This window comes from Zea mays, chromosome 6, assembly GCF_902167145.1.
Source record: "Zea mays cultivar B73 chromosome 6, Zm-B73-REFERENCE-NAM-5.0, whole genome shotgun sequence".
NCBI classification, from domain to species: Eukaryota; Viridiplantae; Streptophyta; class Magnoliopsida; order Poales; family Poaceae; genus Zea; species Zea mays.
In genome coordinates, this window is record NC_050101.1 from 148,900,737 (window position 1) to 148,972,825 (window position 72,089).

General features: G+C 51.2%; 1 protein-coding gene and 1 long non-coding RNA gene across 2 annotated transcripts; one reads left to right on the forward strand and one right to left on the reverse strand.

Annotated features, from left to right (window-relative positions):
• Positions 1–25,666: 25,666 nt before the first annotated feature.
• Positions 25,667–30,441, reverse strand: LOC109940216 (uncharacterized). The gene is made up of 3 exons (XR_002262874.2): positions 28,801–30,441; positions 27,276–27,386; positions 25,667–26,053 (listed from the first exon to the last, which is right to left on the reverse strand). It is a non-coding gene; the product is annotated as an uncharacterized lncRNA (long non-coding RNA).
• A 9,790-nt stretch (positions 30,442–40,231) lies between these two features.
• On the forward strand, positions 40,232–47,134 carry LOC100277428 (uncharacterized). The gene is given in 2 exon segments (NM_001150990.1): positions 40,232–40,885; positions 46,826–47,134. Coding segments are annotated over 2 exon segments (720 nt in total). The 5' UTR covers positions 40,232–40,275; the 3' UTR covers positions 46,936–47,134.
• Positions 47,135–72,089: the final 24,955 nt, after the last annotated feature.

A 72,089-nucleotide genomic window follows, 5' to 3' on the forward strand; every position in this document is an offset into this window, starting at 1 on the left:
AATCATCGGGTTTGGTTGAAGTCTCTAGCGACGTTGTATTTGATGAGACTAATGGCTCTCCAAGCGAGCAAGTTGTTGATCTTGATGATGTAGATGAAGAAGACGTTCCAACGGTCGCAATACACACCATGGCGATTGGAGATGTGCGGCCACAAGAACAACATGAGCAAGATCAACCTTCCTCCTCAACTATGGTGCATCCCCCAACTCAAGATGATGAACAGGTTCATCAAAAGGAGGCGTGTGATCAAGGGGGAGCACAAGATGATCATGTGATGGAGGAAGAAGCACAACCGTCACCTCCAACCCAAGTTCGAGCGATGATTCAAAGGGATCATTCCGTCGACCAAATTCTGGGTGATATTAGCAAGGGAGTAACTACTCGATCTCGATTGGTTAATTTTTGTGAGCATTACTCTTTTGTCTCTTCTATTGAGCCTTTCAGGGTAGAAGAGGCCTTGCTAGATTCGTACTGGGTGTTGGCCATGCAAGAGGAGCTCAACAACTTCAAGCGCAATGAAGTTTGGACACTGGTGCCTCGTCCCAAGCAAAACGTTGTGGGAACCAAGTGGGTGTTCCGCAACAAACAGGACGAGCACGGGGTGGTGACGAGGAACAAGGCTCGACTTGTGGCAAAAGGTTATGCCTAAGTCGCAGGTTTGGACTTTGAGGAGACTTTTGCTCCTGTGGCTAGGCTAGAGTCCATTCGTATCTTGCTAGCATATGCCGCTCACCATTCTTTCAGGTTGTTCCAAATGGATGTGAAGAGCGCTTTCCTCAACGGGCCAATCAAGGAGGAGGTGTACGTGGAGCAACCCCCTGGCTTCGAGGATGAACGGTACCCCGACCACGTGTGTAAGCTCTCTAAGGCGCTCTATGGACTTAAGCAAGTTCCAAGAGCGTGGTATGAATGCCTTAGAGACTTTTTAATTGCTAATGCTTTCAAGGTTGGGAAAGCCGATCCAACTCTTTTTACCAAGACATGTGATGGTGATTTGTTTGTGTGCCAAATTTATGTCGATGACATAATATTTGGTTCTACTAACCAAAAGTCTTGTGAAGAGTTTAGCAGGGTGATGACGCAGAAATTCGAGATGTCGATGATGGGCGAGTTGAAATACTTCCTTGGGTTCCAAGTGAAGCAACTCAAGGACGACACCTTCATCTCCCGAACGAAGTACACGCAAGACTTGCTAAAGCGGTTTGGGATGAAGGACGCCAAGCCCGCAAAGACTCCAATGGGAACCGACGGACACATCGACCTCAACAAAGGAGGTAAGTCCGTTGATCAAAAAGCATACCGGTCAATTATAGGGTCTTTACTTTATTTATGTGCTAGTAGACCGGATATTATGCTTAGCGTATGCATGTGTGCTAGATTTCAATCCGATCCTAAGGAGTGTCACTTAGTGGCAGTGAAGCGAATACTTAGATATTTAGTCGCTACGCCTTGCTTCGGGATCTGGTATCCTAAGGGGTCTAACTTTGACTTAATTGGATACTCAGATTCCGACTATGCTGGATGTAAGGTCGATAGGAAGAGTACATCAGGGACGTGCCAATTCTTAGGAAGGTCCCTAGTGTCGTGGAATTCTAAGAAACAAACCTCCGTTGCCCTATCCACCGCTGAGGCCGAGTACGTTGCCGCAGGACAGTGTTGTGCGCAACTACTTTGGATGAGGCAAACCCTCAGGGACTTTGGCTACAATCTGAGCAAAGTCCCACTCCTATGTGATAATGAGAGTGCTATCCGCATGGCGGAAAATCCTGTTGAGCACAGCCGCACAAAGCACATAGACATCCGGCATCACTTTTTGAGAGACCACCAGCAAAAGGGAGATATCGAAGTGTTTCATGTTAGCACCGAGAACCAGCTAGTCGATATCTTTACCAAGCCTTTAGATGAGCAGACCTTTTTGCAGGTTGCGTAGTGAGCTAAATGTCTTAGATTCGCGGAACCTGGATTGATTTATAGCATACATGTGTTTATGCCCTTGATCATGTTCCTTATGCATTTCGTTGCTTACTTATGGTGCTCAAGTTGTACAAACACTCCCCGGACCTCACAAGTCCTTTTTGCAAGTGATGCACATATTTAGGGGGAGTTGTGCTACAACTTGACCCTTTGAGACTAACCATGTGCTTGAGTTTGCTTGTTTTAGTCTCAAAGGAGGTTTGAAAGGGAAAAGGTGGACTTGGACCATGAAAGACTTCCACTGCACTCCGATGAGAGGGTAACTTATTCCAAGTTCATCTCATGTACTCTTATTGCCTTTGTATTCTTATTGAAGATTTTGGTGAGGCAATGGGGTTCTGGGGCCAAGATTAATCCCGTTTTGGTGCTTGATGCCAAAGGGGGAGAAAATAAAGGCCAAAGCGATAAATGGATCAGCTACCACGTGAGAGATTTTGAAAATAGTAGAATAGAGCTTTTGGTTTGTCAAAACTCTTTTATTGTCTCTCTTGTCAAAAGTTGGCTTCTTGTGGGGAGAAATGTTGATTATGGGAAAAAGGGGAGTTTTTGAAATCTTGAATCAATTTCTCTTGGAATGACTCTCTTTATGTCTTAACATGTGTGTTTGACTTAGAGATGGAAATTTGAGTTTGATATGCAAAAACAAACCAAGTGGTGGCAAAGAGTGATCCATATATGTCAAATTTGAATCAAAACAATTTGAGTTCTTATTTGAATTGATTTTGTATTTGTTCTACTTGCTTTATATTGTGTTGGCATAAATCACCAAAAAGGGGGAGATTGAAAGGGAAATGTGCCCTTGGGCCATTTCTAAGTATTTTGGTGATTTAGTGTCCAACACAAATGCCTAAGTGTAAAATGGTGGACAAAGTACAAATCAAGGATAAAGGTATGTTTCTCAGACTTAGTACATTGTTTTAGAGACTAATGTCTTGTGTCTAAGTGCTGGAAACTTGAAAAATCGAATTGGAAATGAGATGGCTTTGTTCAGCCAAAGTCTGCTCAGTCTGGGAGCACCGGACTGTCCGGTGGTGCACCGGACAGTGTCCGGTGCGCCAGGCTGGCTCGAGCGAACTGGCCGCTCTCGGGAATTCACCGGCGACGTACGGCTATAATTCACCGGACTGTCCAGTGTGCACCGGACTGTCCGGTGAGCCAACGGTCGGCCGGGCCAATGGTCGGTCGTGCGATCTGCGCGGGACACGTGGCTGAGCCAACAACTAGAAGGGGGCACCGGACTGTCCGGTGTGCACCGGACAGGTCCGGTGCGCCAACGGCTCTCTGGCTGCCAACGGTCGGCTTCGCCGTAGAAGGAAAGAAATCGGGCACCGGACACTGTCCGGTGCACCAGACGACAGAAGGCAAGAATTGCCTTCCCAGATTGCTCTCAACGGCTCCTAGCTGCCTTGGGGCTATAAAAGGGACCCCTAGGCGCATGGAGGAGTACACCAAGCATTCCTAGAGCACTCTTGATCACTCACACTCCATTCCTGCGTACTTGTTCGACATTCTAGTGATTTGAGCTCCGTTCTAGTGTGCTAGTCTCTTGAGCTCAAGTCTGGGTCTTGTGTGTGCGTATTTGCTGTGATCTTTGTGTATTGTGTGAGTTGCTAATCCCTCCCTTACTCCGTGCTTCTTTGTGAACATCTTTGTAAGGGCGAGACACTCCAAGTTGTGGAGATTCCTCGCGAACGGGATTAAGAAAAGCAAAGCAAAACACCGTGGTATTCAAGTGGGTCTTTGGACCGCTTGAGAGGGATTGATTGCAACCCTCGTCCGTTGGGACGCCACAACGTGGAGTAGGCAAGCGTTGGTCTTGGCCGAACCACGGGATAAACCATTGTGCCATCTTTGTGATTGATCTCTTGTGGTTATTGTGTTTTGTTGAGACTCCTCTCTAGCCACTTGGCTATTATTGTGCTAACGCCTAACAAAGTTTTTGTGGCTTAAGTTTAAACTTTTATAGGATCACCTATTCACCCCCCTCTAGGTGCTCTCAATTACCCTACCCCAAGCTGACTTAGGTTACGGGAAACAAGACCGGCGTCCCATCTGGCTCGCTCCGCCAGATGAGTAATGATGGCGCCCCGCACGCTCCCTGACGACGGCGGCTCTCAGCCCCCTTACGGAAGCAAGAGGACGTCAGCAAGGACTCGACAGCCCCGACAGCTGTCCTTCCGCCAGGCTCCAGCGCTCCTCCGACGGCCACGACACCACACGAATCGGGTGCCAAGACCTCTCCGGCCGCCATGATGGCGTGTACTTAGGGCGCTAGCTCTCCTCCGCTAGACACGTAGCACTCTGCTACACCCCCCACTGTACACCTGGATCCTCTCCTTACGCCTATAAAAGGAAGGACCAGGGCCCTCTTACAGAGGGTTGGCCGCGCGGGGACGAGGACGAGACAGGCGCTCGCGTGAGGCCGCTCGCTCCCACTCCCGCGTGGACGCTTGTAACCCCCTACTGCAAGCACACCCGACCTGGGCGCGGGACGAACACGAAGGCCGCAGGATTTCCACCTCTCTCACGCCCGTCTCCGGCCACCTTTCTCCCCCCTTTGCGCTCGGCCTCGCGCCGACCCATCTGGGCTGGGGCACGCGGCGACATTTCACTCGTCAGCCTAGGGACGCCCCGGTCTCGAAACGCCGACAGTTGGCGCGCCAGGTAGGGGCCTGCTGCGTGTTGACGAACAACTTCCCGTCAAGCTCCAGATGGGCAGTCTCCAGCAACCTCTCCAGCCCGGGACGGTGCTCCGTTTCGGGGATCTTGAGTTCATGTCCCTCGACGGCAGCTACGACATGATACTCCTTCCCCCGCCGTGCGACAGCAGCAATGGCGGCCGACAGCCCGCCCGCCGGCGGCGGAATCGACGACGTCTTCCCCGCGTGGTGGAAGAACAACATTCGAGCTCACCCCGTCCTCTCCCACGCTGACGGAGGAGGAGGCAGGGCAACCAAGGCCAAGCAGGAGGCAACGCCTTGTCGGCCGTCGAGCGAGTCGACAGTGCTAGCACCCCAACGGGGGGTGCGCCGGGCATCGACCTCACGTTCGAGACGAAGACGAGCGCCGTCTCCCCGCAACACGCCAATTCCAAGCAAACGGACGACGCCAGCACGCTCGCGAAAGGCTTGCTGGGCGTCACCCTCGTACCAGAGACGACGGTGCAGTCAGTCCCAGACGTGACTTCATCACCGCCCGTCGACCAAGAGGTACCGACCGATTCCCATCTCATGCCCCCCTGGATTCAGCCTCAACCCGCCGAGCGACTTCGCTTTGGCGGGCGCCCTTGTAGAGGCGAGTCCAAACCCTCTGTGGTTTCGTATGCGGTCACCTTGGGACCGGCTGACGGACGTCTCGACCTACGGGCCCTCTGGGTCTGAGGAAGACGACGTGCCCGACTTCTATTGGGATTTCTCCAGACTTGGTAACCCGAGTGCCATGCGGGACTTCATGACCGCATGCGACTACTGCCTTTCCGACTGTTCCGACGGTAGCCGCAGCCTCGGCGACGAGGACTGTGGCCCAAGCCGCGAATGTTTCCACGTCAATCTAGGGGTCCCTCCGAAGGCAACCATCTCGGTATGCCGGAGGACGGTGATCTTCCTAGGCCGGTGCCTCGCATTGACATCCTACGGGAGCTAGCTGTGGTCCCCGTTCAGGCGGGGGGTCATGACCCACAGCTCGAGCAAATCCGTGGGGTGCCGGCCAGGCTTGACGAGGGAGCAGGAGCACTTGAGCCGATCCACCGGGACGTCGAGCAGGAATGGGCGGGCCAACCTCCGGCCGGGGAAATGCGTCATCTACCCCAGGGCTTCCAGCACCGCATCGCCGATGATGCCAGGATGAGGCCGCCTCCCGCTTCTAGTGGGGTCGGCTAGAACCTGGCTGCAGCAGCAATGCTTCTCCGTGCGATGCCAGAGCCATCAACCACCAAGGGGCGGCGAATCCAGGGAGAGCTCAAGAATCTCCTGGAGGGCGCCGCGGTCCGACGGGCCAAGAGCTCCGCCTCCCGGAGGCAGGGGTACCCCTCGGAACATCATGCCGCGACTTCCCGATTCATGCGGGAAGCCTCGGTCCACACTGGGCGCACGCGCAACACAGCGCCTTCGGCCCCGGGTCGCCTCGGCAGCGAGCACCATCACCGCGATCGTCGGGCCCACCTCGACGAGAGGGTGCGCCGAGGCTACCACCCCAGGCATGGGGGGCGCTACGACAGCGGGGAGGATCAGAGTCCCTCGCCCGAACCACCCGGTCCGCAGGCTTTCAGCCGCGCCATACGCCGGGCGCCGTTCCGGACCCGGTTCCGACCCCCGACTACTATCACAAAGTAATCGAGGGAGATGAGACCGGAACTGTGGCTCGCGGACTATCGGCTGGCCTGCCAACTGGGTGGAACGGACGATGACAACCTCATCATCCGCAACCTCCCCCTGTTCCTCTCCGACACCGCTCGCGCCTGGTTGGAGCACCTGCCTCCGGGGCAGATCTCCAACTAGGACGACCTGGTCCAGGCCTTCACCGGCAATTTCCAGGGCACGTACGTGCGCCATGGAAACTCCTGGGACCTCCGAAGCTGCCGGCAGTAGCCGGGAGAGTCTCTCCGGGACTACATCCGGCGATTCTCGAAGCAGCGCACCGAGCTGCCCAACATCACCGATTCGGATGTCATCGGCGCGTTCCTCGCCGGCACCACCTACCGCGACCTGGTGAGCAAGCTGGGTCGCAAGACCCCCACCAGGGCAAGCGAGCTGATGGACATCGCCACCAAGTTCGCCTCTGGCCAGGAGGCGGTTGAGGCTATCTTCCGGAAGGACAAGCAGCCCCAGGGCCGCCCACCGGAAGATGCCCCCGAGGCGTCAACTCAGCGCGGCGCCAAGAAGAAGGGCAAGAAGAAGTCGCAAGCGAAACGCGACGCTACCGACGCGGACCTTGTCGCCGCCGCCGAGTACAAGAACCCTCGGAAACCCCCCGAAGGTGCCAACCTCTTCGACAAGATGCTCAAGGAGCCGTGCCCCTATCACAGGGGCCCGTCAAGCACACCCTTGAGGAGTGCGTCATGCTTCGGTGCCACTTCCACAGGGCCGGGCCACCCGCGGAGGGTGGCAGAGCCCGTGACGACGACAAGAAGGAAGATCACCAGGCAGGAGAGTTCCCCGAGGTCCGCGACTGCTTCATGATCTACGGTGGGCAAGCGGCGAACGCCTCGGCTCGGCACCGCAAGCAAGAGCATCGGGAGGTCTGTTCGGTGAAGGTGGCGGCGCCAGTCTACCTAGACTGGTCCGACAAGCCCATCACCTTCGACCAAGCCGACCACCCCGACCACGTGCCGAGCCCGGGGAAATACCCGCTCGTTGTCGACCCCGTCATCGGCAACGTCAGGCTCACCAAGGTCCTCATGGACGGAGGCAGCAGCCTCAACATCATCTACGCCGAGACCCTCGGGCTCCTGCGTGTCGATCTGTCCTCGGTCCGGGCAGGCGCTGCACCTTTCCACGGGATCATCCCCGGGAAGCGCGTCCAGCCCCTCGAACAACTCGACCTTCCTGTCTGCTTCGGAACGCCCTCCAACTTCCGAAGGGAGACCCTTACGTTCGAGGTGGTCGGGTTCCGAGGAACCTACCACGCGGTACTGGGGAGGCCATGCTACGTGAAGTTCATGGCCGTCCCCAACTACACCTACCTCAAGCTCAAGATGACGGGCCCCAACGAGGTCATCACCGTCGGCCCCACGTACAAACACGCGTTCGAATGCGACGTGGAGTGCGTGGAGTACGCCGAGGCCCTCGCCGAGTCCGAGGCCCTCATCGCCGACCTGGAGAGCCTCTCTAAGGAGGTGCCAGACGTGAAGCGTCACGCCGGCAACTTCGAGCCAGCGGAGACGGTTAAGTCTGTCCCCCTCGACCCCAGCGGCGACGCCTCCAAGCAAGTCCGGATCGGCTCCGAGCTCGATCCCAAATAGGAGGCAGTGCTCGTCGACTTTCTCTGCGCAAACGCCGACGTCTTCGCGTGGAGTCCCTCGGACATGCCCGACATACCGAGGGATGTCGCCGAGCACTCGCTGGATATCCAAGCCGGAGCCCGACCCGTCAAGCAGCCTCTGCGCCGATTCGACGAAGGAAAGCGCAGAGCCATAGGCGAGGAGATCCACAAGCTAATGGCGGCAGGGTTCATCAAAGAGGTATTCCATCCCGAATGGCTTGCCAACCCTGTGCTTGTGAGAAAGAAAGGAGGGAAATGGCGGATGTGTGTAGACTACACTGGTCTAAACAAAGCATGTCCGAAGGTTCCCTACCCTCTGCCTCGCATCGATCAAATCGTGGATTCCACTGCTGGGTGCGAAACCCTGTCTTTCCTTGATGCCTACTCAGGGTATCACCAAATCAGGATGAAGGAGTCCGACTAGCTCGTGACTTCTTTCATCACGCCCTTCGGCATGTACTGCTATGTCACCATGTCGTTCGGCTTGAGGAATGCGGGTGCGACGTACCAACGGTGCATGAACCATGTGTTCGGCGAACACATTGGCCGGACGGTTGAGGCCTACGTCGATGACATCGTAGTCAAGACGAGGAAAGCCTCAGACCTCCTTTCCGACCTTGAAGTGACATTCCGATGTCTCAAGGCGAAAGGCATGAAGCTCAATCCCGAAAAGTGTGTCTTCGGGGTACCCCGAGGCATGCTCTTGGGGTTCATCGTATCCGAGCGGGGCATCGAAGCCAACCCGGAGAAGATCGCAGCCATCACCAGCATGGGGCCCATCAAGGACTTGAAGGGCGTACAGAGGGTCATGGGATGCCTTGCGGCCCTGAGCCGCTTCATCTCACGCCTCGGCGAAAGAGGCCTGCCTCTGTACCGCCTCTTAAGGAAGGTCGAGTGCTTCACTTGGACCCCTGAGGCCGAGGAAGCCCTCGGGAACCTGAAGGCGCTCCTCACGAATGCGCCTATCTTGGTGCCACCAGCTGCCGGAGAAGCCCTCTTGATCTACGTCGCCGCAACCACTCAGGTGGTTAGCGCCGCGATTGTGGTTGAGAGACGAGAAGAGGGGCATACATTGCCCGTCCAGAGGCCAGTCTACTTCATCAGCGAGGTATTGTCCGAGACCAAAACCCACTACCCACAAGTTCAGAAGCTGCTGTACACGGTGATCCTGACGCGACGGAAGTTGCGACACTACTTCGAGTCTCATCCGGTAACTGTGGTGTCATCCTTCCCCCTGGGGGAGATCATCCAGTGCCGAGAGGCCTTAGGTAGAATCGCAAAGTGGGCGGTGGAAATCATGGGCGAAACAATCTCGTTCGCCCCTCGGAAGGCCATCAAGTCCCAGGTCTTGGCGGACTTCGTGGCTGAATGGGTCGACACCCAGCTCCCGACAGCTCCGATCCAGCCGGAACTCTGGGCCATGTTCTTCGACGGGTCGCTGATGAAGACAGGAGCCGGCGCAGGCCTACTCTTCATCTTGCCCCTCGGGAAGCACCTACGCTACGTGCTACGCCTCCATTTTCCGGCGTCCAACAATGTGGCTGAGTACGAGGCTCTGGTCAACGGGTTGCGGATCGCCATCGAGCTAGGGGTCCGACGCCTCGACGCTCGCGGGGACTCACAGCTCATCATCGACCAAGTCATGAAGAACTCCCACTGTCGTGACCCGAAGATGGAGGCCTACTGCGATGACGTTCGGCGCCTGGAAGATAAGTTCTACGGGCTCGAGCTCAACCACATCGCCCGGCGCTACAATGAGACTGCGGACGAGCTGGCTAAAATAGCCTCGGGGCGAACAACAGTTCCCCCGGACGTCTTCTCCCGAGACCTGCATCAACCCTCCGTCAAGATCGACGACACGCCCGAGCCTGAGGCACCCTCGGCCCAGCCCGAGGCACCCTCGGCTCAGTCCGAGGCACCCTCGGCTCGGCCCGAGGCACCCTCGGTTCCGCCCGAGGTACCCTCGGCCCCCGAGGGTGAGGCACTGCGCGTCGAGGAAGAGCGAAGCGGGGCCACGCCTAATCGAAACTGGCAGACCCCGTACCTGCAATATCTCCACCGAGGAGAGCTACCCCTTGATCGAGCCGAAGCTCGGCGGTTGGCGCGGCGCGCCAAGTCGTTCGTCTTGCTGGGAGATGGGAAGGAGCTCTACCACCGCAGCCCCTCAGGCATCCTCCAGCGATGCATCTCCATCGCCGCAGGAACTCCTACGAGAGATACACTCGGGGGCTTGCGGCCATCACGCCGCGCCTCGAGCCCTTGTCGGAAACGCTTTCCGGCAAGGTTTCTACTGGACGACGGTGGTGGCCGACGCCATTAGAATTGTCCGCACCTGCGAAGGGTGTCAGTTCTACGCAAGGCAGACCCACCTGCCTGCTCAGGCTCTGCAGACCATACCCATCACCTGGCCTTTTGCTGTGTGGGGTCTGGCCCTCGTCGGCCCCTTGTAGAAGGCACCCGGGGGCTACACGCACCTGTTGGTCGCCATCGACAAATTCTCCAAGTGGATCGAGGTCCGACCCCTAAACAGCATCAGGTCCGAGCAGGCGGTGGCGTTCTTCACCAACATCATCCATCGTTTCGGGGTCCTGAACTCCATCATCACCGACAACGGCACCCAGTTCACCGGCAGAAAGTTCCTGGACTTCTGCGAGGATCACCACATTCGGGTGGACTGGGCCGCCGTGGCTCACCCCATGACGAATGGGCAAGTAGAGCGTGCCAACGACATGATTCTACAAGGACTCAAGCCTCGGATCTACAACAACCTCAACAAGTTCGGCAAGCGATGGATGAAGGAACTCCCCTCGGTGGTCTGGAGCCTGAGGACAACGCCGAGCCGAGCCACGGGCTTCACACCGTTCTTTCTAGTCTATGGGGCGAGGCCATCTTGCCCACAGACTTGGAATACGGTTCCCCGAGGACGAGGGCCTATGCTGACCAAAGCAACCAAGCTAATCGAGAAGACTCGCTGGACTAGCTGGAAGAGGCTCGGGACAAGACCTTACTACACTCGGCGCGGTACCAGCAGTCCATGCGATGCTACCACGCCCGAGGGATCCGGTCCCGAGACCTCCAGGTGGGCGACCTGGTGCTTCGGCTACGATAAGACGCCCGAGGGTGACACAAGCTCACGCCTCCCTGGGAAGGGCCGTTCGTCATCGCCAAAGTTCTGAAGCCCGGAACATACAAGCTGGCCAACAGCCAAGGCGAGGTCTACAGCAACACTTGGAACATCCAACAGCTACATCGCTTCTACCCTTAAGATGTTTTCAAGTTGTTCATATACCTCGCTCCCATGCAAAGTTTAGTCATCAAGGAAGGGTCAGCCTTGCCTCGGCAAAGCCCGACCCTCCCTCGGGGGCTAAAAGGGGGGAACCCCCTCTGCGTTGAATTTTTTCCTCGAAAAAAAAATCCTTTCTGCTAGAATGTCTTTCGTGCTTTTCGACCACTTCGGAAGTGGATCCTGAAAACGACGGAGTACACATAAGCAGCCAAGGCTGACCGAGCCGAGGGACTCCTACGCCTCCGGGATACGGATACCTCACTCATCACCTTCTGCGATAAGTAACTCACGTTCGGATAAGTGATTCCGCGGACCGAACAAGTCTTCACGCTCGGAAGCTCCTCTGCCGAAGCGGTTCTTCGGGCCTTCTCGACTGCGTCGGTGACAGAACCCCGTGGACGGGCAAGAGCGCGCGTAAGCGGCAAGGCCGACCGAGCCGAGGGATTCCTACGCCTCCGGGATACGGATACCTCACTCATCACCTTCCGTGAAAAGCAACTCTCGCTCACACTGACAATTCTGTTACCGACGAGAAAGTCCAGATACTCGAAACAAGAGGAAAAGAAGCGCAGCTTTACAACACGGCGAGGGTGTGTTTGGGCCTCGGCGGCCGCAGAAAACACACGCTGCAAGACAATCCGATCCTGCAGGCTCGGATCTTGACGGCTGAAGGGAGCAGCAGCACCCTCGGCGTCGACTGCACCTTCGGCGAGGTCCGACCTAGCCTCGGACGGTGACCCGGTCCGAGGATCTCCACTCTGAAGGACGACGTCATCACCACGCCCGGGCCATCGCCGCCAGGGTCTTCTCCGAGAATCCAGCCCGAGCAGGCGGCTCGGCTGGTCACCCCGAGGCCTCGGACAGCTATCCTCCGAGGACATCAGCCCGGCCCGAGGCCTCGGCAGATCAACTCCGGCGTCGGTCCCGCTAACGGATGACCCGGCCAGGCTCCGGCCGACCAAGTCTTCTTTTTCGAGCCAACTCTGCCTCTGTCCATGCTGACACCGCTACCCCTGGCCTCGGCTCATCGAAGAGCGGCCAAGGGGTTCCTTTAACTAAGCAAGAGAAGCCTCGGACAGCAAGGCCGACCGAGCCGAGGGACTCCTACGCCTCCGGGATACGGATACCTCAATCGTCACCTTTGCACGGGGCAACTCACGCTTGGTGAAGCGGTTCGGACAACCAACAGGCGAGTCTTAGTGCTCGAAAATGAGGAAAAAATACATACATGTTCAGGCCTCGACAACCACAATGAACAAAAGACCGACATTCAAAGTGCCATTACAAACGGAACTCCGGTTCCACCTCCGCAGGTACGAACAACCCCACTTGATCGGGGGGCCTGCGGAGCAACCGAAAACCGACGGGCGGCTCGTCGTCGCCCGCTCCAGCAGCGGCGACGACGACTTCTGCTCCGGGGGGGGGGGGCGAATAGCAGCAGCGATGACCTCAGAGCGGATGCTGCTGCCAGGAGGCCCCCGCCCGTGCCCAAACTCGTGAGGCAAGGACGGGCAGAAGGCAGTAGAGCTGGAGGTCGGTCCATGGGCGGCCCCGGCCATCTTGTCGGCGGAAGAACCTCTTCCAGCTGCCGTGGCGGAAGGCGGCGCCGAGAGCGGCTCCGAAGCCACTCGGGTCTGAGAGCCAGGCACGCGGCAGCTGCCAGCACCACGGACAGCGAGCGCCCTTCCCCCCGATCACTGAGGGAAGGAGCGGGCCACCGCCCACGCAGAGGCCGACCCCAACTCGGCACACTCCCCTCCCTAGCACTGGTGATGAAAATCCTTGAGGCTGAGGGAGGGGCAGAGGCCGCAGCCCGGCTTGCTTTCCCCCGCCATCGAACTGGAGGTCACCGTCTTGGGTGGCCGCCGACGGAGGGGTGCAACCAGGCTGCATGATGAAAATCCTTGAAGCCGAACGATGGCTGAGAGGTACCAACTCCCACGGAGTTGCGTTCCCCCAACGACAAGGCGGAAGAGCTGCGGGCATCCCCCACCCGGGGGCTCGGAAGGTGGAAAGACACGATGCATAAGGGAGCGCGAAGACATGGTCGCCTTTCAAGGGGGTCACCCTCCTTTTAAAGGCGACTCTCCCTACTTGCGTCCCCAGCCGTCACGGGCTGAGTCTTCTCCAGCACGCTCCAAGGTCCTCCCCCTACGGCGCGGGGGCTGGGGCCCACACGTCATGCAAGCCAGCCCAGGGCGGAAGAAGCCAAACCGCCGCGCGCGGTGCATGCAACCGTCCAGCGGTTACAAGCGTCCCTCCACTTTCGCCCAGACCAGCGGGTGAAAGGGCGGGCAGCCATGCAGGCGGCATGCAACCGCGCCAAGTGGGCGCACCTCTCCGACTTCCAGCGCGCCCAGCATGGAGGCCCGGGCCCACGCGTCATGCAACCGGCGCGCCAGATGCTACGTGCGAGCAACTGCACCGCCACTCGCGCCACTGCCACGCCTCCTCGACTGCAGAACCAGTACCGCGACTCGAGGCAACCCTACGCACGACCCAGCAATGCCAGCCTGGCGCGACGGTCAATGCGGCCAAAAATGGGCCGGCAGTAATAGCGGTGGCAGGCGGGCAAGAGCAGCGGTCACGTCGTCAGCCAGGCTTACGTCCCATCCGGGGGCAGCGAGAGAACCCTCTCTCACGGCGTGAAGACGACGCGCCCGTGTCCCGTTCCTCGAACGGCTCGCGCACGCGCAACGGCTGCCCCGCGAACCACTCGCCCCGTCGCATTAACTCTGCGGCGGGACAGGCGGCGCCTCTGGCAGGAGAAGCGAGCGACGCTTCGCCTTCACCATAATGACCGCATCAAAAAAGGTACGCCACGTCATTCGATTTTGTATCATTTTCCTTTTTCCTCTTTCTCTCTCTTACAACAGGGACCGGGAAAGGGGGACACCCCAAAAAGGATCCTTCTCTGTGAAGGAACCAGGCTCCGAGCCTCCCTACTGATCAGAGGTTCGAAGGCTGGCCCCTCGGAAGGGTTCAACAGCCGCCTCAGAGCGCGTGGGCTCCACACCCACTACTGGTCAGAGGTTCGAAGGCCGGCCCCTCGAAAGGGTTCAACGACCGCCTCAGGCTACTCGGGCCCCGCGCCCACTACTGATCAGGGGTTCGAAGGCTGGCCCTCGAAAGGTTCACAACCGCCTCAGACACAGAGCGAGGGATGACCATGGGTACGTTCGATACATAACCAAGGCTCGGGCTGCGCTCCCGAGGTACCCTAGGACATTTCCGAGACCAGCGGGAACGATCTTGTAACGGAATCCCATCAGAGGGAGGCACCGAGCCCTCGGACCCCGTCGACAGGGGACCGGGTCCGGCAGATCACCCGCAGGTACTTTCGGGCGTGCCTCTGGGCCTCTAGCCGACCCCTAGCGAATGGGGCACGGACGTCCGCTCGGATTACCCGCCAGCAGCTCACCGGAGACACCATGTTCGGCGCCCACCGAGGGCAACATGGCGCTTTCCCCCCTCCTCCTTGCGGAAAGGCGACGCAGGGGCGTATGTAAAAAAGTCGAGTCTGTCCCTGATCGTCCTCTCGCCCTATGCAGAGGCTCGGGGGCTGCTCTCGCAAACCCGGCTCCGGCCAAACCATTGACAACGTCAACATACCAACCCGAGAACTTGGAACCCGACCGTGCACCCGGGCTACGGCCAGCTCGCATGAGGGAACGACCAGACCAGCCGAAGCATTACGTGAGGCATTAAGACCTCGGAGGAGTCAAACCACTCCTCCGAGGCCTCGGGGGCTACACCCGGCGGGTGCGCTCGCGCGCACCCACCGGAACAAAACGCAACCGAGAAAGGCTGGTCCCCTTGCAAAAAAGTGCGACGAAAGCCTCCAAGCGAGTGCTAACACTCCCTTTGAGGCTCGGGGGCTACTATCGGGGACCATAATTAGGGGTACCCTCAAGTCTCCTAATTCTCAGCTGGTAACCCCCATCAGTGTAAAGATGCAAAGGCCTGATGGGTGCGATTAAGTTAGGGATCGGTCCATTCAAGGGACTCGATCGCGCCTCGCTCGAGCCTAGCCTCGGACAAGGGCAGCCGACCCCGGAGGATCTCCGTCTCGCCCGAGGCCCCCCTCCAGCGACGAACATATTTCCGGCTCGCCCGAGGCCCTGTCTTCGCCAAGAAGCAACCCTGACCAAATCGCCGCGCCGACCGACCAAATCGCAGGAGCATTTAATGCAAAGGTGGCCTGACACCTTTATCCTGACGCGCGCCCTTCAGTCGACAGAGCCGAAGTGACTGCCGTCACTTCGCCGCTCCACTGACCAGCCTAACAGAAAGACAGCGCCGCCTGCGCCGCTCCGACTGCTGCGCTGCTCGACAGAGTGAGGCTGACAGGCAGTCAGGCCCGACCTTAAGCACCATAGGAAGCTCCGCTCCGCCCGACCCAGGGCTCGGACTCGGGCTAAGCCCCGGAAGACGGCGAACTCCGCTCCGCCCGACCCAGGGCTCGGACTCGGGCTAAGCCCCGGAAGACGGCGAACTCCGCTCCGCCCGACCCAAGGCTCGGACTTGGGCTAAGCCCCGGAAGACGGCGAACTCCGCTCCGCCCGACCCAGGGCTCGGACTCGGGCCAAGCCCCGGAAGACGGCGAACTCCGCTCCGCCCAACCCAGGGCTCAGACTCGGGCTAAGCCCCGAAAGACGGCGAACTCCGCTCCGCCCGACCCAGGGCTCGGACTCGGGCTAAGCCCCGGAAGACGACGAACTCCGCTTCGCCCGACCCCAGGGCTCGGACTTAGCCCTGGCCTCAGCCGACGGTCTCCGCCTCGCCTGACCCAGGGGCTCGGACTCGATCTCGGCCACGGAAGACAGACTCGACCACGACCTCAGAGGAGCCTCCACATCGCCCAACCTAGGGCACGGACCGGCCACCTCGAAGGGAGGCGCCATCATTACCCTACCCCAAGCTGACTCAGGCTACGGGAAACAAGACCGGTGTCCCATCTGGCTCGCTCCGCCAGATGAGTAATGATGGCGCCCCGCACGCTCCCTGACGACGGCGGCTCTCAGCCCCCTTACGGAAGCAGGAGGACGTCAGCAAGGACTCGACAGCCCTGACAGCTGTCCTTCCGCTAGGCTCCAGCGCTCCTCCGACGGCCACGACACCACACGAATCGGGTGCGAAGACCTCTCCGGCCGCCACGATGGCGTGTACTTAGGGCGCTAGCTCTCCTCCGCTAGACACGTAGCACTCTGCTACACCCCCACTGTACACCTGGATCCTCTCCTTACGCCTATAAAAGGAAGGACCAGGGCCCTCTTACAGAGGGTTGGCCGCGCGGGGACGAGGACGAGACAGGCGCTCGCGTGAGGCCGCTCGCTCCCACTCCCGCGTGGACGCTTGTAACCCCCTACTGCAAGCGCACCCGACCTGGGCGCGGGACGAACACGAAGACCGCGGGATTTCCACCTCTCTCACGCCCGTCTCCGGCCACCTTTCTCCCCCCTTCGCGCTCGGCCTCGCGCCGACCCATCTGGGCTGGGGCACGCGGCGACATTTCACTCGTCGGCCTAGGGACCCCCCGGTCTCGAAACGCCGACAGGCACATTTCCCTTTCAATCTCCCCCTTTTTGGTGATTTATGCCAACACATCCAAAAGCAATGCAAAACATGCAACATTGATTGAAATTGAAGACCAAATTGTTTTTAACTCTAATTTGGCATATTTGGATCATTCTTTGCCACCACTTGGTTTGTTTTTGCAAATGAAAATCGTTTTCTATCTCTAAGTCAAACACACATGTTTAGGCACAAAGAGAGATTTTCCAATTGAAAATTTGATCGAGTGCCAAAAACTCCCCCTTTTTCTCATAATCATAAATTCTCCCCACAAGAGACCAAATTTTGACAATAAGAGTATTTTGACAAATCAAAAGTTCTAACTCTACTATTTTCAAAATCCTCAAGTGGTAGCTGATTCATTTGTTTTGGCCTTAATTTCTCCCCCTTTTGCATTAAGCACCAAAACGGGATCATGATTGGCCCTTTAACCCCATTGCCTCACCAAAAATGTCAATTAAGAGCAAAAAGGTAATAGGAGCTTAAGAATGAACTTGGAGGTTAGTACACTAATACCGGAGTGCAGTGGAAGTTTTTGCATGGTCCAAGTTCACCTTTCCCTTTCAATTCACCTTTGAGATTACATCATGTAAATTCAAGCACAAATGTTAGTCTCAAAGGGTCAAGTTGTAGCACTTCTCCCCTAAATATGTGCATCATTCACACATGGACTTGTGAGGTCCGGGGATCCCTTGCATAACTTGAGCACCATAAATAAACAATAAATCTCATAAATGAATAAAATAACTTGATCAAGGGCATGAAACACATGTATGCTATAAATCAATCCAAGTTACGCGAATCTAAGACATTTAGCTCACTACGCAGCCTGCAAAAGGTTTTCTCATCTAAAGGCTTGGTAAAGATATCGGCTAGCTGGTTCTCGGTGCTGATATAGAACACTTCGATATCTCCCTTTTGCTGGTGGTCTCTCAAAAAGTGATGCCGAATGTCTATGTGCTTAGTGCAGTTGTGTTCAACAGGATTATCCGCCATGCAGATTGCACTCTCATTGTCACATATGAGTGGGACTTTGCTCAGATTGTAGCCAAAGTCCTGGAGGGTTTGCCTCATCCAAAGTAGTTGCGCGCAACACTGTCCTGCGGCAACGTACTCTTCCTCAGCGGTGGATAGGGCAACAGAGGTTTGTTTCTTAGAACTCCAAGACACCAGGGACCTTCCTAGGAATTGGCACGTCCATGATGTACTCTTCCTATCAACCTTGCATCTAGCATAATCGGAGTCTGAGTATCCAATCAAGTCAAAGGTAGACCCCTTTGGATACCAGATCCTGAAGCAAGGCGTAGCAACTAAATATCTAAGAATTCGCTTAACGGCCACAAGCTGACACTCCCTTGGATCGGATTGAAATCTAGCACACATGCATACGCTAAGCATAATATCCGGTCTACTAGCACATAAATATAGCAAGGATCCTATCATAGACCGGTATGCCTTTTGATCAATGGACTTACCTCCTTTGTTGAGGTCGACATGTCCGTCGGTTCCCATCGGTGACTTTGCGGGCTTGGCGTCCTTCATCCCAAACCACTTGAGAAGATCTTGAGTGTACTTCATTTGGGAGATGAAGGTGCCGTCTTTGAGTTGCTTCACTTGGAACCCAAGGAAGTAGTTCAACTCGCCCATCATCGACATCTCAAATTTATGTGTCATCACCCTGCTAAACTCCTCACAAGACTTTTGATTAGTAGAACCAAATATTATGTCATCGACATAAATTTGGCACACAAAGAGGTCACCGTCACAAGTCTTAGTGAAAAGAATGGGATCGGCTTTCCCAACCTTGAAAGCATTAGCAATTAAGAAATCTCTAAGGCATTTATACCATGCTCTTGGGGCTTTCTTAAGTCCATAGAGCGCCTTAGAGAGCTTAAAAACGTGGTTAGGATACCTGTCATCCTCAAAACCAGGGGGTTGTTCCACGTACACCTCCTCCTTGATCGGCCCGTTCAGGAAAGCGCTCTTCACATCCATTTGAAACAACCTGAAGGAATGGTGAGTGGCATAGGCTAACAAAATGTGAATAGACTCTAGCCTAGCCACAGGAGCAAAAGTATCCTCAAAATCCAAACTTGCGACTTGGGCATAACCTTTTGCCACAAGTCGAGCCTTGTTTCTTGTCACCACCCCGTGCTCGTCTTGCTTGTTGCGGAACACCCACTTGGTTCCCACAACATTTTGCTTTGGGCGTGGCACCAGGGGTCCAAACTTCGTTTCGCTTGAAATTGTTGAGCTCTTCCTGCATGGCCAACACCCAATCCGGATCCTGCAATGCCTCTTCTACCCTGAAAGGCTCAATAGAAGAGACAAACTAGTAATGCTCACAAAAGTTAGCTAATCTTGAGCGAGTAGTTACTCCCTTGCTTATGTCACCCAGTATCTGATCAACGGGGTGATTTCTTTGGATTGTCACCCGGACTTGAGTTGGAGGGGCCAGTGGTGTTTCTTCCTCCATAACTTGTTCTTCTTGTGCTCCCCCTTGATCACACGCCTCTTCTTGAGGAACCTGTTCATCATCTTGAGTTGGGGGATGCACCCTCGTTGAGAAGGAATGTTGATCTTGTTCTTGTTGTTCCTGTGGTCGCACATCTCCAACCGCCAAGGTGCATATTGCGACCGTTGGAACATCATCTTCATCTACATCATCAAGATCAACTTGCTCTCTTGGAGAGCCATTAGTCTCATCAAATACAACATCGCTAGAGACTTCAACCAAACCCGATGATTTGTTGAAGACTCTATATGCCTTTGTATTTGAGTCATAACCTAGTAAAAACCCTTCTACAGCTTTGGGAGCAAATTTAGAATTTCTACCTTTCTTCACTAGAATGTAACATTTACTCCCAAATACACGAAAGTAAGAGACGTTGGGTTTGTTACCGGTAAGAAGTTCATATGAGGTCTTCTTGAGGAGACGATGGAGATAGAGCCGATTTATGGCGTGGCAAGCTGTGTTCACAGCTTCCGACCAAAACCGCTCAGGCGTCTTGAATTCTCCAAGCATCGTCCTCGCCATATCAATAAGCGTCATGTTCTTCCTCTCTACCACACCGTTTTGCTGTGGTGTGTAGGGAGCGGAGAACTCGTGCTTGATCCCTTCCTCCTCAAGGTACTCCTCCACTTGTAAGTTCTTGAACTCGGATCCGTTGTCGCTTCTTATCTTTTTCACCTTGAGCTCAAATTCATTTTGAGCTCGTCTTAGAAAGCGCTTGAGGGTCCCTTGGGTTTCTGATTTATCCTGCAAAAAAAACACCCAAGTGAAGCGGGAAAAATCATCAACAATAACAAGACCATACTTACTTCCCCCGATGCTAAGGTAGGCGACGGGTCCGAAGAGGTCCATATGTAGTAGCTCTAGTGGTCTTGATGTTGTCATCACATTTTTGTTGTGATGAGTGCTCCCCACTTGTTTTCCTGCCTGACACGCTGCACAAGGTCTATCTTTTTCGAAAGACACATTTGTCAGTCCTAACACATGTTCTCCCTTTAGAAGTTTATGGAGGTTCTTCATCCCAACATGTGCTAGACGGCGATGCCACAGCCAGCCCATGCTAGTCTTAGCTATTAAGCATGCATCTAGATCGTCTCCTCTTTCGAAAAATCAACTAAGTAGAGTTTGTCGTCTAATACACCCTTAAATGCTAATGAACCATCACTCCTTCTAAAGACAAAAACATCAACATTTGTAAATAAACAATTGTAGCCCATGTGGCACAATTGACTTACAGACAGAAGATTATAACCTAGCGATTCTACTAAAAATACATTGGAGATAGAGTGCTCGCTTGTGATGGCTATTTTCCCCAAACCTTTGACCTTGCCTTGATTCTCATCTCCAAATATGATTGTATTTTGGGAATCCTTGTTCTTGACGTAGGGGGTAAACATCTTCTTCTCCCCCGTCATGTGGTTTGTGCATCCGCTGTTGATAATCCAGCTTGAGCCCCCGGATGCATAAACCTGCAAGGCAAATTAGGCTTGGGTTTTAGGTACCCAACTCTTGTTGGGTCCTGCAAGGTTAGTCAAAATAGCTTTTGGGACCCAAATGCAAGTATTGTCCCCCTTGCATTTGGCCCCCAACTTCCGAGCAACCACCTTTTTATTTTTACAAGTAAATACAAAAGATGTGTTGCAAGCATGGAAAACAGTAGCAGATTCATTATGCATTTTCCTAGGTACATGATGCAAAACATGATTTTTCCTAGGTATATTTCTACCATGCACAAGAGTAGAACTTGAAGCAATCATAGCATGTGAATCATAAGCATCATAACTCATATGAGCATTCCTAAAGAATTTCTTATCATAAATGAACGCATGATTTCTTTGAATGTTACTAGCCATAGGGCCTTTCCTTTCTCCTTGTTGCGAATGGGAGCTCTTTGGCCTGTTAAGTTCTTAGCTTCCTTGCGAAAGCCAAGTCCATCCTTAATTGAGGGGTGTCTACCAATCGTGTAGGCGTCCCTAGCAAATTTTAACTTATCAAAGTCACCTTTGCAAGTCTTAAGTTGAGCATTAGACTTGCCACTTCATCATTCAATTTTGTAATAGCGATAAGACGTTCATTACAAGCATTAACATCAAAGTCCTCACATCCGAGGAACCGCCGCTAACGCTAAAACATAACCTCTGGCGGTCTGGGGGTGTTTTTATAGCCGCCCGAACCTGGTGCGGCTGAATCGGCTGGCACCGGTGAACCTAAGCATTCTCTAGTTATTAGAAGACCAGAGCTTATAATATATATATAGTTGAATATATATATATATATATATATATATATATATATATATATATATATAATTGAATATGCTCTATAAGTATGTTCTGCCGTTACTCTTATTTAAATGTTCTCCTAAAGGAGTAAGAGTACGAGCCACGTTTTTACAACTCTGGCTATTTACCTAAAAATAGACCGCTTCACACTTAAAAAGGATTTTAAAGTTGTGGAGAATAGATCGTGTATATAATCATACAAAAATATTGTTTTACACTAAAATATAAATTGCATTATTTATATAGTGTAATTTAAAATAAGAGGTAAGATAGATAACACGACTAGAGATACCTGCGCCATCTAGTGTTCATAAGAAACGGTTTCTTCAAAAAAAAACTGTTTAGTATATCTTATCTTTCTATATGTTCGTCAAATTTGTTTTAAAATTATTTAGTACAACTCCAGTGTTCGAAGCTGGGGCCATGAGAGTAGTAAAAGACAAAGTTTCCTATTTAGTCTTTTCTGTTTTTCTTTTTTGCATTTTTCATAGCTTGTATTTCTAGTAGAAAAAAATTCAGACATTGCTTCCCTCCGGACAAAATGAGATCAGCGGCACCACCGTGCCAACTTCCCAGCCCAAACCCCGACGTGTCCCCACCTCCGTCGCCGATGACACCGCGTGCCCCGCAGGTTCGGCATCACCCGCCGCACATCATGTAAATTCAAGCACAAATGTTAGTCTCAAAGGGTCAAGTTGTAGCACTTCTCCCCTAAATATGTGCATCATTCACACATGGACTTGTGAGGTCCGGGGATCCCTTGCATAACTTGAGCACCATAAATAAACAATAAATCTCATAAATGAATAAAATAACTTGATCAAGGGCATGAAACACATGTATGCTATAAATCAATCCAAGTTACGCGAATCTAAGACATTTAGCTCACTACGCAGCCTGCAAAAGCTTTTCTCATCTAAAGGCTTGGTAAAGATATCGACTAGCTGGTTCTCGGTGCTGATATAGAACACTTCGATATCTCCCTTTTGCTGGTGGTCTCTCAAAAAGTGATGCCGAATGTCTATGTGCTTAGTGCAGTTGTGTTCAACAGGATTATCCGCCATGCAGATTGCACTCTCATTGTCACATATGAGTGGGACTTTGCTCAGATTGTAGCCAAAGTCCTGGAGGGTTTGCCTCATCCAAAGTAGTTGCGCAACACTGTCCTGCGGCAACGTACTCTTCCTCAGCGGTGGATAGGGCAACAGAGGTTTGTTTCTTAGAACTCCAAGACACCAGGGACCTTCCTAGGAATTAGCACGTCCATGATGTACTCTTCCTATCAACCTTGCATCTAGCATAATCGGAGTCTGAGTATCCAATCAAGTCAAAGGTAGACCCCTTTGGATACCAGATCCTGAAGCAAGGCGTAGCAACTAAATATCTAAGAATTCGCTTAACGACCACAAGCTGACACTCCCTTGGATCGGATTGAAATCTAGCACACATGCATACGCTAAGCATAATATCCGGTCTACTAGCACATAAATATAGCAAGGATCCTATCATAGACCGGTATGCCTTTTGATCAATGGACTTACCTCCTTTGTCGAGGTCGACATGTCCGTCGGTTCCCATCGGTGACTTTGCGGGCTTGGCGTCCTTCATCCCAAACCACTTGAGAAGATCTTGAGTGTACTTCATTTGGGAGATGAAGGTGCCGTCTTTGAGTTGCTTCACTTGGAACCCAAGGAAGTAGTTCAACTCGCACATCATCGACATCTCAAATTTATGTGTCATCACCCTGCTAAACTCCTCACAAGACTTTTGATTAGTAGAACCAAATATTATGTCATCGACATAAATTTGACACACAAAGAGGTCACCGTCACAAGTCTTAGTGAAAAGAATGGGATCGGCTTTCCCAACCTTGAAAGCATTAGCAATTAAGAAATCTCTAAGGCATTTATACCATGCTCTTGGGGCTTTCTTAAGTCCATAGAGCGCCTTAGAGAGCTTAAAAACGTGGTTAGGATACCTGTCATCCTCAAAACCAGGGGGTTGTTCCACGTACACCTCCTCCTTGATCGGCCCGTTCAGGAAAGCGCTCTTCACATCCATTTGAAACAACCTGAAGGAATGGTGAGCGGCATAGGCTAACAAAATGCGAATAGACTCTAGCCTAGCCACAGGAGCAAAAGTATCCTCAAAATCCAAACTTGCGACTTGGGCATAACCTTTTGCCACAAGTCGAGCCTTGTTTCTTGTCACCACCCCGTGCTCGTCTTGCTTGTTGCGGAACACCCACTTGGTTCCCACAACATTTTGCTTTGGACGTGGCACCAGGGGTCCAAACTTCGTTTCGCTTGAAATTGTTGAGCTCTTCCTGCATGGCCAACACCCAATCCGGATCCTGCAATGCCTCTTCTACCATGAAAGGCTCAATAGAAGAGACAAATGAGTAATGCTCACAAAAGTTAGCTAATCTTGAGCGAGTAGTTACTCCCTTGCTTATGTCACCCAATATCTGATCAACGGGGTGATTTCTTTGGATTGTCACCCGGACTTGGGTTGGAGGGGCCAGTGGTGTTTCTTCCTCCATAACTTGTTCTTCTTGTGCTCCCCCTTGATCACACGCCTCTTCTTGAGGAACCTGTCCATCATCTTGAGTTGGGGGATGCACCCTCGTTGAGAAGGAATGTTGATCTTGTTCTTGTTGTTCCTGTGGTCGCACATCTCCAACCGCCATGGTGCATATTGCGACCGTTGGAACATCATCTTCATCTACATCATCAAGATCAACTTGCTCTCTTAGAGAACCATTAGTCTCATCAAATACAACATCGCTAGAGACTTCAACCAAACCCGATGATTTGTTGAAGACTCTATATGCCTTTGTATTTGAGTCATAACCTAGTAAAAACCCTTCTACAGCTTTGGGAGCAAATTTAGAATTTCTACCTTTCTTCACTAGAATGTAACATTTACTCCCAAATACACGAAAGTAAGAGAAGTTGGGTTTGTTACCGGTAAGAAGTTCATATGAGGTCTTCTTGAGGAGACGATGGAGATAGAGCCGATTTATGGCGTGGCAAGCTGTGTTCACAGCTTCCGACCAAAACCGCTCAGGCGTCTTGAATTCTCCAAGCATCGTCCTCGCCATATCAATAAGCGTCATGTTCTTCCTCTCTACCACACCGTTTTGCTGTGGTGTGTAGGGAGCGGAGAACTCGTGCTTGATCCCTTCCTCCTCAAGGTACTCCTCCACTTGTAAGTTCTTGAACTCGGATCCGTTGTCGCTTCTTATCTTTTTCACCTTGAGCTCAAATTCATTTTGAGCTCGTCTTAGAAAGCGCTTGAGGGTCCCTTGGGTTTCTGATTTATCCTGCAAAAAAAACACCCAAGTGAAGCGGGAAAAATCATCAACAATAACAAGACCATACTTACTTCCCCCGATGCTAAGGTAGGCGACGGGTCCGAAGAGGTCCATATGTAGTAGCTCTAGTGGTCTTGATGTTGTCATCACATTTTTGTTGTGATGAGTGCTCCCCACTTGTTTTCCTGCCTGACACGCTGCACAAGGTCTATCTTTTTCGAAATACACATTTGTCAGTCCTAACACATGTTCTCCCTTTAGAAGTTTATGGAGGTTCTTCATCCCAACATGTGCTAGACGGCGATGCCACAGCCAGCCCATGCTAGTCTTAGCTATTAAGCATGCATCTAGATCGTCTCCTCTTTCGAAAAATCAACTAAGTAGAGTTTGTCGTCTAATACACCCTTAAATGCTAACTAGGTCTGTGCCCGTGCGTTGCAACGGGAGTAAAAAATAGAACAGATCAACAAACATCACTATGATATGCAAAATCCGGACAAGTACATAACTTCTGTTCATAGCAAGAGTCGTATAAAGTTGATGAACAAGATTGCCTCAAAGAAATATGATACCAGCAGGAACAAGATTGCTAGGAAACTCGATTACATTTACTTCAACAAAGGTTCCTCAGAATATTCTGTTCTTGCAGTTGGTTCTGTCATAAAGGTCATTTTACATCTTACATGTTTACTATAAATCAATCACTGAAACATGACGCATAAAATGAAATAGCACCAAGATCTACAAAAAAACTTGAGTTATGATCTAAAACTCATACAACGCAATTGGTTTCTCTTGCCGTTGACCTGAACATTCATGAAATAAACATCAAAATGTCCATTCAAGATCGAGACAATTGGTTCGAGCGCAACTGAAACCATGCATACATAAAATTTATAGCTATAGCTAATCGGTGATTAGTCAAGACAACGCAGGAGGTACTCAACTTCGACATCCTTGGTCTGTGGCATCACCCACTGATCATATAGCTTGGAGAGCACTTTAGGATCGACCTTGCACTCACTATCAGTGGCATTCTGCTCGAAGATCCTTGCCTTATTCGCTACCCTCTTCTTGACCTGCTCTTCCACAGCTTTGAATATCAGCATATCCATCAGAGAAAAGGGATCTGCATTGGACGTTTGAAGAATCAAGCATGGAAGCTTCGGCCATAGGCTAAGAACCATGAGAAAGACAAGGTAGAAACACAGTCTTGTTTCAGATACAGAGGGTGACTAAATGTAAACAACTTCTCTTTACTTCTCTGTAAATCTGCCCAAAAGACAGGCCAACAATTTAGCAGGCATATCAATTTTTAGAAAGACACAAACTCTGCAGCCGGACATACACACAAAGAACTAACAACCACAACCCGAAATTAAGGCACACCCAGCTGATCCGAACAGTCAGTGTTCAGAATTCAGAACACTTGACCTTCATAAGTACACTCTGCAACCGGACATAGACTCAATGTTTAGAATTCAGCCAATTACCTGACAGAGTGACATGTAATACAACCTGACTGGGTTTAGCGGCAGTCGCGACATGGCCGGGATTGGAGATCACGGATTTGAGTCAAGGCAGGACATGGCAGGGATTTTGAGTCGAGGCGGGGCATGGCAGGGGTATGCGAGGCGAGGTTTCTGCGGCCGTCGGCCTGTGTTGTGGAGATGTGTGGTGGAGGCGAGACGAGGCAAGAGTGGGGCCGGCGGTGTGCAGGGGTGCGGTGGAGCTGTGCGCGGAGTGCGGTGGAGCTGTGCGCATGGGCTGATGACGCTTCTCTCTGCTCGTAGTGGACCAGCATAGCAGAGAAGGGAGGCGGGGGCATGTATTCTCTATGTTCACAGTGGGCCTGCATGCCAGAGAAAGGGAGGCGGGGCATGCACGCGCCGGCGCCTACAGTCGATGCTTAATTAGTAGTAGGGATGCACAGTTCTCCTGCGCATTCAAGAAAAAAAATCTATAATGCAATAATGCAGTTCTCCTGCATGTTCGAAAAAAGAAAAAGTACATGCAAAAACCTAAGCATCTTTGCAAAAAGTACTCTAAAACATGTATCTGTACATATGGAACAAACCAATTAAGTTAACGAACTGTATAATAACATTTTTTGTAATAAAATAATACTAATAATGCAAAGTAGATGGGTGGGATGTAGAACTTTTACATAACTTTAATCAAGGTATCTTTAAATAAAAAAATATGATATTGCAGCAAAAATACACTAACACGACACAAATTCCTTCCCAACTACGAAATTAGAAACAATTCTTGCTAATGGATATTCAACCAAAATTAATACATATCAAAGAGATGACAACACACCCATATAGATAGCGTAATAGGCACACCTTCAACAACAAGGCGTTTTGTCAAATAAGAGGCTTGAACTGTTGCTTCATGTTTGTCTGAGAAGACATTATTCACATACCACAGCACAAGAGATGTTTTTCCAACTCGTCCTACAACAAGGGGAAAATGGCATAACAAAACGAGTAAAGGGCACATGATTGTTTTGAAAAAAATAGTTAAACATGTTGCACTGTACAAAACACCAAAGTATATAGTTAAGCAAGTGACCTCATGCCATTTGTCCTATATCCTAAGTTTACATTACATTCATCACCAAGAAAACATTAACTAAGGGTCAAATTTTGAACAATCCTACTGGTGGTGTGAACTGAAAACTGGTGGTTCGATGAGCTAGATCACAGTGCAACAGATCAAGTGCCATCGTCGGATTTGAGCCCAAACAAAGCTGGAGGTAGTGAATGACTTAGTGGCAGCATGTTGCCCTGGTTCATGAAGCACCCCCACCCCCTCCGCAGGTCCACAGATGCAACCAAAGTTTTATTTGTTTAAGCAGCCTTGGTTCATACCAAGCTGAAGCGTTGAACCGAAGAATCTTCTCCCCTTGTCGATGCTGATAGTGTGTAAATTGAACTATATGACTGTCACATAGATTTACAACACTGGAGCTACTCGAACAGCTTATAGGGCTAGAAGCTTACAAAATAAGCATTACGATTTAGCACATAGCATATCCAGTTAAGAACATTTCTCCTTTTTAGTATGATCAGTAGTATCTGATTTGTTTCCAAATATTATATACATATATACACACAGCTAGGCCTAAACTACTAACATCTTGCAACCCTGTCTGTTAATGTAATGCCAATGCATCACACAACAGTCACTTCTATTCCCATCATTTATTAACCTCCGTCTTCCATTTTTTCAATCAGAATTCAATGGATATATATAATTTTATGCCTATAAAGATCGTTATTCTTGGATTTCTCCTCCAACAGGATGCAAACTCTGATGAATCCAAACAAAAAAACATTGCATGTAGCTAGTACAATAAGAAACAACACCACTTGTGCTGGTCAGACGCATGGTGCAAAATCATAAAAAATTATTGCAAATAGTTGACTAAAACATCTACAGATGTACTGTTACGACGCAGCTTATGATTTTTATCCAAGCTCGGCTGTCAAGCAGCTACGCTATTGTCCGCTCTCTTAAAACTCTTTTGGGAACACCATTGGTCCTAGAAAATGTAGTGACCGTCATCTAGCAGAGTAGTTGCAGCTAATAAATTCTCTTTTGCTTCAAGTTTTATTTTATCAACCCAAAATAAGTAAATCAAATTTTGTGTTATGAGATCTATCACACATATTATATGTCAGTAATTTTTGAAAGGCTATTCCTTGTTTTATGTGTCAGTTACTAAGTTTATAAACTGTGGCTTTTGCTTGTAGATTGCATGTGAATAATTTTTTAAAGCATGCCATTTGCATGAGAAATCAGAAGTCAAGAAACAAATAACGAAGTAAAATAGTAGTCTGCAACATGAGTGTATTTGAGGTTTACCTTGGGAAAAATGAGCCTGATCCAATTGGCCTTCTATGAGCACTTTTCAAATAACGAGTCAAGAGTCCCGTTTCAGGATCAAACCTGTGGATGGAAGCACATTTTAGAAACTTCATAATGATTGCTTTGCAGCAAAACCAAATGATAAAGATGTTTGTAGTACTAATTTGTTGTTATTTACAAAGTGGCGCAAGGAAGGTTTACAGGCTAAGTAACAACAGATCATTATCATTCTGAACTATTAAAACAAACAAAATTTTGCTAGTCCTATTAGCATTTCTAGCATATTCGTGCAACACCCTTTAGCATCTTCTACTCATCTATCGTTACAGGGTTTCATTTCCTCTAAAGTACATCTTCATCCTCAGCTTTACTTCCAAGTAAAAGCAGCTATCTGTACACAATGATTCTGTTAGGATGTTGACCATGTGTGATTATTCGATTTGAAGGTGTACCAGATCAGGTTTTTCAGATTTTTTTGCCATGCACCATTCCTAATGTTAAAAAAATATGAAGCAAAGAAACTATCCTATCAGAGATCATAGTGATATGAATATAGAAATTATCTGAAAAATTGGACAGACAATTACAGCTTCAAACACTATGTTCCATTGTCCTCTTAGTGGGCCTGCATGTGCCAGATCATTATTACTTGACCCTAATATGTAAAAAAAGATGAACCAAAGAAACTATCCTATCAGAGATCATAGTGATATAAATATAGCAATTATCTGAAAATCTGGACAGACAATTACAGCTTCAAGCACCATGTTCCTTTGTCCTCTTAGTGGGCCTGCATGTGCTAGATCATTATTACTTGACCCTAATATGTTAAAAAAAGATGAACCAAAGAAACTATCCTATCAGAGATCATAGTGATATGAATATAACAATTATCTGAAAAATTGGACAGACAATTATAGCTTCAAGCACCATGTTCCTTTGTCCTCTTAGTGGGCCTGCATGTGCCAGATCATTATTACTTGACCCTAATAGATGCATACCGGACAAACCAAATCCCATGATTCAAGTCCACTTGTCTGGCAATCGCTTGGTGCGCGCAACACTGTGAAGCAAGCCTGGGATGCCGTGAAGATGATGCGTCTGGGTGCCGATCAAGTGAAGGAGGTGAATGCACAGAAGCTTCTCCAAGAATTTGAGAACATAAAGTTCAAGGACGGCGAGTCCGTCGAGGATTTCGGCATGCACATCAGCAACCTTGTCGAAAATCTTCGAGCCCTCAGCGAAGTGGTGGAAGATATTCGCGTCGTCAAGAAATTCTTGCGCGTGGTCCCAACGTGTTTCACTCAGGTAGTGATTACCATTGAAATGTTCTATAATTTGAAGGAACTCACTGTTGATGAGCTGGTGGGACATCTGCGTGCGACGGAGGATCGGATCGACAACAAGGTTGACCAGGTCACTGACAAGACATGCTGACTCCTCGCCGAGGAGGACTGGCTTGAGAAGAACAAGCATCGACTATGCTCCAATCCGAAGGAGAGAGGTGGTGTTTTCACTGGAAGATTCACCAAGAACAAGTTGGCGTCGCGCTCTAAGGGTGGTGCATCAGGTCCGGTCAAGTTGACCTCCGAGGGCACACCACGGCGAAAGAGGCGATGCCGAAAGTGTGGCATCTACGGCCACTGGGCGGTCGACTACAAGCGCTCGAAGAAGGACAAGGAACAACAACGGCCGGAGGCGAACCTGGCTGTTAGCGGTGTTGAACAACACGGCGCACTGATGTTGTCCATGTGCGATGTGGTGCATGATTCAGTCCAGCAGGTTCATCTAACCGAGAAAATTGTGCCAGTGACAGTTCCTAATGATGTTTGGGTACTTGATACAGGTGCCAGCAATCATATGACAGGAACTTGAACAATGCTTACACAACTCAATACAAGAGTTCGAGGAACGGTGAAATTCGGTGATGGATCTCATGTGAGGATTCAAGGTATGGGATCAGTAATTATGCAAGATCGAAATGAAGGTCACAAGGTACTGACAGATGTCTATTACATTCCTGAATTGAAGAGTAATATTGTGAGTTTAGGGCAATTAGAAGAAAAGGGTTTTACATTTAAGGGAGAAAATGGGAAACTATGTGTTTATGATCTGGAACAAAAATTACTGATTGCTGCTCCTAGAACTTCAAATAGACTGTATATTGTAAAGTTTGGTTTATCCACACTGGTATGTTTGTTGGCAAAGTCTGAAGAAAAGGCCTGGCAGTGGCATGCCAGGCTGGGGCATTTGAACTTCAGAGCTTTAAAAAGTCTAGGTGACAAAAACATGGTGGTTGGAATACCAAATGTGAAGCAAGTTGAGCAAGTCTGTGATGGTTGTGTCCTAGGAAAACAACACAGGAAACCATTTCCCAAAGTGTCAGGTTTCAGGGCAGTTAAAAATCTTGAGCTAGTCCATGGAGATCTTTGTGGTCAGATTGCTCCCAAGAGCATAGGGGGTGCATCTTATTTTTTGCTAGTGGTAGATGATCACAGTAGATACATGTGGGTAGAGATGCTAAAATCCAAAGATCAAGCGTTAGAATGTTTCAAGAGAATTAAACAAAGGGCCGAGGTTGAGTCTGGAAATAAACTGAAAGCTTTAAGAACAGATAGGGGTGGTGAGTTTACCTCAAATCTGTTCTCCATTTTCTGAAGTGAAGGTGGAATCAAACACTATACTACAACTCCATATTCCCCACAACAGAATGGAGTAGTAGAGAGAAAAAATCAGACAGTGGTTGAAATGGCTAGATGTTTGCTCAAAACAATGCAAGTCCCATCTGTCTTCTGGGGAGAAGTTGTCAGGACAGCAGTTTATTTACTGAACAGGTCAATCACAAAAGCTCTAATCTCTAAGACTCCTTTCGAAGCCTGGCATGGAAAGAAACCTAGTGTCAGTCATTTTGAGAATTTTTGGTTGTGTTGCCCATGTGAAGTTGGTTGGTCCAGGTTTAAATAAACTGGCTGACAGATCTAGCAAAATGGTTTTCATAGGTTATGAGTCAGGCTCAAAAGGTTACAGACTATTTGATCCTATGACTAACAGGCTAGTTGTTAGCCGAGATGTAATTTTTGAAGAGAGTAAACCATGGGACTGGGAAAATTTCATAGACAACTCAGGCTTTCAGTTGACTGAAACTTTTATAGTTGATCATCAATTGCCTGTTCAAGCTACGACAATAGTAGAAGACAGTGAAGGTTCAGTACCGGTGAATCAAGACTCAGAGGGAGAACTCTCAGCTACGCATAACAGTGAAGCAGGACCCTCTCATGCTCCAAATTCACCTCAAAGTCAGTGGTCAAGTACAGCTACAGGTTGGGTATCTCCTCCTGAGCAGAGTCCTCAGTTTTTAGCAGGGGTACCACAGAGATACAAAACAATTGCAGATTTGTATGACTCAACAAATGAAGTACTTGATTTTGAATATAGTGGGGTGTGCATGTTAGCAGCTGATGAGCCAATGAACATAGAACAAGCTCTAGAAGAGGCATGCTGGAGAAAGGCCATGGAGGAAGAAATGGAGTCCATTCATCAAAATGGAACCTGGGTGGCTGCTGATCTGCCAAAGGGTCAAAAGGCAATAGGACTGAAGTGGGTATTCAAGGTAAAGAAAGATCCATCAGGGAAAATTGTGAAACATAAGGCTAGGCTGGTTGCAAAGGGGTATGCTCAAGTCCAAGGGATAGACTATGATGAAGTTTTTGCTCCTGTGGCAAGGTTGGAGACAGTAAGAATTTTACTGGCTCTAGCTGCACAAAGGGAGTGGGAGGTGCATCACATGGATGTGAAATCTGCATTCTTAAATGGAGAACTTTGTGAAGAAGTCTATGTTAAACAACCACCTAGTTTCACTGATCCAACCTGTGCAGAAAGGGTCTTGAAGCTGAACAAGGCATTATATGGACTCAAACAGGCTCCCAGAGCCTGGAATGCCAGACTTGACAAGGAGCTGGTAAGTTTGGATTTTAAAAGAAGCCCAGAAGAACATGTTATCTATAAAAATGGAAAGAATGTGTCTCTGTTACTCGTAGGTGTATATGTGGACGATCTCATTATTTGTGGGCCAGATAACAGGGAGATAGAGGTGTTCAAACAACAAATGAAAGGAAGGTTCAATATGAGTGACCTTGGACTGCTGAGTTATTACCTTGGTATAGAAGTTACACAAAAGCCTGGTGAAATCACTATCTGTCAAAGCGCCTATGCTGATAAAATCATTGAAGTCTGTGGGATGAAAGGGTGTAATCCAGTTGACATTCCAATGGAGCAACAGTGCAAGTTAATACCTGGAAAACCTGACAAGGTGTTAGCTGCTACCAAGTACAAAAGTATAGTTGGGAGTCTGAGATATCTTGTAAACACCAGACCTAACCTAACATATTATGTGGGAATGGTGAGTTGGTTTATGGAGACACCAAATTCTGAACACTGGACTGCCATTAAAAGAATTGTAAGATATGTGGCTGGTACAACACAATACGGCTGTAGGTATGTAAAAGGGGACAACTCAGAATTGTTGGGATATTCAGACAGCGACCATGCAAGTGATCTTGAAAAAAGGAAAAACACTACTGGTGTCGTGTTTTTTCTTGGAGGAAATATAATCACTTGGGCTTCTCAAAAACAAAAGGAGGTTTCTTTATCCTCATGTGAAGCTGAGTATATTGCTGTTGCTACAGCTGCTTGTCAGGGTGTGTGGTTGAGCAAGCTGCTCAGTGATCTGTTGAATGAGAAGATAAGAAGGTTCAAGCTTCTGATCGACAACAGATCAGCTCAAGAACTCAGTAAAAATCATGTGCATCATAATCGCAGCAAACACATAGATACAAGGTACCATTATATTCGTGAATGTGTCAGCAATGGGGTGGTGGATGTAAACCATGTGAGCACTGATAGATAGATAGTTGATGCTCTGACCAAGCCACTCGGCAGAATGAAGTTCTCAGAACTAAGAAGGCAACTGGGAATTGTCAGAATTCAAGAATGACAAGATTAAGGGGGTGATTTGTTGCATTTTTCACCAGTTTGTAATCCTGTCATAGCTAGGTGCATTAGTTAGTCTGCATATTTCGTTTTCGCGTAGAATCTGGGTGCTCTCTGGAGACTGCCCAGAGCACGCCGTGACCGCGTCTAGGCGTATCTCCCGCCACGACACGCATGCCGTGCATGTCGCACGAGCGCCTGAAAATGGTGGCACATCGTGCAACTGCGAGGCGTGGCGGGGAACTCGGATCGCGCTGTGGAACCTAGTTTATCTATGCATTGTGATGCACTACGCAGGGTGGGCGTGAGCGGAAAATACTCTGTCTTCTGTGTGCAGGAGCGTTCGAGCTCTCTGGTGTTCTTGTTCTCAGTTTTCTTGCAGCCGGTGAACGTCGTCAATTCGCCGGTGGTTCCAACACCAGACAACAACGAATATAGGTCTAAAAGGTTAGCATCTGAGGAAAACGACGCTTTGGAGCGAATGCGTTGGAGAAGGGGAAGGCTATTACCGTTGTACAGGCCAATTCTGGACTCCTCGGTGTTGATGTTGTAGAGGACTCCAGATGTACGACTCCGTGGACCTGGGCGCCCCGCCGCTGTCGCTGGTGCCGGAGGTGGGCGCGGAGCCGAGGAGGAGGGCGCCGATGGTGGCGAAGCCCATGGTGGCCGGCGGTGCTCGCCCATAATTCTGCGACTGGTGCTGCTCGATCGGGGTTCCGGGGGGAGGGTGGGGATGACACGTCAGAGCTTGGGAGAGGCGCAGAGCGGGGTTCGGGGAAAAGGCGGGATGATGCGGCTGATGGGGCGGGGCGGCGGATGGGGAGGCAACTGTCACGGCGGGGGAGGTGGGCGGGGGGCGCGTCCGGGTAGGAGCATGGGTGCACTGTGGACGCCATCGAAGGAGAGCGGGTCGAGCGAGGACCATCAATGCATCCCCGAAATCCATCAACGGATGTAAGGGCGCGGTTAGGGCGACGACCGGGGCATGTGCGGCGGCTGGTCACCATGGTCGTCGATGGAAGGGCGCGATGGGGGAGGATTTCGGGGCGGAGGAGGATTTCGGCGGCTGCAGAACCATGGATGGAAGGACGCGGTTAGGGCGACACAGTCCTCACGGCGGATTCTGCGGAGGCGATGATGGCGGCGACGGAGCGGTGGGATTGAGCCCTAGCGCGAAAGGGGCAGGGACTGCGTGATGCGCGCGGTGTCGGAGCGACGATGGAAGGCGTTGATGGCGAGGATCCTCGGTCCCATGGCAGAACAGTGCACCATCTGGGACCTGTGAACGCCTACATTAGATAATTAATAGTAGTAGAGATGAACCATCACTCCTTCTAAAGACAAAAACATCAACATTTGTAAATAAACAATTGTAGCCCATGTGGCACAATTGACTTACAGACAGAAGATTATAACCTAGCGATTCTACTAAAAATACATTGGAGATAGAGTGCTCGCTTGTGATGGCTATTTTCCCCAAACCTTTGACCTTGCCTTGATTCCCATCTCCAAATATGATTGTATTTTGGGAATCCTTGTTCTTGACGTAGGGGTAAACATCTTCTTCTCCCCCGTCATGTGGTTTGTGCATCCGCTGTTGATAATCCAGCTTGAGCCCCCGGATGCATAAACCTGCAAGGCAAATTAGGCTTGGGTTTTAGGTACCCAACTCTTGTTGGGTCCTGCAAGGTTAGTCAAAATAGCTTTTGGGACCCAAATGCAAGTCTTGTCCCCCTTGCATTTGGCCCCCAACTTCCGAGCAACCACCTTTTTATTTTTACAAGTAAATACAAAAGATGTGTTGCAAGCATGGAAAACAGTAGCAGATTCATTATGCATTTTCCTAGGTACATGATGCAAAACATGATTTTTCCTAGGTATATTTCTACCATGCACAAGAGTAGAACTTGAAGCAATCATAGCATGTGAATCATAAGCATCATAACTCATATGAGCATTCCTAAAGAATTTCTTATCATAAATGAACGCATGATTTCTTTGAATGTTACTAGCCATAGGGCCTTTCCTTTCTCCTTGTTGCGAATGGGAGCTCTTTGGCCTGTTAAGTTCTTAGCTTCCTTGCGAAAGCCAAGTCCATCCTTAATTGAGGGGTGTCTACCAATCGTGTAGGCGTCCCTAGCAAATTTTAACTTATCAAAGTCACCTTTGCAAGTCTTAAGTTGAGCATTAGACTTGCCACTTCATCATTCAATTTTGTAATAGCGATAAGACGTTCATTACAAGCATTAACATCAAAGTCCTCACATCCGAGGAACCGCCGCTGACGCTAAAACATAACCTCTGGCGGTCTGGGGGTGTTTTTATAGCCGCCCGAACCTGGTGCGGCTGAATCGGCTGGCACCGGTGAACCTAAGCATTCTCTAGTTATTAGAAGACCAGAGCTTATAATATATATATAGTTGAATATATATATATATAGATAGTATTTAGAGCCCTGGGCTCTCTCTAACTAATGGAAGCCCCGACCAGGTGCGCTGACCGCACCGTACCGACCAGACGCTGACTGTACCACCTAGTTACGTCAATTATAACTACGCGTTATGCTCAATCCCGTTACGTTTTACACACTTTTGGTGTGCGCATGTTTCGCGGCATCCGGGCCCACGAAAAGATCGTGTCCCCGCAATCTGGGCAGCTTACGTCTATCGGGCCCACGAATCAATGAACCGAGCACTCATTTTTTCAGCTCATCTCTCCCGTAACTCTCGCGGCGGCCGAACCCTAGCGTCTGCGTCCTTGCCCAGCCGCCGGCCACCACCTCCATCCTCGCTCAGATCCGTCCGCGTCCTCGCCCCCTCGGAACTCGCCCAGCCGCCGGGCACCGGTGATGCGTCCGCGTCCTTGCCCCCTCCGGGCTTGCCCAGCCGCCGGGCACCAGCGATCCGTTCGCCCCCTCGCCCCCTCCGGACTCGCCCAGCCGCCGACAACCAGCGATCCATCCACGCCCTCGCCCGCTCCGGACCACGCCCGCGCCGCCTCCGCGCCCTACGAACTTCCCGTCATGGGCCCGTACACCGTTTCTGTCTTCCTCGAGAAGGGCTTCCTCTCCATCCCCGGGTTCATCCTCGCCGGCGACAACCTCATCGCCAAGTGCCCCTCCTGGTTCTGGTGCATTCTTTACTCATCTCGCCCTGCTCTTGTGATTTTTATTCCTAAACACATCTTTTATGCTAATTTGAATGTGTTATTATGCTCAATTACCAGATCTCGTGTACGCTCCGCATTATAAACACGTAGACCACCAGTTCTATACCCGCGCCGCCTCCGCGCCCTACGAACTTCCCGTCATGGGCCCGTACACCGTTTCTGTCTTCCTCGAGAAGGGCTTCCTCTCCATCCCCGGGTTCATCCTCGCCGGCGACAACCTCATCGCCAAGTGCCCCTCCTGGTTCTGGTGCATTCTTTACTCATCTCGCCCTGCTCTTGTGATTTTTATTCCTAAACACATCTTTTATGCTAATTTGAATGTGTTATTATGCTCAATTACCAGATCTCGTGTACGCTCCGCATTATAAACACGTAGACCACCAGTTCTATAACATTTTTATGTTCTTTTGGTAAATACGTAGATCCAAGTTATATTTCCCCTAAATAAACTGGACAAACCTAGGAGCAACTACATGATTTATATAAAAAAGATATAGGCACCCCAATTCTGTATCGGCTATAACTCTGATTTGGGTAGTCTGTGTGTACATCCACACTTTCAATCAGCTCAGTTGTCGCGACCCTCTATCAGTTATGATAATGTGTTTGAAGATGCTTGAATGGTTTCTTGGTTTTCTGGAATCGGAATAATTGTTCAAACTTTTATTAGCATGGTGTAACCTAATTTGATCAATTTTGAGGAATTATTGCCTCTCCTAATAGACTTTTGCATCTTTCATGTATGTGTACAGGTTGAATTATCAATACTATTTTTAGTTGTGATTGTCAATGCCGTATGCTATAGTAGATAGACTTTTACCAATTACTACTATTTATGATCACTGCCCGATTCTAATTTTCTAAACATTTCTTTGCTGGATTTTGAGAGGGCCTTCATTGATTTCTATAATTCAATATTGCATAAAAATGAAACCGTTTTTCAAGTAATTGGATGGAGAGGGGCTTATAGCCATATGCATCTGTTTGTTTGCATAGTCTAAAACTGAAGTGAACTTAGGTAAGCAGGAGATTCAGTGTAGCATGGCTTTAGATTAAGGATTCGGATGAAAAGAGAGCTGAGTTTTAATGTAGCAGGGTGTGTATATTTGCACCTTTTCGTCGTAATCTGATCTTCTAACTCAAGAGATTTTTCTTTTGGTAATCTGATCTTCTAACTCAAGTGTGCATTCAGTTTAGACTGTAGGTTATGTTAGTCATAACAAGCTAGAAAAGTATATCATATTAACAAGGAAAGATCATATTAACAGTTCATGTTACGTTTGCAGATATGGACCTCGATGGTTTTCTCCATATTAGGAAAGCTGGAAGAGCCTTTTGAACTCACTTTTTTTTGCTAACAATGGTGTTACGGTGGAACATAGTTTTGCGTGTATGTACCAACAACTAAAATGTAAACACGACATTATCATAGTTGAGTACAGGAATAATTATCTCTTATATCTTATTGTAAAATCTAAAACAGTTCTCCTGTAGATGGGTAGCTTGCATTTTACGCCACAATTACCTCAGATCACTTCTTGTTGTATTTACTCCAATTTACGATATTTCTTGATGCATTTTATGACAACCTCGTGCGCAGAGAGATATATTCGGTCTACATTCGTTATTATGAAACAGATGAATGATTTACGCTAAAATTCGTACTCATTTACGTTGTTTTGGTTCACGTTTTACGCATAAATCCGTCCGAGCCAAAACCCGCGTATGTCCGGTGACGCGCGATTTTCGCGCCGTAAATTTCGGCTCCATTCGCCATTACGAAACAGATATACGATTTACGCTAACATTCGTACTAATTTACGATGTTTAGGTTCACGTTTACGCTAAAATCCATTCGAGCCAGAACCTGCGCACTCGGCCGCACATAATTTTCACGCCGTAATCTCGGGACCTATTTGTTGTTACGAAACAGATAAATGATTTACGCTAAATTTCGTATTAATTTACGTTGTTTTAGCTCACGTTTTACGCTGGAATCCGCCCGAGCCAGAACCCGTGCACGATCGGCTGCACACAATTTTCACGCCGTAATTTTAGGCTTCATTTGCTGTTACAAAACATATATAAGATTTACGCTAAATTTTTGTACTCATTTACGCTGTTTTAGCTCACAGTTTATGCTGGAATCGGCCCGAGCAAGGACCCGCGCACGATCGGTTGCACGCGATTTTCACGCCGTAATTTTAGGCCTCGTTTGCTGTTACAAAACAGAAATAGGATTTACGCTAAATTTCGAACTCATTTACGCTGTTTTAGCTCACGGTTTAAGCTGGAATCCGCCCGAGCCAGAACCAGAACCACATATTGCATGATTTATGCTGTCAAGTATATGTCATTATGCAGTCGTAAACGCTGTCCACAGTGTCATATTCATTCCACGTGTTTCGGGCGTCAAAAGATTCCTTTATGCATGGTTTACGCATCTTTATCCATATATATATGCATTCGTATATTGCCTTACGCGCTTATCGTCCTGGATTCCTGGCTGTTGACTGCATGGCTGCGCGGGTGCTGGGTTGACCGCGTCCTGACTAGGGCTTCCATTAGTAGGGGAAGCCCAGGGCTTCCATTACCTCTTCCCTATATATATATATATATATATATATATATATATATATATATATATATATATATATATATATATATATATATATATATATATATATATATATATATATATATATATATATATATATATATATATATAAAATTGAATATGCTCTATAAGCATGTTCTGCCGTCACTCTTATTTAAATGTTCTCCTAAAGGAGTAAGAGTACGAGCCACGTTTTTACAACTCTGGCTATTTACCTAAAAATAGACCGCTTCACACTTAAAAAGGATTTTAAAGTTGTGGAGAATAGATCGTGTATATAATCATATAAAAATATTGTTTTACACTAAAATATAAATTGCATTATTTATATAGTGTAATTTAAAATAAGAGGTAAGATAGATAACACGACTAGAGATACCTGCGCCATCTAGTGTTCATAAGAAACGGTTTCTTCAAAAAAAAAACTGTTTAGTATATCTTATCTTTCTATATGTTCGTCAAATTTGTTTTAAAATTATTTAGTACAACTCCAGTGTTCGAAGCTGGGGCCATGAGAGTAGTAAAAGACAAAGTTTCCTATTTAGTCTTTTCTGTTTTTCTTTTTTGCATTTTTCATAGCTTGTATTTCTAGTAGAAAAAAATTCAGACATTGCTTCCCTCCGGACAAAATGAGATCAGCGGCACCACCGTGCCAACTTCCCAGCCCAAACCCCGACGCGTCCCCACCTCCGTCGCCGATGACACCGCGTGCCCCGCAGGTTCGGCATCACCCGCCGCACCTCCTCCTCGCCGAGGCTGTCGCCTCCTGGCACCCTTTCCACAAGAAGCCATGTCTCACGGACCGCTCCACGGCTCCCCCCTCCTCGGCCCGCCTCCCCGATGCGGAGACTCCGACGCCTGCCCCCTCGGGGGGCGGTAGCGGCGGATCCTTCCGGTGGTTCGGGCTCCGCAAGCGGCGCCGCCGCGGTCCGGGCTCGCGGTCCGTGTCCGGCCGCAGCAGCGACCGCCGGAGATCCGGCACGTGCTCCGACTTCCATTTCACGTGCGGCGCCGGTGGTGGTGGCGGCGGCGGTGCCACTGACTCCAGCGGGGAGATGTGGGCGTCGGATGTCGGGGAGGTGCGGATGAGGGACGTGCCGATGGCGACGGAGTTCGGCCCGTCGCCTGTTGGTGGGGTTGGTGTCTGGAGTGGTGGGGTCGGCGCTGCAGCGGAGGCAGCAGTCACCGATTCTGAATATGGGAGCGAACCTGGGTACCGTGGCGACGTGGAGCTGGGATATGGAGATGAAATCGACGAAGAGGAGGAGGATGGGAGGCAGCAGCTGTTCTGGGGCGGGGTGATTGGAGGTGATAAGCGTCCTTGAATTCAATTCTTTGGATAGTCACTGCTTTCAGCTTTTAGTATCCTCGACTCTCCATATATATCTGAGCTATTGACACTGTTCTCACCATTACTGTGTGCACTTTGATTTAGAATATGTTTGTTAGTTTGTTAACTTTGTAGATTGAGATTCTGGTGTCTAGGGATGGCAATGGGGAATTCCCCATTGAGGAATAGCTCCCCGTCCCCGCGACGAAAAAATTTCCCCACGGGGATCCCCACAAATGCTTGCAGGGGATATTTCTTCCCCATCCCCGTTTCACGCGGGGATAAATCCCCGACGGGATCCCGTCCCCGCTTAAATTATAATTAGGACATACGTACTGTGTTACTAATGCAAAACATTGTCACTTATACACATTGTCAGATGTAAGAAATCATTATGTGTATTTCAAAATGAACACATTTATACAATGAGTGATCTTTTAACAAGATAATTATTTATTTTTTATCATTTACTAGTACACGAAAACATCGTCACGTGCAAGTTTAACGGGTCCCCGCGGGGAACGAGAACGGAGAATGCTTTCTTGTCCCCGGTTACCCGCCAGGAGGAGATTTTTCCCCATTTACATCCGAGGAAAGAAACTTTTCCATTCTCATCCCTTAATGGAGGAATTCCCTACAGGGGATCGGGGATCGGGTCCGCATTACCATCTTTACCGGTGTCCATGGATATTTCTTGTTCGGGATCAAATGATATAGAGCGTTCGTTGCTGTTGATGTCTGACCAATAAATATTTGCAGTGGGTTAGTTGAGTTGAAATAGTTTTTAGGGGAAATGCATTTAGTTACCCAATACCCATACAATATGCTTGTAGTGGTATGGCTGACAAAATGACTGCCTGATAAATATTCCTTTATACTTCGAATCACAAATACATATTTTTTAAAAACAAGATCACAAATATTTGTTTTTCATGGCATTGATGTGGCCTACAAGATGGAACTGAGTAAAAAATAACTAAAGAGTTACTCCTTTGCCCTAGAATGAGAAGCGTATTTTGATAAGAGAAAAGTCATACAAAATTGATTTGACCTTTAATTTCTCTTACAATATGTTGTCATTTGCTAAACAATCAATATAATTTTGGAGGCACCTTGAATGCAAATATACTAATGCATGTTTTGTGTCCTAAACTTCTACTCCCTCCGTTCTTAAATATATGACGTCGTTGATTTTTTTTGAAAACTTTGACCACTCGTTTTATTCAAAATATTTATTCGAAAATGTAAAATTTCAAATCATGCTCAAACAACCTTAAGTGATAAAACAAATCATAAGAAAATAAATGACAATTCACTTTTTTCTGAATAAGACGAGGGGTCAAAGCTTCCAAAAAAAGTCATCAGCATCATATATTTAAGAATGGAGGTAGTATATAACTTGACTATTGTTGGTCGAATTTTGTCAAATTTCACTTTCCCTGTACAAAATACACTTATAATTTTGGGATGTAGTGAGTTTATATTATGGGAGTATTTTTTTCATGTAGTAATAGCAATGTTATTTTTTTCCAATCTATATGATTGTGTAGCTACAGATGGTCAAAGCTAAAAACTTTTGACATGCGACAAGCCTAAAATGACTTATATTCACGTTGAAGTATAATGTTACATGAGATAGTTTGGTCTCGTGTGAGGCATGCTTTCTATATGCATATCAGTTCATGTATATTATCTCTAGATTTATTTTTATTGAGACATGTGAGCTTCAGATTAGTCTAATGTAACTAATGCAAACAACACAATAAATTTTGAAACATGATTTCTTGTTTAGGTTGGCGTGTACATGGTATGTTCTTAACAAGCACATTTTGATCCCTTTCCCTCAAAATATCTGAGACTGATCCTGTGGTACTGCAATTTTAATCATGTCAAAGCTGGCCCTGTTTGAAACTGGTAGCAGACACTCCTAATGGGTTTATGCAATCTAACCAAATATTCCTTTGTTGTAATCATGCGATCTGGTTCATTTTGATATGACTTTCTTATGTTCGGTGTCTTTTTTGTTGATACATTTTTTCGATATTTCCATTTGTTTCAAGATTGGCTTTGATATGCATGAAATCTCATTGACATTTTAATTTTGGACATATTTCATTTACTATTTCTTTTGCAAGTAAAATTTAGCAAGCTGGCTTAGGGTAAGTGTTATGGCCTTTCATGGCGAGGGATAAGGATTAGGAAGGAGATTAGATTAGATCATATCTGGTTACTTATTTTTAAAGATTAGCTTCATAAAGGTCAAATCTCCTCTGATGGGATGGTGTCTCCTTTCAATCAGGTAATGAAGAAGAATTAATCCAATTCTCCCAAACCACTGTAGTCTCCCTCCATGCCGATTTGTCTCAACCATCTTCTTGGTAATGGTTATCCCCAAATGATCTAAGGATCATAACATCTGGTATCAGATCGCTTTGATTTCGATTCAATCCCAGGCTTCTAGTACCGATTCTTTCTGCACCCTCGATTAGGGGCTCCTTCACATCTCGGAGAAGTTCCATCGTGTCTCCACATCGCTGGATTGCATGGAGGCACTGGTCCTCTGCCTCCTCGACTGGATCAACGCAAAGGAGCATGAACGCTGGGCAGCAGTGCGCCTATAGGCAGCAGCATGTGGACTCCTGGCATGCCGGCTGGTGCAGTCTCTCTGTGGGGAGCAGCGTCTGGTTGTCAGCCCCAGGGCCCCTCATGCGGCCATCATTGGAGGAGCAGGTAGCAGCAGTCTCTCTGTGGGGAGCAGTGTTTAGCTGTCAGAGCTAGGACCCTCATATGGTCACCATTGGAGGAGCAGATAACCATGTGCCTGCAAGCAGCAGGGCGAGGTTTTCATGTTTGTTGAATGGTGCAGACGATGTGTGTGCCGATCAGCCCAGTGCCGCGGCGAATAGCAGCCTGCACTTGCCGCTCAAACTCACCTATAATTCCTGCGGCTCCAATCGAATTAGAGGTCTGGGTATGGAGCTTCCCTGTGCAGCGATCGACCAGCGCAATACAGTGTCAGCACCGACAGCGGCTCATTCTTTGCCAAAAATTGTGGTGACTGCCGCGTCTGTTCTGGCACCCACCTTGGTTTTGCTGGGCAGGCACGGCATACTAGTGGGCTGCTACATCTTCCACTCTTCAGCCCACATGAAGCCAACTGTCGCGCTATTCCCATGGGATCCAGGGGGAATGCTGTTGTCTCATGAGTCATGAACTCCTGGTGCGGTCTGTAGAGCCGGCCTGCCAGGGACGATTATGTTCCACCTCAACGGAACCAGTAGCACCAGAGGTTGCAACTATGCCACCCAACAGGTGGTGCACCGTCATCATGGAAGTTGTTTTGGTGTGCTATCTCCTTGTGCCTCAGGATTGGGTTCACCATCTGTTGGGGACACGGTAACAATAAAGAGTCCATATTTTTTTTGTGTGTTTTAGTTTTAAATAACAAAGGTAAGTCTAGATGTAAAAAGGCTTAACCATGAGTCTAGTCCTAAGAAAGGTCTGTGGCAGCTAGTGGCTGAGCTGCTCGGAAATGAGGGAGAAGTGTTATGGGTGGCCGGAGGGCCAGCCAACCTGCTTCTCATGGCAAGGGGTAAGGATTGGGGAATAGATTAGATTACATCAGGTTACTTCCTTATTTCTAAAGATTAGTTTCTTAGGAGTCAAGTCTCCTCTCATCTATATAAGGATGGGATGGTGTCTTCTTTCAATCAGGCAATGAAGAAGAATTAATCGAATTCCCCCAAATTACTCCAGTCTATCCTCGCCGACTTTCTCCACCCATTTTTCTGGCAATGGTTATCCCCAAATGACCTAAGGATCATAGCAGTAAGTACTGTTAATGCCAGATTCATCTGAAAGAATAGTGTGCCATAAGTCTGGTTTCAGATTGATTCCACATGAATTCTTTTATTTTATTTGCCCACTTATTTATTTTTGGAAACACAGCCTCTGCTGAGGCTGCTAGACCATGAAAATTCAGAAGAAATGGACCAAGTTATTGCATGCACCAATTATCTGATAAGGTAATTGTGTGAAATTGATCAAGCATATGGCTGAAGAAGGGGCAATGCGTAGAGTGACTCCCAATTTAGGAAAAAACAAGACGTAATGAAAAAGGATCGACACGGAAAGCTCCTATTGAAACAGGATATGAACAAGGAAGAGCACTTGCCATTCGTTGGTTATTAGAAGCATTCCAAAAGCGTCTGGGTCGAAATATGGCTTTCAAATTAAGTCGTGACTTATAAGATGCTGCCAAAGGGAGTGGGGGTGCCATACGCAGAAAGAGACTCATACAATAGTAGAGGCATAGAGCTCTTGCGCAATTCCGTTAATCCATGAACAAAATCTATGTATGTAATTTCAGGGTTGGTTCTAGGGCCTAGTTTTTTTTTGTGTGGTGGGGGGGCCGGGGGGGGGGGGGGGGGGGGAAGCGAAGGTTGCGGCTATAGCCCAAGTCCGGTCCAAGTAGCACTTAATATCAGGCGCTTCTTTTTCATGTTGCAGCCGGCAGTGCCCTTGTTCCCAGACCCCGCTCATGAGATACTGTAAGGTGAGGTGCCATATGTCTGGTGGCCAGTGCTCCAAGTGTTCATACAGGCACCGCTGCAGCATCGAGGCCCCAATCAGGCCACTGGCTTTCACACATTGTCAGGGAGGGGACAATGGCTCATGGTGCCAGTGAATCCTTTTATTATTTGTGGCGAGATTCTGTTCCCTCCCAAATTATTCTGTTTTTCACTGTTCAGCTCTGGAATTTGCTCAGCTTGGGAGCTGCAGCTTCCCTCCCTTGCACGGTGTCAATGAAAATAACACTATAACATAATTGGCTAATCCATCAGTTAGGGGGTTTGGAATGTTCCTCGAGTCTTCAGCTTTCTTGGCAATTTTGTTCGAATGCATTCTGGAATTTTGGCTAAATGCTGGAAGTTGCTGAGAAAGCAATTTCACGCATCGAGCAACTGGGGTTGGATAAAATCTTTTTTTTTTGGTAATTTTCTACCCACAGGTGCTCTAATAAGTGTTGCTTGAGCATTTTAGGTTGGTGTTATTGGTTGTGTTCTTTGTTACATTTATTGTACCATTTAGTTTAATGCTACTAAGATTTTGGTCTTTCATTATTTAGCCCTCCCTTTACTCCATTTCTGATCCGCCGATGTGTATCTTGGCTAGTTCTTGATTGCCTAGTGAAATGATAATGTCACGTCTTGTATAGATGGGAAGCCATGACAATGAAATTTGACCACCCTTTGAGGAAGCATTTAATTTTTCCATGACTCCTAGCTTACTTTGAGGGAACAAGTAAGAAGCAAACAACAAACTCTTCCACACCTGCCCAGAGGCCTGGTCCTCTGATATGCTGTTGTCAGCCCAACACGACAAGTTAGCAAACTAGCAATTATGCATTACCCATGAGTGTACTGGCTCTTGCTATGCTAGGATTGTTGCAACACCTTTTTTTTATCAATGTGAAATACTGTTGGTCCATACATGTCTAATGTTTTATTTCATATACCTTGGTAATTCAATGCACTTGTACACTAGGGTAAGATTTGAAAAAAATCAAAATTGCTACATTAGGTCTTGATTAAGGATTTAAGGGGGGGAAATCTTTTGACCATACTTCCAGAATTGCAAATGTTGTCCTTTTGCAAAGTTTGACTTGCCATACACTTGCACCGTTTTGGATAGATGACTAGTCCTTATGTTTGCTGCATTCAACTGACTTGGTGGTTGTCTGGCGCAATTGTGATCATGCTATCATGAACCCATGGCCCTCGTATAATGATATCGGTTTCTTGCAGCTACAACTACCGGAACGTTATTGGATTTTGTTTTTATGTTGCAATATATGCTCTTTATATGTGTGCTCCTAGAAGCTTTCCTGATCACGGTTCTTTTCTTCTCCATTGCAGATATGAACAAAATGAAAATCGATGGCGACAATAACTTTGGGGAGCAGAAGAGCCATCACCGATGCAGGCGCAAGAAGCATGATGTGAGGATTTTGGATTCCTTGAGTTGAAGAGCTTCATAAGGCTAAAAGTGGTGAAGCGTCCATGTGTTGGTTGTAGTGTTCCTTCACTAGCAGCAGCTATTTATCGATAGCATGTCTTTGTTGCAGCATCCACTGATAGAGCAGACAACTAGTTACTAGTGTTTCGACATTTTGTATGGCACAGATGTTTCATAATAGTTCCCTAGTATCTGGGCGAGAATTTCCATGAGTTTATCTATGACGGCTTCAAAGTGTAGCTTATGTGCTAAGAACATGTGTCTTCTTGGTTGTTTTTGGTACACTTGTTAGCATCGCTGCTGGTCTGACGTTCTACATTTTTATTTGAGTGCGTGATTGATACAGCACATGTCAGCTACTTGGGTGCAGTTGTTAATATTGACATGGGTTACAGCGTAGGCTAATGTTTCATGTTTGTACGAATTATTTGTATTTATCCTGCTTTGAATTGAACATCTGTAGTTCCCCTTTGGAACCGATTTTCAATAGCTGCCGCTAATGTTTAGCGTGTAAGCAAATTTTCGTGCCCTAGATGCCTTGTTTCTTGTGCCTCTCCTCTCGTTAGTCGGTCTTCTTTCTCTTGACCATTCTATTTTTCAAAATTCTGTATTGCTGTGCATAGGGGTGAAAGTAGTCAGGACAAAGCCTGTCTTATGCCCCACCATTTTCTATATATTTTTCTGCTCGAATTCGTAATTTTTTGAAGAAATGTGAATTTTATTTTGCTATAATTCATATTTTTTCGAAGAAATGTGAAAACAACACGAAAAATGGGATGCCAAATACAAAAATGGGACGAAAACGGTTTAGCCTTTATCCTGATCATTTTTTTTTCTTACGGGGCGTTTGGAGCCATTCATTTTGAAGGAATTAGAATTTACTTAATAAAATAACCTATTTAGCTTGTAATTTAATATTCCACTATTTTTCAAAGTTTAAATATAAGTCTATCTCAAATTCATGCAGTGGAGGATGGAAAACGATTTTATGTATCAGTAGAATTTGTTTCTAATCTACAACTTATAGGGACGCTCTTCAGCTCACTCCTCATAAAAATATAGCACATAAAAATCTCGATATCTTGATAATAATAGTATATAAATATATTTTACATAAAACTGAATTAGCTTAAGTTCCCGTTTGTTTCCTTTCATTTTGAGGAATTGGAATCTTATTAATGGAATATGCTATTTTTTTAGAATGTGAAATTCCACCGTTTTCCAAAGTTATCATATAAGCCTATTGTCGGGGACCATAATTAGGGGTACCCTCAAGGCTCCTAATTCTCAGCTGGTAACCCCCATCAGCATAAAGCTGCAAAGGCCTGATGGGTACGATTAAGTCAGGGATCAGTCCATTCGAGGGACTCGATCACGCCTCGCCCGAGCCTAGCCTCGGACAAGGGCAGCCGACCCCGGAGGATCTCCGTCTCGCCCGAGGCCCCCCTCCAGGCTATTGTCGGGGACCATAATTAGGGGTACCCTCAAGGCTCCTAATTCTCAGCTGGTAACCCCCATCAGCATAAAGCTGCAAAGGCCTGATGGGTACGATTAAGTCAGGGATCAGTCCATTCGAGGGACTCGATCACGCCTCGCCCGAGCCTAGCCTCGGACAAGGGCAGCCGACCCCGGAGGATCTCCGTCTCGCCCGAGGCCCCCCTCCAGCGGCGAACATATTTTCGGCTCGCCCGAGGCCCTGTCTTCGTCGAGAAGCAACCCTGACCAAATCGCCGCACCAACCGACCAAGTCGCAGGAGCATTTAATGCAAAGGTGGCCTGACACCTTTATCCTGACGCGCGCCCCCAAGCCGACAGAGCCGAAGTGACCGCCTTCACTTCGCCGCTCCACTGACCGGTCTGACAGAAAGACAGCGCCGCCTGCGCCGCTCCGACTGCGGTGCCACTTGACAGAGTGAGGCTGACAGGCAGTCAGGTCCGGCCGCAGGCACCATAGGAAGCTCCGCTCCGCCCGACCCAGGACTCGGACTCGGGCTAAGCCCCGGAAGACGGCGAACTCCGCTCCACCCGACCCAGGGCTCGGACTCGGGCTAAGCCCCGGAAGACGGCGAACTCCGCTCCGCCCGACCCAGGGCTCGGACTCGGGCTAAGCCCCGGAAGACGTCGAACTCCGCTCCGCCCGACCCAGGGCTCGGACTTGGGCTAAGCCCCGGAAGACGGCGAACTCCGCTCCGCCCGACCCAGGGCTCGGACTTGGGCTCAGCCCCAGAAGACGACGAACTCCGCGCCGCCCGACCCAGGGCTCGGACTTGGGCTCAGCCCCAGAAGACGACGAACTCCGCTCTGCCCGACCCAGGGCTCGGACTCGGGCTCAGCCCCAGAAGACGACGAACTCCGCTTCGCCCGACCCCAGGGCTCGGACTCCGCCCTGGCCTCTGCCGACGGTCTCCGCCTCGCCCGACCTAGGGGCTTGGACTCGACCTCGGCCACGGAAGATAGACTCGACCTCGGCTTCGGAGGAGCTTCCACATCGCCCAACCTAGGGCGTAGACCGGCCACGGCAACAGGAGGCGCCATCATCACCCTACCCCGAGCTGACTCAGGCCACGGGGAACAAGACCGGCGTCCCATCTGGCTCGCTCCACCAGATAGGCAATGATGGCGCCCCGCATACTCTATGACGACGGCGGCTCTCAGCCCCCTTACGGAAGCAAGAGGACGTCAGCAAGGACTCAACAGCTCCGACAGCTGTCCCTCCGCCAGGTTTCAGCGCTCCTCCGACGGCCACGACATCACACCAGCAGGGTGCCAAAATCTCTCCGGCTGCCACAACGGCATGTACTTAGGGCGCTAGCTCTCCCCGCTAGACACGTAGCACTCTGCTACACCCCCATTGTACACCTGGATCCTCTCCTTACGCCTATAAAAGGAAGGACCAGGGCCCTCTTAGAGACGGTTGGTCGCGCGGGGACGAGGACGAGACAGGCGCTCGCGTGAGGCCGCTCGCTCCCTCTCCCGCGTGGACGCTTGTAACCCCCTACTGCAAGCGCACCCGACCTGGGTGCGGGACGAACACGAAGGCCGCGGGATTTCCACCTCTCTCACGCCCATCTCCGGCCACCTCACTTCCCCCCTTCGCGCTCGGCCTTGCGTCGACCCATCTGGGCTGGGGCACGCGGCGACATTCACTCGTCGGCTTAGGGACCCCCCCGGTCTCGGAACGCCGACAGTTGGCGCGCCAGGTAGGGGCCTGCTGCGTGTTGACGAACAGCTTCCCGTCAAGCTCCAGATGGGCAGTCTCCAGCAACCTCTCCAACCCAGGACGGTGCTCCGTTTCGGGAGTCTTGAGTTCATGTCCCTCGACGGCAGCTACGACATGATACTCATTCCACCGCCGGGCGTCAGCGGCAACAGCAGCCGACAGTCCGCCCGCCGGCGGCGGAATCGACGACATCTTCCCCGCGTGGTGGAAGAACAACCTTCGAGCTCGCCCCGCCCTCTTCCCCGCCGACGGAGGGGAAGGCGGGGCAACCAAGGCCAAGCAGGAGGCAGCGCCTCGTCGGCTATCGAGCGAGTCGATAGCGCCAGCACCCCAACGGGGGGCGCACCGGGCATCGACCTCGCGCTTGAGACGAAGACGAGCGCCGTCTCCCCGCAACGCGCCGATTCCGGGCAAACGGACGACGCCAGCGCGCTCGCGAAAGGCTTGCTGGACGTCACCCTCGTACCAGAGACGACGATGCAGTCAGCCCCTGACATGACTTCATCACCGCCCGTCGACCAAGAGGTACCGACCGATTCCCATCCCACGTCATTCGGATTCAGCCTCGACCCGCCTAGCGGCTTCGCTTTAGCGGGCGCTCTCGTAGAGGCGAGCCCAAACCCTCTGGGGTTTCGTATGCGGTCACCTTGGGACCGGCTGACGGACGTCTCGACCTACGGGCCCTCTGGGTCCGAGGAAGACTACGAGCCTAGCTTCTGCTGGGATTTCTCTGGACTTGGCAACCCCAGTGCAATGCGGGACTTCATGACCGCATGCGACTACTGCCTTTCCGACTGTTCCGACGGTAGCCGTAGCCTCGGCGATGAGGACGGCGGCCCAAGCCGCGAATGTTTCCACGTCGATCTAGGGGGTCCCTCCGAAGGCAACCATCTCGGCATGCCGGAGGACGGTGATCTCCCTAGGCCGGTGCCTCGCGTTAATATCCCACGGGAGCTAGCTGTGGTCCCCGTTCAGGCGGGGGGCCATGACCCACAGCTCGAGCAAATCCGCGGGGTGCAGGCCAGGCTCGACGAGGGAGCAGGAGCGCTTGAGCCGATCCGCCGGGACGTCGGGCAGGCATGGGCGGGCCAACCTCCGGCCGGAGAAATACGTCATCTACCCCAGGGCTTCCAGCACCGCATCGCCAACGACGTCAGGGTCAGGCCGCCACCCACATCTAGTGGGGTCGGCCAGAACCTGGCTGCAGCAGCAATGCTCCTCCGCGCGATGCCGGAGCCATCAACCACCAAGGGGCGGCGAATCCAGGGAGAGCTCAAGAATCTCCTGGAAGGCGCCGCGGTCTGACGGGCCGAGAGCTCCGCCTTCCGAAGGCATGGGTACCCCTCGGAACCTCATGCCGCGACTTCCCGATTCATGCGGGAAGCCTCGGTCTACACCGGGCGCACGCGCAACACAGCGCCTGCGGCCCCGGGTCGCCTTGGCAACGAGCACCATCACCGCGACCGTCGGGCCCACCTCGACGAGAGGGTGCGCCGAGGCTACCACCCCAGGCGTGGGGGACGCTACGACAGCGGGGAGGATTGGAGTCCCTCGCCCGAACCACCCAGTCCGCAGGCCTTCAGCCGGGCCATACGACGGGCGCCGTTCCCGACCCGGTTCCGACCCCCGACTACTATCACAAAGTACTCGGGGGAGACGAGACCGGAACTGTGGCTCGTGGACTACCGTCTGGCCTGCCAACTAGGTGGAACGGACGATGACAACCTCATCAACCTCCCCCTGTTCCTCTCCGACACCGCTCACGCCTGGTTAGAGCACCTGCCTCCGGGGCAGATCTCCAACTGGGACGACCTAGTCCAAGCTTTCGCCGGCAATTTCCAGGGCACGTACGTGCGCCCCGGGAATTCCTGGGACCTCCGAAGCTGCCGACAGCAGCCGGGAGAGTCTCTCCGGGACTACATCCGGCGATTCTCGAAGCAGCGCACCGAGCTGCCCAACATCACCGACTCGGATGTCATCGGCGCGTTCCTCGCTGGCACCACCTGCCGCGACCTGGTGAGCAAGCTGGGTCGCAAGACCCCCACCAGGGCAAGCGAGCTGATGGACATCGCCACCAAGTTCGCCTTCGGCCAGGAAGCGGTCGAGGCTATCTTCCGGAAGGACAAGCAGCCCCAGGGCCGCCCATCGGAAGATGCCCCCGAGGCGTCAACTCAGCGCGGCGCCAAGAAGAAGGGCAAGAAGAAGTCGCAAGCGAAACGCGACGCCGCCGACGCGGACCTTGTCGCCGCCGCCGAGTACAAGAACCCTCGGAAACCCCCCGGAGGTGCCAACCTTTTCGACAAGATGCTCAAGGAGCCGTGCCCCTATCACCAGGGGCCCGTCAAGCACACCCTTGAGGAGTGCGTCATGCTTCGGCGCCACTTCCACAGGGCCGGGCCACCCGCGGAGGGTGGCAGGGCCCACGACAACGATAAGAAGGAAGATCACCAAGCAGGAGAGTTCCCCGAGGTCCACGACTGCTTCATGATCTACGGTGGGCAAGCGGCGAACGCCTCGGCTCGGCACCGCAAGCAAGAGCGCCGGGAGGTCTGTTCGGTGAAGGTGGCGGCGCCAGTCTACCTAGAATGGTCCGACAAGCCCATCACCTTCGACCAAGCCGACCACCCCGACCATGTGCCGAGCCCAGGGAAATACCCGCTCATCGTCGACCCCGTCATCGGCGACGTCAGGCTCACCAAGGTCCTCATGGACGGAGGCAGCAGCCTCAACATCATCTACGCCGAGACCCTCGGGCTCCTGCGTGTCGATCTGTCCTCCGTCCGGGCAGGCGCTGCGCCCTTCCATGGGATCATTCCTGGGAAGCGCGTCCAGCCCCTCAGACAACTCGACCTTCCCATCTGCTTCGGAACACCCTCCAACTTCCGAAGGGAGACTCTGACGTTCGAGGTGGTCGGGTTCCGAGGAACCTACCACGCGGTACTGGGAAGACCATGCTACGCGAAGTTCATGGCCGTCCCCAACTACACCTACCTGAAGCTCAAGATGCCGGGCCCCAACGGGGTCATCACCGTCGGCCCCACGTACAAACACGCATTCGAATGCGACGTGGAGTGCGTGGAGTACGCCGAGGCCCTCGCCGAGTCCGAGGCCCTCATCGCCGACCTGGAGAGCCTCTCTAAGGAGGTGCTAGACGTGAAGCGTCATGCCGGCAACTTTGAGCCAGCGGAGACGGTTAAGGTCGTCCCCCTCGACCCCAGCAGCGACGCCTCCAAGCAGATCCGGATCGGCTCCGGGCTCGATCCCAAATAGGAAGCAGTGCTCGTCGACTTTCTCCGCGCGAACGCCGACGTCTTCGCGTGGAGTCCCTCGGACATGCCCGGCATACCGAGGGATGTCACCGAGCACTCGCTGGACATCCGAGCCGGAGCCTGACCCGTCAAGCAGCCTCTGCGCCGATTCGACGAGGAGAAGCGCAGAGCCATAGGCGAGGAGATCCACAAGCTAATGGCGGCAGGGTTCATCAAAGAGGTATTCCATCCCGAATGGCTTGCCAACCCTGTGCTTCTGAGAAAGAAAGGGGGGAAATGGCGGATGTGTGTAGACTACACTGGTCTAAACAAGGCATGTCCGAAGGTTCCCTACCCTCTGCCTCACATCGATCAAATCGTGGATTCCACTGCTGGGTGCGAAACCCTGTCTTTCCTCGATGCCTACTCAGGATATCACCAAATCAGGATGAAAGAGTCCGACCAGCTCGCGACTTCTTTCATCACACCCTTCGGCATGTACTGCTATGTCACCATGTCGTTCGGCTTGAGGAATGCGGGCGCGACGTACCAGCGGTGCATGAACCATGTGTTCGGTGAACACGTTGGCCGCACGGTCGAGGCTTACGTCGATGACATCGTAGTCAAGACGAGGAAAGCCTCCGACCTCCTTTCCGACCTTGAAGTGACATTCCGATGTCTCAAGGCGAAAGGCGTCAAGCTCAATCCCGAAAAGTGTCTTCGGGGTGCCCCGAGGCATGCTCTTGGGGTTCATCGTCTCCGAGCGGGGCATCGAAGCCAACCCAGAGAAGATCGCAGCCATCACCAGCATGGGGCCCATCAAGGACTTGAAAGGCGTACAGAGGGTCATGGGATGTCTCGCGGCTCTGAGCCGCTTCATCTCGCGCCTCGGCGAAAGAGGTCTACCTCTGTACCGCCTCTTAAGGAAGGCCGAGTGCTTCACTTGGACCTCTGAGGCCGAGGAAGCCCTCGGGAACCTGAAGGCGCTCCTCACTGTAACACCCCGAATTTTGCAGTTGAATTTTTTCTTTTCTTTACTCGCCAAAATTCGGGCGTTACCTTTTCTTTTTCTTTTTTTCCCTCGCTAAACCTTGACCTTTTCCAAAGTTCTAGCGGGATTCGGTTTGGATTTCCCGTGTAAGAAAAACCCTAAATACTTTATGTTGTTTGATGCACCATGCCGAACCTTGCATTTCTTTTGATTGCTTTGAAAGTGCAAATGCATTCATGTAGAAAGATCGGATTTCAAAAATGAGGAGAAGATCTTTTCTTTCTTTTTCTCTCTCTTTCTCCCTCCTCTTTTTCTCTCTCCCTCGCGCCGTGGGCCGACCCCGGCCGGCCCAGTCGCCCCTGACGCCCCCTCTTGGGCCTGAATCGGCCCAGCCGCCCCCCCCATTTACCCTTTTTTCCCCAAACCCTCTCCCTCTCCCTCTCATTTTCCCTCTCTCTCTCCCTAGCGCCGCCCCTACCCCCCCTGCCCAACCGCCGCCCTGCCCTAGCGCTCGGCCGCCGCTCCCCGCCGTCGGCCGCCCCCGCCGGTGAGCCCCCCCTCCTCCCTCTCTACCTCCTCCCTCCCTCTCCCCTCTCCCCTCCTCTCTCCTCGGCAGCCCGCGCCCGGCCGCGCCGTGGCCGCTGGCCGTCATGGCCGCGCCCCCAGCCGGCCGCTGCCGCGCCGCCCTGGCCCCCGGCCAGCCCCAGCCGGCCCCGGCCCGCCCCTTGGCCAACCCCGGCCGCCCCCCGGCCCGCGCCCCGGCCGCGCGCCTGGCCGACTCGGCCGCCTGCCAGCCCGACCCCCCCCCCCCCCCCCCCGCGCGCCCGCCTGGCCGGCCGGTTCAACCGGGCCAGCTCGGCCGCCCCGGCCCCCAGCTCGGCTGCCCGCGCCAGCCCCCAGCCGCTCGCCCAGCCTAGGGCCGGTTCAACCGCCCTAGGGCCGGTTCAACCGCCCCCCCTCTGTTTTTTTTATATTTTTTTTATTTTATTTTATTTACTTTCTGTGATCATAGCTATTTTATTTTAGGTAGGCTAATCATTGTTCATGCCATTGAAATAGGAAGTTTAATTTAAAATTCCGTTATACTAATTGATTCATGTAGTTAATTGTTTATCTCGTGCGATGTTGATCAACTTAAAATGAATAGGTTTCCATTAATGCATATAACAGAATTCTTTTGTTAAGAACCAATTGTAATTGATCGTTAGTGCATAAGATTTAACCCCCTGCGAGACCCTTTCCCGTTTCTTTCTAACCATAACAAATGCGATATCGAATGTCATACTTGATGCATACTCACTTTATTTGTTCCCTTGCATGGTGTACTGTTCTTTTGTATTAAATGTGGATGGATGTATGTATGTTTGCAATCGCATAGAGAACGATCCGGTCGAAGAGCCCGAGGAATTCGCAGGAGAAGCCCCTGAGCAGCAGTCGGTTGGTGGAGGCAAGTGTCCTTTGACCTATCTCTGTCCTAATCATTCTTTAATTCACCTCCCGCATCACACATTTATACCTAAGGATTGACTAGCTTTTTGTTATCCATGTCCTTGTTTACCTATTTGGGTCGGATTATTACTGCTTAGTTTGATGCTATTGCTCAACTTTAATCAATGAACATGATGTGGTTATCTATGATACGCTGTTTTCCCGTTCTTATTTATGATTATACTTGTGGCATTTAAGGGGACTCGAGCGGTTTCTCGAGTGCCTCTCCGTAAGGACCTGTTCAATGGATGACCGCCCGGGAAAACAGTGCAACCATGAGGGTGGAATGGGGTGCCCTTAGCTGAATAATTAGAGGATCCGGGGTGTAGTTCGCTTCGCCGTCGTGCCGTCAATGGGGCTCGGTGTATGCGGCTCGCTCTGCCAAGGTTGATTTGTCCCTTGGGGAGGAGTGCGGTACATTTAGGAAACCTAACGGGTGGCTACAGCCCCGGGGAATCTTTGTAAAGGCTTCGTAGTGAATCCTTGGCCATTCACCTCGGGAGTGAATAAGGGTCTTGCAAGCCCGGGCCAGAGAGGGAATCACGGCTTGTGGGTAAAGTGCATAACCTCTGCAGAGTGTTTGAAAAACTGATATATCAGCCGTGCTCGCGGTTATGAGCGGCCAAGGGAGCTCCAGAGATTAGTGATACTTGATCAGAGATACTTTGGTACAGGTGACAATGAGATTGATGGTTCTGATTACGATTATGGTATTGGTAAGTGGTATTCTTTCCGTTTGGAAAGGATACATTGGGCTAATAACTTGGGTTAATGTTAAAACCTGGCTTTCTACTAGTAAGTAATAACCTGACCAACTAAAAGCAACTGCTTGACTTATCCCCACATAAAGCTAGTCCACTACAGCCAAACAGGATACTTGCTGAGTATGTTGATGTGTACTCACCCTTGCTCTACACACCAAACCCCCCCCCCCCCCCCCCAGGTTGTCAGCATTGCAACCACTGCTCAGGCGAAGATGAAGCTGTGGAAGGAGACTTCCAGGAGTTCCAAGACTACGACGAGTTCTAGGTGTGGGTTAGCGGCAACCCCCAGTCGGCTGCCTGTGAAGGCCGCGGTTATCTACGTTTCTTTTCTGCACTTTGATTTATTGTAAGACCTATATGGACGTCTCAGACGTATGATGTAAACGACTAGTATTTCCCTTTTAATACTATTTTGAGCACTGTGTGATGATGTCCATGTTATGTAACTGCTGTGTACGTGAATAACTGATCCTGGCACGTACATGGTTCGCATTCGGTTTGCCTTCTAAAACCGGGTGTGACATAAGTGGTATCAAAGCCGTGCTGACTGTAGGACCGCTGACCTAGAGTAGAATGGTCGTTCTAAGGATTATAGACCTCTGTCCCTACCTTGACTTTGATATCTCTTCAAAAGTTGGTCATACCGACCAAGCCTATGTTCTACTATATATTATACCTTGCTGAAAATCATGTTTTATTCTAATCCTTCATTTACTTATGATTCATTATTTGCTGGTCATATTAATTCTGTTCTCACCCTTTTGCTTGCGATGTCTTTTGTAGATGGCTCGACTTAGACACACTGTACGAAAGTCCGTCATCCCCTTCTTACCCTCCCGCCTTGCTGAGCGTCCGCTTCGCCGTCCCGTGGCCGGACAGTCCAGCCACTTGGAGAGACTACACCACCGCCTGCGTGAGGAGCAGGAGCGTCGACGACAGGAGCAGCAGAGCTCTTCCTTCTCGCTCCACCAGGAGATAGAGTCTGTGAGGAGCTGCTCTCCTGTGCTTCCTCTGGAGCCGCCCCCTGCACCACCACTGGGCGCCCCAGCTTCTGGAGTAGCTGCTGGAGGAGACCCAGACGACGGAGATGGCGACGACAGCTCGAGCCACGACACCGACTTCTCTGCTAACCCTGAGCCGGAAGGATGGGTTGCTCGACCCATCACTCACGACGCTGCTCGCGGGTGTCACTTCCACGATGCGCTCGACACCCTGCTACGTCGGGCATTTGACCGGCATACTTGGTCCGTCGAGTATCGCTGTGTGGTCTACCAGCATAGTCGCGGGGTCTACCCGGACCGCTGGGAGGCGACTTGCTTGGTGCGCTGCCCGGAGGACAGTCTCCAGGGTGCAGAGGCCTGCTCAGAGCACTATTCTATCTCTGAACGGGACTCAGCTGAGGCAGCCATGCAAGATGCTGCACGGCGTGCGCTTTCGCACTACTGCTCGGTTTTCGGTGGGGCAGCTGACGGTCTTGACCTGAAGTATTACCCCCGCCGTCCATCTGGCAGCACAGGAGGCGCGATTGTCTCACCTGTCGGTGAGGGCAATCCTAGGTTGAGCAGCACAGTCAACCTAGCCGCCGTGCTAAACACGGAGCTGGACCATGCATTAGACGAGCTGAGTAGGGCTCGTGCTGAGATCGCCCTGCTGCGGGCTGAGCGCGCGGAACGTCGTCATCTGGATGGTGGTTCCCCCGCTCCCGTCGGGACTCAGCACCCGTACCGCTCACCTCAGCGTGGACACCAGCCTTATGGCAATCCCGACTGCAAGACCAAGATAAATCTAGAACCATAGATCGCTAGAGTTGGATCTTGTAATTAATACGAAATATATGCATAGAAGCTTCAGTCTTAGCATTAGTCTCAGTCTTAGTTAGTTTTAGTTAGACAGGGTAGTTTGCTATATCCTGTGCATTTATGTTTGTCATGATGAACTATGTTTGGTTTGGATCTTTGTAATGATTGTCACCAGAGTGTGGGTATCCCCTGCATTTTGGTTTACATATTATGTTAATGGAGTTATTGGAGATCAGTGAAGATGCTCACCTGCTCAGTGCTGTTGAAGAATTCTATACTCTTTTCTTATGCTGCAAGATTTGCCAGATCAGTTCTGATGTGTGGTTGCATTCTGCAGATGTCAGAGAACAGGCGCAGAGGAGGAAGGCGTGCTCAGCAGGAGCAAGCCGGTCAACAAGATGAGGCGCCCCAGCAGCAGCAGCTGCCGCCCCCGCCCCCGATGTCCATCGAGCAGATGTTTCTGATGCAGACTCAGACAGTTCAGGCCATCGGTCAGACTCTGGCCGCCATTCAGCAGCAGCAGCAACAACAGCAGCAAGCACCACCTCAGCCTCAGATGCCTCAGATGCCCAGAGACAAGCGTGCTGAATTCATGAGAGGTCATCCACCAACGTTCGCTCATTCTTCTGACCCCATGGATGCTGAGGACTGGCTGTGCACTGTGGAGCGGGAGTTGCATACCGCTCAGTGTGATGACAGGGAGAAAGTCTTGTATGGTCCCCGTCTGTTGAGAGGAGCAGCCCAATCATGGTGGGAGTCTTACCTCGCCACCCATGCCAACCCCGACACCATCACCTGGGAAGAATTCAGAGGTAGCTTTCGTCAGTACCACGTGCCTGCAGGTCTGATGACAGTGAAGAAGGAGGAGTTCCTGGCCCTTAAGCAAGGGTCATCATCTGTCAGTGAGTATCGAGACAGGTTTCTGCAATTGTCTCGCTATGCTCCTGAGGATGTCAACACTGACGCCAAGCGACAATACCGTTTTCTGAGAGGCTTGGTCGACCCCCCTGCAGTATCAACTGATGAATCACACCTTCCCGACATTCCAGCACCTGATTGATAGAGCGATCATGACAGAAAGGAAGCGTAAGGAGATGGAAGATCGTAAGCGCAAGATCAGTGGACCCCAGCCTGGAAGCAGCAGCCGCCCTCGTTTTTCAGGCAATCAACCTCAGCAGTTCAGGCAGAACCAGCGTCCACCTCAGCAGCGTCAGCAGCATCAGCAGTTCCAAAGGCAGTATCCTCAGCATCAGTACCAGAACCGTCAGAGCAATCAGTCAGGAGGTCAGTTTCAAAGGCAGAATCAGCAGGCACCTCGTCTTCCTGCCCCAGCAAATCAGCAGAACAGTCAGGCAGCACCAGCTCAGGTTGGAAACAGAGCATGTTTCCACTGTGGAGAGCAAGGTCATTGGGTGATGCAATGTCCGAAGAAGGCAGCCCAGCAGCAGTCAGGCCCCAATGCCCCAGCAAAGCAGAATGTGTCTCAGCCTGGAGCAGGCAACCGCTCTCAGCCGCGCTATAATCATGGAAGATTGAACCACTTGGAGGCTGAAGCAGTTCAGGAGACCCCCGGCATGATAGTAGGTATGTTCCCAGTCGACTCCCATATTGCAGAAGTGTTATTTGATACTGGAGCAACGCATTCTTTCATTGCTGCATCATGGGTAGAAGCACATAATCTTCCAATTACTACCATGTCAACCCCCATTCAAATCGACTCAGCCGGTGGTAGAATTCGAGCCGATAGCATTTGTTTGAATATAAGTGTGAAAATAAGGGGGATAGCGTTTCCCGCCAACCTTATAGTAATGGGTACTCAGGGAATAGATGTCATCCTAGGGATGAATTGGCTAGATAAGTATCAGGCAGTTATCAGTTGTGATAAAAGGACGATCAAGTTGGTGTCCCCACTAGGAGAGGAAGTGGTGACCGAGTTAGTCCCGCCTGAGCCAAAGAAAGGAAATTGTTATCGGATAGCTGTTGATAGCAGTGGAGCAGACCCAATTGAGAGTATCAAGGTTGTGTCTGAGTTCCCGGATGTGTTTCCAAAGGACTTACCGGGTATGCCACCAGAGCGGAAAGTTGAGTTTGCTATAGAGCTTCTTCCTGGAACCGCCCCTATCTTTAAGAGAGCTTACAGAATATCTGGACCAGAGTTGGATGAACTTAAGAAGCAGATTGATGAGCTGTCAGAGAAAGGTTACATTCGGCCAAGCACCTCGCCTTGGGCCGCCCCTGTCCTATTTGTGGAGAAGAAAGATGGCATCAAGAGGATGTGTATCGATTATCAAGCTTTGAATGAGGTCACGATCAAGAACAAGTATCCTTTGCCCAGAATAGAAGATCTGTTCGACCAGTTGAGAGGAGCCAGTGTGTTCTCCAAGATTGATCTGAGGTCAGGTTATCATCAGCTCAGAATCCAACCTTCGGACATTCCGAAGACGGCATTCATTTCCAAGTATGGGTTGTATGAGTTCACAGTGATGTCTTTTGGTTTGACCAATGCGCCAGCGTTCTTCATGAACTTGATGAACAGTGTATTCATGGATTACCTTGATAAGTTTGTGGTGGTATTCATTGATGACATTCTGGTTTATTCTCAAAGCGAAGAAGAGCACGCAGATCATTTGAGGATGGTATTGCAGAGATTGCGAGAGCACCAGTTGTATGCAAAGTTGAGCAAGTGTGAGTTCTGGATCAGTGAAGTCCTGTTCTTGGGTCACATAATCAACAAAGAAGGATTGGCTGTGGATCCGAAGAAAGTGGCAGACATTCTGAACTGGAAAGCGCCAACAGATGCTCGAGGAATCAAGAGCTTCATTGGAATGGCCGGATATTATCGGCGATTCATTGAAGGGTTTTCGAAGATTGCGAAACCAATGACAGCGTTGCTAGGCAACAAAGTTGAGTTCAAGTGGACCCAGAAATGCCAAGAGGCCTTTGAAGCGCTGAAAGAGAAGTTGACTACAGCGCCCGTCCTAGTCTTGTCTGATGTGCACAAGCCCTTCTCGGTGTATTGTGATGCTTGTTACACAGGTTTGGGATGCGTGTTGATGCAAGAGGGAAGAGTTGTGGCTTACTCGTCCCGACAGCTGAAGGTTCATGAGAAGAACTACCCAATCCATGATCTAGAGTTGGCAGCAGTGGTTCACGCACTGAAGACATGGAGGCACTATCTGTATGGACAGAAATGCGATGTTTACACAGATCACAAGAGTCTGAAGTACATATTCACTCAGACAGAGCTGAACATGAGGCAACGAAGATGGTTAGAGCTGATCAAAGACTATGAGTTGGAGATTTATTACCATCCAGGCAAAGCAAACGTAGTGGCAGATGCTTTGAGCAGAAAGAGTCAAGTCAATCTGATGGTCGCTCGCCCGATGCCTTATGAGTTGGCCAAGGAGTTCGACAGGTTGAGTCTCGGGTTTCTGAACAATTCGCGAGGAGTCACAGTTGAATTGGAACCTACCTTGGAGCGAGAAATCAAAGAAGCGCAGAAGAATGATGAAAAGATCAGTGAGATTCGGCGATTGATTCTAGATGGCAGAGGCAAAGATTTTCGAGAAGATGCTGAAGGCGTGATATGGTTCAAAGACCGCTTATGTGTTCCCAATGTCCAGTCTATTCGAGAGTTGATCCTCAAGGAAGCTCATGAGACAGCCTATTCGATTCACCCTGGTAGTGAGAAGATGTATCAGGATCTGAAGAAGAAATTCTGGTGGTACGGAATGAAGAGGGAAATCGCAGAGCATGTGGCTAAGTGCGATAGTTGTCGAAGAATTAAGGCAGAGCACCAGAGACCAGCTGGATTGTTGCAACCGTTGCAGATCCCTCAGTGGAAATGGGATGAAATTGGTATGGATTTCATAGTCGGATTGCCTCGCACTCGAGCCGGCTACGATTCTATTTGGGTAGTGGTGGACCGTTTGACCAAGTCAACCCACTTCATACCTGTCAAGACCAGCTACAACAGTGCAGTATTGGCAGAGTTGTATATGTCTCGGATCGTTTGTCTTCATGGTGTGCCAAAGAAGATAGTGTCAGACAGAGGAACGCAGTTCACCTCTCATTTCTGGCAGCAGTTGCATGAAGCCTTCGGCACACATCTGAATTTCAGTTCAGCTTATCACCCGCAGACAGATGGCCAGACTGAAAGGACCAATCAAATTCTCGAAGATATGTTGAGAGCCTGTGCGTTGCAAGATCAGTCCGGATGGGACAAGCGATTGCCTTATGCAGAGTTTTCCTATAACAACAGTTACCAGGCCAGTTTGAAGATGTCACCGTTTCAGGCGCTTTATGGAAGGAGTTGTAGAACTTCGTTGCAATGGGATCAGCCTGGAGAGAAGCAAGTGTTTGGGCCAGACATTCTGCTTGAAGCCGAAGAGAACATCAAGATGGTCCGAGAGAATCTGAAGATAGCGCAATCGAGGCAGCGAAGCTATGCAGACACAAGAAGAAGAGAGCTGAGTTTTGAAGTCGGAGACTTTGTCTATCTGAAAGTGTCACCGATCAGAGGAGTCAGAAGATTCGGAGTGAAAGGCAAGCTAGCACCCCGCTACATTGGTCCGTACCAGATCCTCTCAAAGCGTGGAGAAGTGGCTTATCAGCTCAGCCTGCCAGAGAATTTGTCTGCTGTGCATGATGTCTTTCATGTGTCTCAGTTGAAGAAGTGCTTGCGTGTGCCAGGAGAGCAGTTGCCAGTGGAAGGTCTTGAAGTCCAGGAGGACTTGACCTATGTTGAGAAGCCAGCTCAAATCCTTGAGATTGCAGACAGAGTCACCCGAAGGAAGACCATCAGAATGTGCAAAGTCAGATGGAATCACCACTCTGAGGAAGAAGCAACCTGGGAGCGTGAAGATGATCTGATGGCCAAGTACCCAGAGCTCTTTGCTAGCCAGCCCTGAATCTCGAGGGCGAGATTCTTTTGAGGGGGATAGGTTTGTAACGCCCCGAATTTTGCAGTTGAATTTTTTCTTTTCTTTACTCGCCAAAATTCGGGCGTTACCTTTTCTTTTTCTTTTTTTCCCTCGCTAAACCTTGACCTTTTCCAAAGTTCTAGCGGGATTCGGTTTGGATTTCCCGTGTAAGAAAAACCCTAAATACTTTATGTTGTTTGATGCACCATGCCGAACCTTGCATTTCTTTTGATTGCTTTGAAAGTGCAAATGCATTCATGTAGAAAGATCGGATTTCAAAAATGAGGAGAAGATCTTTTCTTTCTTTTTCTCTCTCTTTCTCCCTCCTCTTTTTCTCTCTCCCCCGCGCCGTGGGCCGACCCCGGCCGGCCCAGCCGCCCCTGACGCCCCCTCTTGGGCCTGAATCGGCCCAGCCGCCCCCCCCATTTCCCCTTTTTTCCCCAAACCCTCTCCCTCTCCCTCTCATTTTCCCTCTCTCTCTCCCTAGCGCCGCCCCTACCCCCCTGCCCAACCGCCGCCCTGCCCTAGCGCTCGGCCGCTGCTCCCCGCCGTCGGCCGCCCCCGCCGGTGAGCCCCCCCTCCTCCCTCTCTCCCTCCTCCCTCCCTCTCCCCTCTCCCCTCCTCTCTCCTCGGCAGCCCGCGCCCGGCCGCGCCGTGGCCGCTGGCCGCCCTGGCCGCGCCCCCAGCCGGCCGCTGCCGCGCCGCCCTGGCCCCCGGCCAGCCCCAGCCGGCCCCGGCCCGCCCCTTGGCCAACCCCGGCCGCCCCCCGGCCCGCGCCCCGGCCGCGCGCCTGGCCGACTCGGCCGCCTGCCAGCCCGACCCCCCCCCCCCCCCGCGCGCCCGCCTGGCCGGCCGGTTCAACCGGGCCAGCTCGGCCGCCCCGGCCCCCAGCTCGGCTGCCCGCGCCCGCGCCAGCCCCCAGCCGCTCGCCCAGCCTAGGGCCGGTTCAACCGCCCTAGGGCCGGTTCAACCGCCCCCCCCTCTGTTTTTTTTATATTTTTTTATTTTATTTTATTTACTTTCTGTGATCATAGCTATTTTATTTTAGGTAGGCTAATCATTGTTCATGCCATTGAAATAGGAAGTTTAATTTAAAATTCCGTTATACTAATTGATTCATGTAGTTAATTGTTTATCTCGTGCGATGTTGATCAACTTAAAATGAATAGGTTTCCATTAATGCATATAACAGAATTCTTTTGTTAAGAACCAATTGTAATTGATCGTTAGTGCATAAGATTTAACCCCCTGCGAGACCCTTTCCCGTTTCTTTCTAACCATAACAAATGCGATATCGAATGTCATACTTGATGCATACTCACTTTATTTGTTCCCTTGCATGGTGTACTGTTCTTTTGTATTAAATGTGGATGGATGTATGTATGTTTGCAATCGCATAGAGAACGATCCGGTCGAAGAGCCCGAGGAATTCGCAGGAGAAGCCCCTGAGCAGCAGTCGGTTGGTGGAGGCAAGTGTCCTTTGACCTATCTCTGTCCTAATCATTCTTTAATTCACCTCCCGCATCACACATTTATACCTAAGGATTGACTAGCTTTTTGTTATCCATGTCCTTGTTTACCTATTTGGGTCGGATTATTACTGCTTAGTTTGATGCTATTGCTCAACTTTAATCAATGAACATGATGTGGTTATCTATGATACGCTGTTTTCCCGTTCTTATTTATGATTATACTTGTGGCATTTAAGGGGACTCGAGCGGTTTCTCGAGTGCCTCTCCGTAAGGACCTGTTCAATGGATGACCGCCCGGGAAAACAGTGCAACCATGAGGGTGGAATGGGGTGCCCTTAGCTGAATAATTAGAGGATCCGGGGTGTAGTTCGCTTCGCCGTCGTGCCGTCAATGGGGCTCGGTGTATGCGGCTCGCTCTGCCAAGGTTGATTTGTCCCTTGGGGAGGAGTGCGGTACATTTAGGAAACCTAACGGGTGGCTACAGCCCCGGGGAATCTTTGTAAAGGCTTCGTAGTGAATCCTTGGTCATTCACCTCGGGAGTGAATAAGGGTCTTGCAAGCCCGGGCCAGAGAGGGAATCACGGCTTGTGGGTAAAGTGCACAACCTCTGCAGAGTGTTTGAAAAACTGATATATCAGCCGTGCTCGCGGTTATGAGCGGCCAAGGGAGCTCGAGAGATTAGTGATACTTGATCAGAGATACTTTGGTACAGGTGACAATGAGATTGATGGTTCTGATTACGATTATGGTATTGGTAAGTGGTATTCTTTCCGTTTGGAAAGGATACATTGGGCTAATAACTTGGGTTAATGTTAAAACCTGGCTTTCTACTAGTAAGTAATAACCTGACCAACTAAAAGCAACTGCTTGACTTATCCCCACATAAAGCTAGTCCACTACAGCCAAACAGGATACTTGCTGAGTATGTTGATGTGTACTCACCCTTGCTCTACACACCAAACCCCCCCCAGGTTGTCAGCATTGCAACCACTGCTCAGGCGAAGATGAAGCTGTGGAAGGAGACTTCCAGGAGTTCCAAGACTACGACGAGTTCTAGGTGTGGGTTAGCGGCAACCCCCAGTCGGCTGCCTGTGAAGGCCGCGGTTATCTACGTTTCTTTTCTGCACTTTGATTTATTGTAAGACCTATATGGACGTCTCAGACGTATGATGTAAACGACTAGTATTTCCCTTTTAATACTATTTTGAGCACTGTGTGATGATGTCCATGTTATGTAACTGCTGTGTACGTGAATAACTGATCCTGGCACGTACATGGTTCGCATTCGGTTTGCCTTCTAAAACCGGGTGTGACACTCACGAAGGCGCCTATCTTGGTGCCCCCAGCTGCCGGAGAAGCCCTCTTGGTCTACGTCGCCGCAACCACTCAGGTGGTTAGCGCCGCGATTGTGGTCGAGAGGCAAGAAGAGGGGCATGCATTGCCCGTTCAGAGGCCAGTCTACTTCGTCAGCGAGGTACTGTCCGAAACCAAGATCCGCTACCCACAAGTTCAGAAGTTGCTGTACACGGTGATCCTAATGCGGTGGAAGCTGCGACACTACTTCGAGTCTCATCCGGTAACTGTGGTGTCATCCTTCCCCCTGGGGGAGATCATCCAGTGCCGAGAGGCCTCGGGTAGAATTGCAAAGTGGGCGGTGGAAATCATGGGCGAGACAATCTCGTTAGCCCCTCGGAAGGCCATCAAGTCCCAGGTCTTGGCGGACTTCGTGGCCGAATGGGTCGACACCCAGCTCCCAACGGCTCCGATCCAACCGGAGCTCTGGACCATGTTCTTCGACGGGTCGCTGATGAAGACAGGAGCCGGCGCAGGCCTACTCTTCATCTCGCCCCTCGGGAAGCACATACGCTATGTGCTACGCCTCCATTTCCCGGCGTCCAACAATGTGGCCGAGTATGAGGCTCTGGTCAACGGGTTGCGGATCGCCATCGAGCTAGGGGTCCGACGCCTCGACGCTCGCGGTGACTCGCAACTCGTCATCGACCAAGTCATGAAGAACTCCCACTGTCGCGACCCGAAGATGGAGGCCTACTGCGATGAGGTTCGGCGCCTGGAAGACAAGTTCTACGGGCTCGAGCTCAACCACATCGCCCCGCGCTACAACGAGACGGCAGACGAGCTGGCTAAAATAGCCTCGGGGCGGACAACGGTTCCCTCGGACGTCTTCTCCCGAGACCTGCATCAACCCTCTGTCAAGATCGACGACGCGCCCGAGCCCGAGGCACCCTCGGTCCAGCCCGAGGTACCCTCGGCTCAGTCCGAGGCACCCTCGGCTCGACCTGAGGCGCCCTCGGTTCAGCCCGAGGTACCCTCGGCCCCCGAGGGCGAGACGCTTCACGTTGAGGGGAAGCAAAGCGGGGTCGCGCCTGATCAAAACTGGCAGGCCCCGTACCTGCAATATCTCCACCAAGGAGAGCTACCCTCCGACCGAGCCGAAGTTCGGCGGGTGGCGCGGCGCGCCAAGTCGTTCGTCTTGCTGGGAGATAAGAAGGAGCTCTACCACCGCAGCCCCTCTAGCATCCTCCAGCGATGCATCTCCATCGCCGAAGGTCAGGAACTCCTGCGAGAGATACACTCGGGGCTTGCGGCCATCACGCAGTGCCTCGAGCCCTTGTCGGGAATGCTTTCCGACAAGGCTTCTACTGGCCGACGCCACTAGAATTGTCCGCACCTGCGAAGGGTGTCAGTTCTACGCAAGGCAGACCCACCTGCCCGCTCAGGCTCTGCAGACGATACCCATCACCTGGCCTTTTGCTGTAGGGGGTCTGGACCTCGTCGGCTCCTTGCAGAAGGCACCCGGGGGCTACACGCACCTGTTGGTCGCCATCGACAAATTCTCCAAGTGGGTCGAGGTCCGACCCCTAAACAGCATCAGGTCCAAGCAGGCGGTGGCGTTCTTCACCAACATCATCCATCGTTTCGGGGTCTCGAACTCCATCATCACCGACAACGGCACCCAGTTCACCGGCAGAAAGTTCCTGGACTTCTGCGAGGATCACCACATCCGGGTGGACTGGGCCGCCGTGGCTCATCCCATGACGAATGGGCAAGTAGAGCGTGCCAACGGCATGATTCTGCAAGGGCTCAAGCCTCGGATCTACAACGACCTCAACAAGTTCGGCAAGCGATGGATGAAGGAACTCCTCTCGGTGGTTTGGAGCCCAAGGACAACACTGAGCCAAGCCACTGGCTTCACGCCGTTCTTTTTAGTCTACGGGGCCGAGGCCGTCCTGCCCACAGACCTGGAATACGGCTCCCCGAGGACAAGGGCCTATGCCGACCAAAGCAACCAAGCTAGTCGAGAAGACTCGCTGGACCAGCTGGAAGAGTCTCGGGACAGGGCCTTACTACACTCGGCACGGTACCAGCAGTCCATGCGACGCTACCACGCCCGAGGGGTCCGGTCCCGAGACCTCCAGGTGGGCGACCTGGTGCTTCGGCTGCGACAAGACGCCCGAGGGCGGCACAAGCTCACGCCCCCCTGGGAGGGGCCGTTCGTCATCGCCAAAGTTCTGAAGCCCGGAACGTACAAGCTGGCCTACAGTCAAGGCGAGGTCTAGAGCAACGCTTGGAACATCCAACAACTACGTCGCTTCTACCCTTAAGATGTTTTCAAGTTGTTCATATACCTCGCTCCTACGCAAAGTTTAGTCATCAAGGAATGGTCAACCTTGCCTCGGCAAAGTCCGACCCTCCCTCGGGGGCTAAAAGGGGGGAACCCCCTCTGCGTCGAATTTTTTCCTCGAAAAAAGATCCTTTCTGCCAGGATGTCTTTCGTGCTTTTTGACTACTTCGAAAGTGGATCCTGAAAACGACGGAGTACACGTAAGTAGCCAAGGCTGACCGAGCTGAGGGACTCCTACACCTCCGGGATACGGATACCTCACTCATCACCTTCTGTGATAAGTAACTCACGTTCGGATAAGTGATTCCGCGGACCGAACAAGTCTTCACGCTCGGAAGCTCTTCTGCCGGAGCGATTCTTCGAGCCTTCTCGACTGTGTCGGTGACAGAACCCCATGGACGGGTAAGAGTGCGCGTAAGCGGCAAGGCCGACCGAGCCGAGGGACTCCTACGCCTCCGGGATACGGATACCTCACTCGTCACCTTCCGTGAGAAGCAACTCTCGCTCGCACAAACAATTCTGTTACCGACAAAAAAGTCCGGGTACTCGAAACAAGAGGAAAAGAGACGCAACTTTACAACACGGCGAGGGTGTGTTTTGGCCTCGGCGGCCGCAGGAAACACACACTACAAGACAATCCGATCCTGCAGGCTCGGACCTTGACGCTTGAAGGGAGCAGCAGCACCCTTGGCGTCGACAACACCTTCGGCGAGGTCCGACCTAGCCTCGGACGGCGACGCGGCCCGAAGATCTCCACCCTGAAGGACGGCGTCATCGCCACGCCCAGGCCATCACCGTCAGGGTCTTATCTGAGAGTCCGGCCCGGGCAGGCGGCTCGGCTGGTCACCCCGAGGCCTCGGCCGGCTGTTCCCCGCGGACATCAGCTCGACCTGAGGCCTCGGCAGGTCAATTCCGGCGTCGGTCCCGCTAACAGACGACCCGGACAGGCTCCGGCCGACCAGGTCTCCTTTCCGAGCCGACTCTGCCTCTGATCGCGCTAACACCGCTACCCCTGGCCTCGGCTCATCGAAGAGCGGCCGAGGGGTTCCTTTAACTGAGCAAGAGAAGCCTCGGGTAACAAGGCCGACCGAGCCGAGGGACTCCTACGCCTCCGGGATACGGATACCTCACTTGTCACCTTTACACGGGGCGACTCACGCTTGGTGAAGCGGTTTAGACAACCAACAGGAGAGTCTTAGCGCTCGAAAATGAGGAAAAAACACGGCTCCGTGCCAAAATTACATACATGTTCAGGCCTCGACAGCCACAATGAACAAAAACACTGGCATCCAAAGTGCCATCACAAACGGAACTCCGGTTCCACCTCCGCAGGTACGAACAACCCCACTCGGTGGGGGGGCCTGCGGAGCAACAGAAGACCGACGAACGGCGCGCCGTCGCCCGCTCCGGCAGCGGCGACGACGACGACTTCTGCTCCGGGGGGCCGAACAGCGGCAGCGATGACCTTAGGGCGGATGCTGCTGCCAGGAGGCCCCCGCCCATGCCCAAACTCATGAGGCAAGGACGGGCAGAAGGCCGTAGAGTTGGAGGTCGGTCCGTGGGCGGCCCTGGCTATCTCGTCGGCGGGAGAACCTCTTCCAGCTGCCGTGGCAGACGCCGGCGCCGAGAGCAGCTCCGAAGCCACTCGCGTCCGAGAGCTAGGCACGCGGCAGCTGCCAGCGCCACGGACAACAACCGCCCTTCCCCCCGATCACTGAGGGAAGGAGCGGGCCGCCGCCCACGCAGGGGCCGACCCCAACTCGGCACACTCCCCTCCCTAGCCCTGGTGATGAAAATCCTTGAGGCTGAGGGAGGGGCAGAGGCCGTGGCCCGGTTTGCTTTCCCCCGCCATCGAACTGGAGGTCACCATCTTGAGTGACCGCCGGTGGAGGGGTGCAACCGGGCTGCATGATGAAAATCCTTGAAGCCGAACGATGGCTGAAAGGTACCAACTCCCACGGAGTTGCGTTCCCCCAACTACAAGGCGGAAAGGCTGCGAGCATCCCCCATCCGGGGGCTTGGAAGGTGGAAAGGCACGATGCATAAGGGAGCGTGAAGACATGGTCGCCTTCCAAGGGGGTCACCCCCCTTTTAAAGGCGACTCTCCCTACTTGCGTCCCCAGCCGTCGTGGGCTGAGTCTTCTCCAACACGCTCCAAGGTCCTCCCCTACGGCGCGGGGGCTGGGTCCCACATGTCATGCAAGCCGGCTCAGAGCAGAAGAAGCCAAACCGCCGTGCGCGGTGCGTGCAACCGCCCAGCGGTTACAAGCGGCTCTCCACTTTTGTCCAGACAAGCGGGCGAAAGGGCGGGCAGCCATGCAGGCGGCATGCAACCGCGCCAAGTGGGCGCACTTCTCCGACTCCCAACACGCCCAGCATGGAGGCCCAGGCTCACGCGTCATGCAACCGGCGCGCCGAATGCTTCGTGCATGCAACTGCACCGCCACTTGCGCCACCACCGCGCCTCCTCGACTGCGGAACCGATACCGCGACTCGAGGCGACCCAGAGCACGACCCAGCGGCGCCAGCCTGGCACGACGGTCAATGCGGCCAAAAATGGGCCGGCAGTAATGGCCGGCAGTAACGGACATCCACTCGGATTACCCGCCTGCAGCTCACCGGAGACACCATGTTCGGCGCCCATCGAGGGCAACATGGCGCTTTCCCCCCCCCTCCTCCTTGCGGAAAGGCGACGTAGGGGCGTATGTAAAAAAGTCGAGTATGTCCCTGATCACCCTCTCGCCCTGTGCAGAGGCTCGGGGGCTGCTCTCGCAAACCCGGCTCCGGCCGAACCGTTGACAGCGTCAACATACAAGCCCGAGAACTTGGGACCCGACCGTACACCCGGGCTACGGCCAGCTCGCATGAGGGAACGACCAGACCAGCCGAAGCATTGCGCGAGGCATTAAGACCTCGGAGGAGTCAAACCACTCCTCCGAGGCCTCGGGGGCTACACCCGACGGGTGTGCTCGCGCGCACCCGCCGGAACAAAACGCAACCGAGAAAGGCTGGTCCCCTTGCAAAAAAGTGCGACGAAAGCCTCCAAGCGAGTGCTAACACTCCCTTCGAGGCTCAGGGGCTACTGTCGGGGACCATAATTAGGGGTACCCTCAAGGCTCCTAATTCTCAGCTGGTAACCCCCATCAGCATAAAGCTGCAAAGGCCTGATGGGTACGATTAAGTCAGGGATCAGTCCATTCGAGGGACTCGATCACGCCTCGCCCGAGCCTAGCCTCGGACAAGGGCAGCCGACCCCGGAGAATCTTCGTCTCGCCCGAGGCCCCCCTCCAGCGGCGAACATATTTCCGGCTCGCCCGAGGCCCTGTCTTCGCCGAGAAGCAACCCTGACCAAATCGCCGCACCAACCGACCAAGTCGCAGGAGCATTTAATGCAAAGGTGGCCTGACACCTTTATCCTGACGCGCCCCCCCCCCCCCCCCCAGCCGACAGAGTCGAAGTGACCGCCTTCACTTCGTCGCTCCACTGATCGGTCTGACACAAAGACAGCGCCGCCTGCGCCGCTCCGACTGCGGTGCCACTTGACAGAGTGAGGCTGACAGGCAGTCAGGCCCGGCTGCAGGCACCATAGGAAGCTCCGCTCCACCCGACTCTGGGCT